The sequence below is a fragment of the Protopterus annectens genome, chromosome 4.part1 (genome assembly GCF_019279795.1).
Source record: "Protopterus annectens isolate FY-2018-M chromosome 4.part1, PAN1.0, whole genome shotgun sequence".
Classification (NCBI taxonomy): Eukaryota; Metazoa; Chordata; order Ceratodontiformes; family Protopteridae; genus Protopterus; species Protopterus annectens.
In genome coordinates, this window is record NC_056734.1 from 876303388 (window position 1) to 876375476 (window position 72089).

Sequence of the window (72089 nt, forward strand, 5' to 3'; positions counted from 1 at the left end):
ACCTCACAAGACATCTACAACAACTAGAAAGGCCACAGAAATACCTCACAAAGAGGATTACTGGCCTCAAACAGATGCCATACTCATACCGTCTCAAAAAACTCCAGCTTTACTCCATCGCATGTCACCTACTCAGAGGCGATCTCTGCCTAACATACAAAGCTATGTCAAACCCAGAGCTGTTGGACATGCTCCACTTAAAGAAATCCCAATCCCTCTGAGCTACACACTCTAGGGACATAAACCTTGTCACCACAATAAACAGAACATGCTGGAGGGAAAAATTCCTTTCCCAGAGACTTCCCATACTCTGGAACAAACTACCTATCTATATCAAACAAAGCTTCTCATTAGCATTCTTCAAGAAAAATCTTGATGATTGGATGGGAGATAGGAAATTCACCCCAGGGTCACTTCTGTGGCTCTGCTCAACAGGGGCACAGGAAAATAATTTTCTTGGGTGGGGAAAGCCAGGGTACCTTTTTGGCTTGGCTTATATAGGCCCTAGGGCCAATAGCCTAGTACCTACCTATGAACCTATAAAGGATGTTTCAATAATGACTATTCAATAAAGGATATTCCATTGTTAACGCAACTATAGACTATGTGCTATTTTAATATTTTGTAGTACGTATTGTAATGTTTGAATTTTATTAGTGAACTAGTTACATAACATATTTCAAGGAGTGAACTTCACACCCTCCACACTGTGAATTTTCTGCTTGGCTTATTTTTGACCCAGTATAGGTTAAATACTGGGTTTTCTGAGAATTTGAGGGAATACCATAGATTTTTCTTTTTGGGTTTAGGAGCACAGCTACAACAGGGTAGGTGGGAAAGAAAAAAAATAGACCCTTACGTCTGAGCTGACTGGCCTGGAACTGCCCCAAAACAAAGACAAATCCTGAAGTAGTCTGACCTGCATACAGTACACAAGAATGAAACCAGGGTTAATACAAACATGTTGGAACACTTAAAACTGAAAAATGCACTGCAGCTATGTATGCAATCACTAATGTAAGGTTAAAGACCTTAGCTAAAGCAGATTCAGACTGTTAAAATGAATTTAAAATTAGATCAGGAAATGAAAACCCTTATCTGTCTTCATGTAGTATAACTATTACAGTGCAAGAGTAATTAAAAAAAACAACAAACAATAACTCTGGTTCACAGACACTTAGCTCTGACTTGATTGGCCTGTTACTGGCCCAAAGCAAAGACAGTTCCTGAACTAACCTGACATACACTCTGTACAAGAATGAAACCAGGGCTTAATAACAATTAGACCTTTTAAAACTGCATAATGCAGTGCAACTGTGTATTTGAATCATTAATATAGGCTTATAAACTTTAGCGAAAGCAGATACGTACTGTTAAGACGAATTTAAAATAAGATTAAGAAACAAACACACTTGTCTGTCTTTCTATGTGTAGTAGAACTATTATTATTTTTGGTAATGAAGCAGTTCATTTTTATTCACAAACCAGTTTTAAAATGTTTGTTGTTTTAAAGGTTTGCTTCTCTTATGCAGTCCTAAATGCCACTAGACACAATTTGTTCCATACCTTGCTTCAACAATATATGAGTAACACAACAGATTTTGTTAATCATTCATAAAATTTGTTTAATTTTACTCATATATTTTTAATATTAAACCAACAAAACTTGCACATTTCAATTATTTTCCCCTGCATAACAAAAAAATTAAAGTAATGAAAAATAACTATAGCTCACTCTTCCTATGTTCCTAGTGACAGCAAAAAAAGAAAAAAAATGCTTGTATGTATGTGTGTGTGTGTGTGGGGGGTATCTAGATTACAAGAGTAGCCATGTTTTCTTGTGTTTGTTGTGATTTCTTCTTTATACTTTACATTTCTATTTGCCTTCCCAGCTACATTTGCAATAGCTATCATGTCTCTTTCATAATTGTTTCTTAGCATTATCACTTTCTACCTGTCAAATTGTTTGCATGTAAAGTATGCTTACATGCATTAGGATAAAATGTGGGCTGTAACAGCTCTGATCACTTATCTCTTTTCTAGAAGCAGAACATAGATGCATACACATTTAATGCACACTGGCTTTTTTAATTGCAGATTCTATGATGACATCTTTATAAGGTGTTTGCAATCTGTCTCTGAAGATAGAGGAACCAGAAAGACTGATGTATAAATGAGGTGGAACATCTGATACAAAACCTAAATAAACAAAAAGTTCATGGACTTACAAATCTGTCTATGATTGTTATACCGTAGAGCCATTAAATATTTATACAAACAACAATCCAGCCTAAAACTTTACAGCTGTGCATGTGGGTGGCTCTCCTCAACATAATGTAGCTATAGAAAATATTTAAAGACCACAAAGGGAAAAGCTCTGACAGCTCTTATTTCTTAAAACAAAGCCATGTCATTGCATTAATTTAGTCTTTTGAAATTTTGCTGCAATTGCTAACATTCCTCTTCTAATTGTTTATTTTCTAGAATCCTACATCCCTGTTTAAATGGCACCCTCATGTTTTAAGAGTTCTGTGCTGGGCAAAATCAAACCTGGTTGTTCAAGGAATGAAGCTCACTTCAAAGATATTGTCTTTCAAAGGGCAGATTCTTATCCTTGATATACTTTAATGGAAATGTTTTGAAGTACTGATGTTTCCTTTTTCTTATACAGGCTCATCCCTCGTTAACATTAACTTCCTATTTTATGACACTTACTTGTCAGACAGTGAAATTATATAATGGACCCATTTGTCAACTATTTATGAGTTTCACTTAACATGATCTTAAATTCCAGAACACAAGTCACAGAATATAAAGCTCTGGGAGTGTGCTGAAAAGCAAAAAGAACTGTTTATGAATATACAGGTGTGTGTGTGTGTGTGTGTGTGTGTGTGTGTGTGTGTGTGTGTGTGTGTGTGTGTGTGTGTGTGTGTGTGTGTGTGTGTGTGTGTACCTGCAACTGGACAGAAAGGCAAGAACATGCAATTTGATATTTATGTATACATACTTTTAATCGGTCATCTGTCTGGATAAAGTTTTAAATTAATAAACTGGCATATTACTTAGACTTATAAAATAAATATACCATGCAGATACACAAAAACAAGGAATAATAAAAAAAAGAATAAAATAATCAGGAAATTCCACCCTCCCCCAACATCCTCTCCTCTTTTTCTAAAATGATATTCACTGACTGCACTATCTTTCATTAAAACGGGCGTTGCTTTCTCTGCCAAAATAAGTGAAAATTCTACTTGCTTTCCATTCAGCTTTTCAGGGTCACGGTACATCATTAAGTATCACCGGAAAACTTAGTTTAGCACTGTCATATTACAGAAAATTGTAAATTATGGAAAAACAAATGGCAATATATTATAATCATAATTCTGTGCACTGTTCTCAAGCTTACTGTAAGAACAAGGAATTACAGAACTGAGTTCCTTTGTAAAAAAATAATGTTTTTTTCACAAACCTCAAACAGTCATGCATTGAGATGATAATTACTTAATTCTTCGCATTTTAAAGAGGATGTCAGTTTAGAAATGATGCTGTATTCCCCAAAATAATGAAGAGTTATGTAACATTACTAAGTCAAAAATATGTGACTGATAAAAAATATGCAAATAAATGCTGAGGCAATTGAGAAAATTGGGTACAGTATAGGAAACATTTTTTATCTTTATTTTGATACTTTTAATAGCAAAGGGGCATAGGAATCATTTCGTATTCATTTTTTAGTGTGAATATCTAACACACTGGAATCCAGCATTACAAGTCTGCCTGTTACAGCACACTCTAGTGAAACATATTACTATAACTACAATGGCAGGTTAAGTCCAATATTCATGGAGACAGTATATTCACAATGCAGTTTGTTCATTTTGCAGCAGAATCTGTAGTCATTGTGCACAATGCCTGAATATATCCTCGGGGTACATTATACCTCACTTGTAACAATACCATTAAGATGCCCTTCTGCATTAACTGACTGTAACACTTAGGTGGAACAGATTTAGATGTAGAATTCAGTTAGTTTAGGTGGCCTATAAAGATGTTACAGTCCTAATGCATGTCACTGAGTGAATTTCTACATATGGGTTTCAGATCTTTACTTCTGTGATGATCTTCACATTAATACATTTAGAGCAATTTCTGTAGCTCACAACCCAGGGATCACAGTAGTTTCATCATCAGTAAAATGCAGACAGTTCCTAATTTTGGCCATCTATTCAAGTGATGCTGTTGTCAGCATGTCTTGAATGCATACCACAATTCAACATGAGGACAGTTTTGGATGTGAAGTCTTCTGCTGAGCTTTATGGCTGAAGACTACTTTAAAATCTTAACTTAAACATTAATTTTGTCTGGAACGTGCTCTATTCCACTGTCCCAGTCTACTATTTCATATTCATCTCCCATTCTACTGCTCTGTATAGATCTAACTTTCATGGAATATGCAGAATCAGTTTTCTTTTATTTGTAAGTAAACCATCTAGCTGTGAAAACTTGATTCACATTAGATATTTCAACTGTAAGTCAAACAATGTTAATTCCAGTAACACCATTAAAGTAATGTAAACTGAAAATTGATGTGTTACATTTAATTTCCCTTGAATATTTTTAAAAGCAGGAAAAAGGTTTTAGCATTAATGTTATGCAATCATGTCATTTATGATAATAGCTGATCTGTGCAACCTCATTTTCAGTTAAATGTATCACATGAGTGCACGTGTGCAAATGTGATTGGGTGTTTGTGTGTATAACCAGATGCATGCATTTAGTGTTTGACTAACTGAAAGTTTGTTTTGTTGTGTTACATGTGTCAGAAACATGCTTCTGCTATTTATTCATTTTTTATGATTTTATCACATTTCTGTTTTTACCTTCTGTTTCACTAGTATTCCAGCTATATCACTGCCCTTTGAATGCTGGTTTGGATTCCCTCTTCACTACTCTATTAACTCATTCCATGGTCTGACAACTCTGCCTAGAAATAAGTACTTCTGCATATCCAGGAGTAGCTGCATATACCAACTCTTCTTCTACTCCCTTCATGTTTAGGATGATACATTATCTCTGCCATTTAATCTTGTATGACTCTTTTGGTCACTAGTGAGAATTTCCCTCTATTTGCTGGTCATATTCTTTCCTCTTCACATACCTCTCAATTTCTTAGCACACATTTTTGGACAAAGCCTGAAATAATGTGTGTGTGTGTGTGTATGTGGAGGGGGGGGGGGCAAAAGCCCTAAAATAGGGACAAATTTAAATATTGCTCTTATAAACTTAGAAAGTTGCTAGAATAACAAGATTTGTGCCAGCATGCATTTTCTGAAGAATATGAAGTCTGAAATTCATATTTAGTGACCTTAATACTCAGTGATTTCAAGGAAAACAACATATTTTATGAGGAACAGACAAAAAATGTGAGGCAAAAACCTGAACATTCTGAGAAAATCTGGACAGTTGAACGGTGTGCTCCTTCATCATATGCACTGCTGATTTTAAACTAAATTGCTTTCAGTAGGTCAGTGTTCTACTCCTTGTATGCCCTGCAGAGGTGTCCATAGTACTTGCAGTACAGCAGAACCAGGGCCTGGTATAATAGAATCATTGTCTGTTTGCTTTTGTAGTCTGTCGCAGGGAGGAAATACCCCAGTATTCTCTTGACTGTGCCAGTGCATTTTTTCTCATTCTGTTCCAAGGGGTTCTCTTCGTGAGCCTCCCCTATACCCATTTTTTTAAATTTTTTTATCATCTCATCCACAATAAACTAACATAATGCTTTTCTATGCCTGATGCAATATTGCATCCACTGGTTTGCCACTGTTCTTTCCTCCTGTCACCCAGACACAAGACAGGACCATTTTAGAGTGACATGAGTTTTTGTTGGCAAGCATATGCAGAATTAGGGATACTCATCTTTCTTACTTTTCAGCTATTCAGAATGTTACCGCTATTTGGCCACAGTGTACCTTATCTCTGGTAAACTCTGCACCTGTACTTGGTGCTACCATTACTAATCCACGGCAGTTTCATTTGTTTCATCACACACTTTTGCTTCCTTGCTTCATCAGTCTGCCATCTCTACTTACATTTGTGCCTTTGGATGCCAGACCTGCTTGATCTCCCTTTCAAATGCATTTGAAGATCTCAAACCAGTTTCTTTTCACAAACTTTCCATTTTCTGCCCTACTACATTAATTTTGTTTATGACTTCTTTGCTAACTGCCTGTTGAAGACCCTGTCTCAGCCAGTTGGCCCATTTATTCTCAAGGCAAAAATGAAGAGCTATAAGAGCCATCATCTTGGCAGCCATCAAGCTTTTCCTGTTTTAGACCTTACCCCACAGTACAGGTCTAGTAACATACTTTAGGGTTCAGCATGCAGCAGGTGTCAGTGAGGGAATGTTACTCACATCTGCAAGTGACAAACTTCATCATGACTACCTTACTTCTAGGAGACAAAGCTGACTTGTGATCTCTAGTTTCTGTGCATTTCAGATATGCCCTCTACCCAAGGAGCTAGCAGCACTCCTCCCTTTCTCTTGCCAGCTTCAGCAGGTGCATGGATCAATGTCTAGAGTTAGTTTGCAGTGCTTTATCTGTCTATGCAAATGTAGCTTTGTGCACTATCTTAACTGCCTGAGAGATGATATTTATCAGCCTTTTTGCTTCTTTTATCTCCCACCCCTTCTCTTCCTCATTTTGTATGGGTCTATATTAGATGACTGAACTTTCAAAAGTTTGACTGTCATATGATCAACACCATATGATTGAATTTTTGAAAGTTTGAACATTTTAATGGAGGTCTCCGTACGGCATGGAATGAGAAGATTTCCCTTTTCTGCACTGATTTCGGAATCGGTATATTTAAAGAGTGGGAGGGTGTGGAGGATGCAAGGTTGCTTGCCCCCCTGCTTAAAACATTCAGGTAAGTTATTTGTGTAGTTTATTATTTTTTTTTATTAGATTTTCAAACTTTTAAAAGTTTGATCATATGGTGTCGACCATATGACAGTCAAACTATTGAAAGTTCAATTATTTAATATAGACCCTTTTGTATAGCATGGCACTTGATCACTTTCCTGTGTGCACACTCACCCTACAAGCTGAGCTCTCTACTGCATCTCTCTAGAAATGCAGACTTCTGAACTTCAGTGTACTATTTCTTTATATATTTAGCCAGGACTCTGTTATACACCCTGTGTCTGCTTCTTCTGTTCCCTTTACTTTGTGCAACTCACCTATTTTTTACCACAGTTATTTACCTCATTATCCAGCACCATTCACCCTTCCTTCCCTGCTAATTTCCAGTTTTCTTATCTTCCCTGTCCATTGTTCTCCCCATCCACAGTTGTATTTTCTTAAAGTTTTTCATATCCTTATGCTTCTTGATTTTTCCTATCTTCTCCACATCTCAGTGAAGAAATCCATATTGTATTTCTAGTCTGTCTTTAAACTTACTATCTCAGAGGGATGATGTAAAGCCTGTTCACACTGCAGAAGTCTTCAATGTAATATGTATTCTCCAGCTTCTCCCTATATTGTGTTCTTGCTTCATTTTCTGAGACCTAACAGAAAGATGTTGTACTGTTCTGACCTCTTCCTTGAATTTCTAGCTCAATGGACCTGAAGTACTTCCAGGAATTCCAGGATACCTAATTCTCTGGTTCTTTCTAGTTCTTTAGTCATCTTTAATGTCTGTCTCATGATGACATATGTGAAATCATTTATTCTCACAATATATGTATGTGAAGGTGCTACCTGCTTGTGCTACCTTACTGGTCACAATGTAGCCACCAACAGTCACTAGTAATCTAACACCCCTTTGCACCGCCATCATTTTCTTTTTTCCACTGCTGCCCAACCTAATATCTCTTGGGAACGAGTCCACAGCTACCAAGACCTGCTATGGCTTTAATGTATGGGTATTCTATCCCTCTCATCCAAGACCCAGCAACTGGCTGCATATTGATGTCCTTTTGCAATGAAGGGACTTCTGTCTACTATTCTTCCTTTTCATCTTCCTTATTCTCATCTTTCTCACTTTCTCCTTTGCTATTCTCAACTGCCTTTCTCTGAAAGACTGTAGCCTACATTTTTCAATGTTGTTCTACTCACTCTCTCACTTTAATGGTAAATCTCCTTCTCTGTCATTCATTGCCTAGATCACTACATGCACATTGTCTGCCAAGGCCCATCTATATCATACCATTCCCTTTATACTGCAGTGTCCTCCTATTGCCTTCATTCTTTTCCTTTGTCCTCTAATAAGTGACCCTTCTATCCTGATCTTTTTTACTCCATTGTCCCATCTCTGTATCTGCTGCCCCAAAATATTTCTTCTGCTCATGGTCTCTTTCTTTTCCATGATATATTACCTATCATTTCCCCTATTTACATTTCTTTCACACCTCCTATCATTGTGGAATTGCATGACTAATGCATCTAAACCATCTGCACACCCTTCCTAAGGCTATACCGTCTGTGTCATCTCCATCTACACCCAGAATTTGCTCTGTTACTGCCATAAGTTCCAGCATACCCTACACACCTCAGTATTGCCCCACATCATGTTTTACTAAGTTACTTTTCACTTGCCTTTTCCTTCATGACATATCTTCTCTTCTGTTTCCTATCTGACTAGATTATAGCAAACCTCTTAGTTTTCTTTTATTGCATATTGCCAGTCTGTTCTGCTGGCCATATTTACACAATCATATGATATGCAAAGGCAACTGCCCTTGCTGCATTCCTTAGGTGTTCTTAATTTGAGTATTTTACTACTGTTGTACTTTCAACACTATCAAAAAAATTGTAAAGAGAAAGAACAAAAAAGATATGAATATGCTAGTCTAGCTTTGGTCACATGGGCTGCAAATACGATTTTTTCCTGCTGTGCTGGAGGTATAGATTTGTCAAAGCATGGTTTGATAACGAAAGGATCTTGGCTGTATGACCTTCCATTAATGTCACTCCACTGTATTACTCAGCTGTTGAGTTTAGCTGCAGTACTATGTTACTGTACACACAATGCAGCATGTCAGGTATGCTGAAGCAGCAGTATGTTTATTTGTTGTTGCATACTGTACTAAGATACTATCAACATGTGATGTTGCTCAGTCTTTGACTACTGCTCACAGGATCTAGTCTGAAGGACCATCACTATGACTAAGTCTGTACTTCCACATAAAATGTAGCCTACGGTGCATACTTTTGTTTGTGAATTGCTTATTTGTGATCACAAGTGTTGGTAACAACCTCCACTTGTGTAGATTATCCTTACTTAGACTCATTTAGGCATAAAGTTGTATATGCAGATACTCTTAGATGTAGAAGCAAGTCTGTAAACTGCATAGAGATGTAAGATATAGTTGTTACTGTGTACAAGTCCAACTGAATTACAGGCTGCTTTTATGAATCCTGCTACAAATCCTTAAGAGATACTTAATATTGTAACATCTGACAAATGTCTGCAATACAAATGTCAGGAATTCAGATATATAAATCTAGTTTATACTATCCTCAGTGTAATAGACAAGAGGAAAGTATCTAAAGCAGTAGGAAATGGTATGAGGACTTTGACCTTGTAGTTTTGGAATGTAGAGATTCTGCATAGCAGGACTCATTCACCATTTGCAAGAAATGATGAACAGAAAGATGGCCCTTCTAATTAATATGTCAAAATGTGTTCACAGTGCACAGGGGATTGCCTTTAATGATTTCTTTGGATTTTTTTACCCCCACCTAGAAACTCATAGATTGCTGTATTATGTGCAGCATCTATGTACCCAGTAACCCAGTAACTCAAGGGTCTATATTACAAGGTTGAGTATTTAAGTGATTGAACACCTGAGCATCGAACTTGTAATATTGAAAGCAAAACACAGCAAATGGCTGATTTAACACAGGGGAAAGATTTCCCTTGCCCATTCACTGGATTCTGCCATTTTGTCTACTGTAGAGCAATCTCGGAGTTGGTATATTTAGTTAAATGGGGTGGGGGGGGCAAAGCCCTCCACTTAGTTTGGGTGTAAAGTTATTTTTTATTTTCGTGTCCAATGGATGTATTTCCCTGCGACGTTCGATGTTTTTAGTTTCGATATTACAAGTTCGATGTTTAGGTGTTCGATCACCTAAACATTGGATCTTTTAATATAGACCCATAACTCAATTACATGAATAATACCTAGTTTGTGCAATAAGGAGCACTGTTCCACAAATCTACTCTGCCAAAGTCAAGTGCTGATGACCTACAGGAATGCACACATTTCTTGCAGGAAACAGGGGAGGGAAGAATAATAGTGGCTGCGAACTTAAGTTTGCCAGGAACAGACTAGAATAATATCAATTCAACAGCATTAGTAAGGAAGTTATTCTCAACATATGTTCAAGAACAACAATTGTTTCAGTAAAAAAAAAATTCTGCCAGGGAATGGAATATACTAGACATTGTTTGTGTTCCTAAATAAATTACTGTTACTTTGAGTCAGGTTTTACCGCCAATGATGTACAGTGAGCATGAGGCTATAATGGTGAATGTGTTGCTTGATAATTCTACCAAACTGAAATATAAACCAATGCACATAAGATTAATAACCGATTATATGGAAGCAAAACAATCACTTTGTAAAACTAATTGGAGTGATGTGTTCATTGAAAAAAAAACTGCAGAAGGAATGTGGAAAGTTTTGGAAGATAAATTGTTTGAATGCACAAAATAAAAAAAAAATGTTTAACTTCAGGATCTAGGCATACAAAGTCAGGGGGATGTATTTCCATAAGAACAAGATGGGTGAGAGACAAAACATATAAGAAATGGAACAAATGTCAAACTACAACTTTGAAAACTAAAATAAAAAGTAGGACAGACAAATTAAACATAATGTGAGATAAGATCAAGAAAAATTTGAAGAAAATGTATATAAAGACATTGAGTATAGTAGGAAAGTATTTTATAGATAGAAACAATGTGGAGGGAGTAGAGAGATACAAATTAATACAATGTGTCGATTCTAAAATGTATTCTTTGAAACAAAATGTTATAGATATATTTACAGAATCTTATGCAAAGCAATTTGGCATCACAAAGGGGGTGATAAATGTCCTATTGTCCAGATAACTTCAGCTACTGAAATCAAAGTAGATTATGTTGATAAAGAACTATGCAAACTGGATCCAAACAAAGCACAAGAAGCAGATGCATGGAATTAATAATAATTACCTGAGAATGAAGAAGTTACAGTACAATTAAATCTATTACTTACTAGGTTGAATATGGGGTGATTACTCAAGATTATAGACACACACTTGCTAAACTTGTCTTTAAGGGAAAGGGGAGCTGGACAAACCCAGAGTCATACACATCCTTAAGTTTACTTTCATGTTGTGGAAAATAATGGAAAAGGTAATACTGGATAAGTTATTCTCAGTATTGGAAAGGTTGGGACTTGAAATCATATATCAGCATGCATATGTTGAAAATAGATCTATTACCACCACCTGTAACATGATGTTCTATAACAATATAATAACAGCTATAAATGAAAAATTGTGCTGGGATGTAATTTATATAGATTTAACTTCAGCAGTTGACAAGGTCATATATAAATCACTGATCAATAAATTAGAACAACTAGGTATTGATGTACTCTTGATAAGATGGACAGCTCGAGGCTTACAAATAGGAAATGGCAACTATCATACAGCAATCAGATGTGAAATTTGAGGCTACAGTCAGGATGTCCCACAGGGCTCTGTCCTAGGCCTATACTCGTTTAGATTGTATCTTTCAGACCTATCTTTTTCATCTGAGGTGTTCTACAGTTCATATGCAGATGACTTGAAATTGGGTAAACTGATTACATGTGTTACAGATAGGATATGTCTACCAAAGAACATGCCTAAATTAACCATTTGGGCAAAGGAGAATAATATACTGATAAATACATCAAAAATAAGCATATAACATTTGGGATACTTAAGCTGAAAGGTGAGTATTTAATACAGCACACAGTGATTGAAACTGTAGATTCATTTAAGGACATGGATATATGGGGAGATCCAGTTCTGAGTTTTCCCAAACATATCAACTAACTAGTTATAGAACTATAGGTTGTATAAAAATATGTATAAAGTCTAAGAAATCAGAAATGATGAAGTCATCGTTTGTTAGTTACATTAGGCCCAAACTTGAGTATGGAATGACAATATGAAAACCTTATAAGAAAAGAAGCATGTACAAACCGGAAAGAGTAAAGCGGAATTATACCGATGGCATTCATGGATGTGAAAATGTAAATTATTACGAAAGACTAAAATGTCTGAACTTGAACAGTGTCTCATACAAATATCTAACAGAAGACCCTATTCAGGTATATAGGGCAATTATAGACAGCTTCCTCTGAGAATGTTTGGGGTTATCAAAATGTAATAAAGGATCATCAGACAACCTTTGTAGAAGTTTCTATAGAAATGAGAAGTGTACTAATTGGATCTCTGAGACAGAAGCTGTTGCATGGAGCAGACTACCAAATTACATTAAAGGATGTACTCATTTAGATATTTTTAAAAACAGCCTGGACAATTATTATAAGAACCACTGTTTTTGTATATTGGTAGGGTAGTAGGGCATTAAGACTTGAAATATTTGTATGTATGTATGTACATATATATATATATATATATATATATATATATATATATATATATATGTGTGTGTGTGTGTGTGTGTGTGTATTCCTAAATTACCTAACCTAAAAAGCACTCAATATAGCACGCTATAAACCCCTCCTGTACCATGCCATTGTAATTCACCTAGAAGGATATGTCATGATGGGTATGCACTTTCCCACTTTCTCTGTCACCAGTCTGGTGAATAAGGCATCCTAAGACAATGTAGCAATTATGCCATGCTCACTGAAAAGGAACTTTAGAAATACTGATACAGTATACAATAGATGCAATTGCACAATATCACTAGATGCAAGACATCTGCATGCAAGCACTCGGAATAAAAATGAGGTTGTCAGTAATACACACATTACACTCACCATGTATATTATGCACCTGACATAAAAACTAACATATCCTGGGGCACTAAAAGACAATCTTTCTAAACCCCATAGACCTCCCAGACACTTGATCCATATCATCTATCCTTAGAAAACCCAAAAGCACTCTGCAGAAACAATAACCAATACCACACATACAGCAACACACCAAGGTGCCTCAAATGCAAAGCCCAAAGAGTATATATTTTACACATCTGAAAAAACAATATTATCAGAACTACTTGATTTAGAGACCTATACTTTTCTTGTGGCATAAATAGGACATACTGGAGGAATAGGGTCTATATTAAGTTATCGAACGGCACGAATGTCGAACGGCCGGATTATCGAAAGTGCCATTCACATTACTTGGTTTTGTGGTGGGTTGCGCCCCCTCACACCCCACTAATTATATATACCAAGTCCGAGATCACACTACAGTGAGGAAAGGGCAAAATTCCCGATCTTCACCGCACCCCAATCCCACAAACCAGAACTCGATGAATGGCACTTTCGATAATCCGGCCGTTTGACATTCGTGCCATTCGATAATTTAATATAGATCCAAGGAATAGGTATGTGTTTTCAGAGAATTCCTCTCCTCTGCTGCAGGCATCCCATCAATATGAAATAGAGTTCTTCCCTAATACTTTTCAAGCATAACTTGGACCACAGGACAGGAAATAGTAAATTCACCCCAGGTCTAGCACCTACGTCTCCAATGGACAGATGTGGTGTGCAAACTATAGCCTGGCTTACATATATCCATTAAAATATCCTTTAAGGGGATGCATGTCCAAGCTTATAATGGCACCAGTGGTCCTCAACCTAGTACACATCAATAAACTTATGAGTGTAGCTACCTTTATAATCTGGTCATTCCATGAACTGAGAGGTTCTAAAAAATTAAACATTTTACAGGATAAAGTCCAGCTTCTCTTTTTTACTTCAGATTAAGTCCTGAAGTGTATAGCTTATTGGCCAGCATAACTGTCTCTGGACCTACAATGTTAATATTTTCTTTCCTACCAAGTTCCTTCCCTCATCTCTATTTCTTTAATTTCTAAACATTATTCACACAATCTATTATCCAGTTGACAAAAGTAGTAGTGTACCTCTTCAAATGCTTAATGGCCAACATCTGCTAAATGCATAAGTATCTTTTATACTGTAATAGTTGCTTTTATTATATATGAATGTACTCTATTAGCAAATATATGTGTTATTGATGATGTATATTAATTAGTTAATGTTAGTGGAATTGCTGAATGTCTACAGAAAAATGCTTGTAATATGTTGGAGCTTTAATCCCTGGACCTCCACTAAAAAGAAGTTTTTGACTAAGCCCAGTAAGACTAACTCTGTTGACATTCCGGATTACTGGATATGTGCATTTGTAGTACTGCTTATGTAGTAGTCTGAGATGTACAGAGATCTGAATTTTAAAGCATTCTGCATATGAGTAGCACACTAGTCTGACATAAAGCTGTACAAGGAAAGCTTTCTGATGGAGGGTTGTATGGAAACTGTTAGAGTATGAACTGATAAAAGATGATGACACAGCCACTGTGTAGTGTAGTACATGATGTTTGGGACAACCTTTTCTATGTGGGTGAGTCACGATTGACATTTTATACATTTTAGTCATTGTACTTTAATTATTTTAACCAGTTTAAATACTGGTTTACAGGTAAAAGAGCTGATTGGTTAATTTAAGGTGGACGCCTTTTTTGATTTAAAACTTTGTATAGTGTTCTATGTATTTGTCTGAAGAAGTCTACCTATTTGGGTAGACGAAAAGCGCTTAACATTAAAGGTTCGTTGGTGTTTTAAGAGTGCTCAGTGGCTGTGTCATCATCTTTTTTCGGTAGTTCATTTTGTGGTTTTGTGGATTTACAGAGTATGAGCTGCTGTTGTGCTATATGAGGGAAATTCTCTTTACATCAAGGGCAGAATCCTCAAAGTTGATTTTATTATGCAAGAGGTAAAGAGGTAAGGGAGGTATGCAATCATGAAAAAACAATTTCCATCAGGTTAGTATGAAAGCTGTCTTGTACTACTTTCTTTGGGAGAATGTGATTCATGCAACTATCCTCAGCATTTGCACCCTAGCCTCATGCTGTGAGTACCCTTTTAAGCTTATTTATATATTTGTTCAGTGATTTGAGCACCATTCCTTTCTTCTGTCTTCTCTGGATGCTTTGCAAAAAAACAAACAAACACATTTTATCCTATGAGCAATCAAATCGAAGTTAAACTGAATTAAATATTAATTGCTTTTGACACTTTTGGTTGAATCATCATTAAGATTAATTTCAGTGGACATACTGCGCATACGTTCCATGTATATCAGCTGCAAGCAAAACTACTGAAACCATTATTTTTTCTTTGCCTTAGAGACACACCTGTACTGACTTTATATGTTTGTTAAAATGCCATTCTTAATGCTTGTTTAAAATATTCCCATTTAAAAAAGCATATTTTGAACTAACAATAAACCTATTTGTTATTGTTTTTCTGAATACAGGATATTGAGGTCAATGATTAGAAACTTTTACTTTCAAAGACATTGTTGCATGTCTGAGTTTATCTTCAAGAAAAACAAATATTTGCAATATTCCAAGAACATATTTATTTCACTAATAATAAAACCTGTGCTGTATTCCTTGCTGCTGTTATTTTCAGTTTTGTGTTTCCTGTGTCCCAGCAAAATTCAGTTCTTTTTTCCCTTCCCTCACTACTTATAATACATTTATCCAACACAATTTGAAAAGATCACAGAACATACCTCTGAACTGTCCAGATTGTCACAGAATGTCCAGATTTTTGCCTGATATTTTTGGTCAGCTCCTTATAAAATTTGTGGTTTTCTGGCAATTCAGTGAGGACTGAAGTCACTAAATAAAGACATACATTTGACTTTCAGACTTCATGACCTTCATAAAATACACCCTAACACAAATGTTGTTATTCTACCAACTTTCTAAGCTTATAGGAGCAATATTTGAAATATGTCCTTATATTTAGGCCTTTGTTCTGTCATTACTTTAGGCTTTGTCCAGATTTCTTGGGATAAAAGTTTGAGAGATATGTTACCGAACAAAGATGCCATGCTTGTCTACTGACATTACTAACATTACACATGGGAAAACAATGGTGATAGTATTCCATTTATTAACCCAACATAGGTATCACATTATAGCTACTCAAACATTTGTACTTTTACCGTCTGAAGAAGGGCCTAAAGCTCAAGTAGTCAACGCTGATACAATAACATGTATCTGCCTGTCTGTCTATCTGTCTATCTACCCTTTGTTTACTGTGTTAGTCCCACTATGCTAGAAGCCTATATGTCATGTCACCTCTGAATCAGTGTAGATTATTTCTGGATGTATAATATTCTTTGTATATGGTCAAGAAAACTCTATTTAATTGGAATCATGTAGAATATATTACTACATCTGTTTGATACTTTCTTATTGTTGCCATCTCTTCTGGACAAGCCTAAAAGAGCTACATTAAACCTGAAATTACTTTTTAATGTAAAGTTGATGACAAACCTTCAAAAATGTGTTCTTAATCAAACATATCTCCGGCTAACTCCAGTTGATGTTAAACAGAGAAACATTCTGAACATGACTTTTTTGACCAGACATGGAAAATATGCAGCTGTGTGGATTTCAGTGAATTACCATTTCTGTCAGATCCAAATCTGTTATTTTACCAAGGCAGTCTTAACTTTACTGTATTATTTCCTTGTAGGTGTTGTCAAACTGATGTATATTGGCTTGTGAAACAATGTTGCTGTCAGAGGATATTTATAAGATCCTCTGCTCTGGCAGTCAGTTTTATTATGCATAAATGCTTGATGAAATTGTGAATTTAAGACTTGAATTAAATGTATATGTTAGGCTTCCCTTCTTTAAAAAGGGAAAAATAAAAAAAAAAAAAACAGTGCTTGGAACTGGAATGCTTTCATTTAATTTTAATGGTAAGCATTTGCCAGAATCTACATAGACTCAAAATGACGTTAATTCTCCCAGGAAAATCTCAGCTTGTATTTGTGGGAGTCTGGAAAAGAATATCTTGCTACTATATCTTGGCAGGATAAAATCCCAATAGCAAACTATGTGGCGGATACAGACCCATGTATATTGGATTCATGTTGAATAATCAAAGGTACTTTCTGCGAGTGCCAATAATGCAAAAAGAATTGCTGAACAACACTTTCAGATATACACATAAAAAGTTTTATTTTTTATCGTTGTAGGGAGAAAACTTCCCTGCACCCCCATGTGAGGGGAGAGCCCCACATCCTGACATACATTGAGTAACTCCACTATAGCAGTACAAGTATGATAAGTACAAATTCTTTTATCACTGAAGCTAGTGTTCAGTGGTTATAATTCACACTGTTCACATTCGCAAAACTGGTTCCCTCAATATTCTTATACCAGGATGTCAAACAGGTAGCCAGTGGACAACATTCTATCCCATGAAAGCATTTTTCCCACCATTGACATGTCACATAACACAGTGTTTTGACTATGCAGATGTATGTAATTTAATCCACTAATCCTTGCCATGTATGGTGAACAGTCCCAAAACGAAAAATGCTGGACACCCCTGTTTTATAAGTAAAACCATGATATGAGGTATATTTCTGCAGCAACTATGAGATCTACACTCAGCATGCTATGAAGGCTATCCAGCCACTCCCCAAAAGGAATAGAAAGCAACTTGAGTTAAAATTTTGAGAACCAGCAGGCAAATATAATTCTGCATTTTCTCCTTTATGATGTGGATGTAAATCAGTTATCTTAAAAATCACAATGATTTAGTATAGGCATTATGCTATTTGTTTTCTTTCACTCTTAGTACAGCTTTATGATTCATGACACTTTAAGGGTGTGTCACTGGCATAGTATTGAAATTACATAGTTAGCCATTTCTTGGCTTTTCTCAAAAGTGTTTCATAATCGCCTACATTTTCATTTTGTTATGTAAGATCCTAGTAGCGGGTGAGTTTTGATACACTTGGGTAACTGTTAAATGTTATGGCTCTATCTCTTCCATTCTTCGGTTAGGTGACATGAATGTATATAAATGTTTTCAGCAGTACTACTGCATTTTCTATCTGCTTCAGCTCACACTGGCATCTCATATCCATCAAGATAACTTTAAAATCAGGAAAGCAACATATCCTTTCCCTTTCTTGAGGGCAGAAAGATGTCCGCATCTTATAAGGCTTAATAATTTCACTAACATCTTGATGACTTTAATTGCTGAACGAATGAAAGACAGGAATGCTAATGTGTTCTCATTCTTAACAAAGTTCCTAGGTTATTACTAGGCTGACCACTAGGGGACTTACAAGTCTAACTGTGCAACCTAAGCTCATTTGGATCCTGAGTATCATGGGCATGTATAGGGGGTGGGGGGGGCATGTATGGGGGGGGGCATGTATAGGGGGTGGGGGGCATGTTAGTAGTGAATTAAATAAGAAATTTATAGAAGGGTGTTATTATAATAGTTTTCTTAATGATGGCCTATGTCATTTACAAACAAGAAAGAAACATTGTTCAACAACAGCAATATTCTGCTGATCTAAGTTTTAATTTTGCATACTACATAATTTCACATCCCTGCAAAGTTGTCTTCATGTATAGCAGAAGCCGCAGCAGCAGTTTTATGGATTTTACATAGGTTATTTTAACTGTAAAAAAAATTGCAAATTTGGGCATGTAACTGCAAACTTTCCTGGCAAACTGCATAGATTTCTTTGCTGGCCAAGCAGCCTATGTGGATCACTTCCAATGGATATCATACTTCATTTTTATTAGGACTCATGGCCAGGAAGAAAAATGCATTCGGGTGAAGCTTAATCTTTTTTCATGTGTAGGAGTTGAGCTGAATGCAGTTATCTAAAGATAGAATTGAATCTAAAATAGTACTGTAAGCTTAAATGTTGGTACTGAACAAGTAGTTTACAAGTTTTTGATGTTTTAAACAAATGCAGTTGCTGTGTAACATATTTTTATTACTTTTCATAGGATCATAGGATCATAGGAAGTTACTAGGCTATTGGCCCTGAGGCCCTACAAGCCTAGCCAATAATTTAGCCCATGTTCCAACAAGTCAGCACCCTGTGCCACTACCCAGCAGGGAGACAGGTGGAATCCCAGGGGTGTATTTTCTATTCCCCATCCAGTTATCCAGCTTGCACTTAAAAAGGGTTAATAAGGTACAGTGCTTGATGAGGACAGGGAGTCTATTCCACAAAAGGGGGAGTCTCTGGGACAAAAATCTGTCCCACCAACAAGTCCTATTGATGTCACAGGTCACGAGTGTGGGTTACTTTTGTGGAGCTTGACTTGTGGATATGCAGCAGTCCCATGAAGGTGAGGTCTGAGATTGCTTTGTATGCCAGACAAAGGATACCTCTGAGGAGTCTATAGGAGACTGAGTAGAGGGACAGAGCCTTTAGCCTATCTGTGTAGGGTAGATGTTTGAGGCCCTGGATTCTCCTGGTGAGGAACCTCTGCGGTCTTTCCAGCTGCTGCATGTGCTTTGTGAGGCACATGCTGAGAGAGGAATTGTACTCAATAATGTGTCTTATAAGGGAAGAATACATGGATGTTTTGACCACCTTGTCCCAGGATGAGATACCCTTACTAATGAGGTGGGCCATATAGAAAGCTTTCCATACAATGGAGGCAATATGGTGATCAAAAGTCTGTTTGCTATCAACCTGGGTACCCAAGTCCCTCACGACTAATTGCATGCTAAGGACCTTGTTATTAATATGATCATTTCTGAGGATGTCACTCTCCCCAAAGGGGATGATGATCCTTTTTTTGGCATTCAGTCTGAGCCCGTGTTTCTGGCACCATTCATTTGTTTGGGTGAGACCCTCTTGGAGGATGTCCACATCACATGGGGAATTGATGACAGCAGCAAAAACAAAGAATACCACTGCTGTAAACTGTGCTTCTGTAAAACCCAATGCAAACCAAAGAGAAAAATAGCATAAGACATTCAACCTTTTATCAAAAAAATAATCAGCAAAGCTTTTGGGTTGCCCCTTCCTCACAAACTAAAAACATTTCATTTCATTTAAGTACAAAATGTTAAACATCATATGGTACAGCCAACCAATAGAACAACACAACTAATCAGCTTCAATTGATATCAATTAATAACACTTCTCCTAGAGAACAATTGATGTATGCACACACCCCCACATAGATACACACCAAAATGCATCAAAATGCATTCAATAAGCATCTAAATAAAAACCTTCATCAATATTAATGCAATTTATGTTGTCTCTTTATTAAGACAGGTTTCAGACTATCCTGATTATTAATACTCGGATATGTTTCTGCCTGCAGTCTTATTTTCCAAGAGTATTCAGCATTTTCAAGGACTTTTCAACTTCCTTGAAAATTCTGAATACTCTTGGATAATTAGACTGCAAGCAGATACATATCCGGGTATTAATAAACAGGATAGTCTGAAACCTGTCTTAATAATGAGACAACATAAATTGCATTAATATCGATGATGGTTTTTATTTAGATGCTTATTGAATGTATTTTGATGTATTTTGGTGTATGTTTGTGTGTGTGTGTGGGGGGGTGTGCATACATCAATTGTTCTCTAGGAGAAGTGTTATTAATTGATATCAATTGAAGTTGATTAGTTGTGTTGTTCTTTTGGTTGGCTGTACCATATGACTTTTAACATTTTTGTACTTAAATGAAATGTTTTTAGTTTGTAAGCACTGAGGAAGGGGAAACCCGAAAGCTTTGCTGATTATCATTTTAATAAAAGGTTAAACGTCACTGTGATCTTTTTCTCTTTTGTTTGAATTGATGACAGTACCCAGCTTGCAGTCATCTGCAAACTTGGTCAGCCATATCCCACTGGTTTTGTCCTGCACTTCAGAAAGGTATATCCCAAACAGCAGAGGCCCCAAGACTGATCCCTGAGGTACACTACTCATTACAAATCTACTGCTTGAGGTGCTTTCCCTTATTTTGACTAGGTGGGTTCTATCAGTGAGCCAGTTTGCTACCCATCTGGTAACCTATGGATCGCTGCCTAGTTGAGAGAGTTTATCTATTATACATGAATGGGGAATAGTATTGAAGGCTTTGGCCAGTTCAAGGTAGGCGATGTGCAATGTCTTCCCCTCATCCATGGCCTTGGTGACTGTCTCAAAGAAGTCTACCAAATTTAATAGGCATGATCTTCACTTAACAAAACCAAACTGTGTGGGATCGAGTGTCTGGAGGCTGCCAATGTCCTTGTTAATGAGGTCCATGATAATCTGCTGCATGGGCTTGTAGATCAGGCTAGTAAGGTTGAGGGGGTCTATAATTTCCAGGATCGGTAGATGCTCCACCTTTGTGCAAAGGGTTAAGAGTGGCTGTCCTCCACTCAGCTGGGACAAAGCTGTTTCTCAGGCTTTGGTTGAATAGGGTGCCTAATGGTGCTGCAAGATCCTGCTTGAGTTCATGTAGGATGCAGCCTGGGATGCTATCAGGTCCCATGGAGGCTGTATTTTTTGCTATTGAGAGGGCAGTGATGACTTGCTCCCTAGAGATAAGGGGAGGGAGGCAAATACTGGGGATGTCATGTTTTACAAATGGGGGGACAGAGAGATGAAGTTTCCACTGAACCTGTCTGCCAGCAGGTTGGCTATATATACAGAATTTCTGTATGTGGTGTTCTTGACCACCATTTCTGAGCAGATCTGGGGGCTTTCCTTGAGATTGTGGCCATATGTGAAGAAGGCCTTATGATTGTCTTTAGTAGATGTGGCTAGTTTGGACTCAAAGTTTGCTTTGGAGGATTTTACTAGTTCTCTTATTTGTTTGCTCAGGCTAAGGAGAGATTGCTTCCAATTAGGCAACTTTTCCTTCTTGGTCCTGGCCAGCATTTTCTTTCCTTTTATTATAGAGTTTATTTATTGCAGATGTCCACCAGGCAGGTTTACTCTTCCTTGAGGAGGAGAATTTTGTCCGGTCAGGTACTCCTGATTTCATGCAGCTATATAAATGCTCATATAGTACTTTGGTGTAGATATGGACATATATGCCAGTTCCTGTGGAGAGGAAAACAGCTGTGAAGCTGTTTATACCTTCCCTCAGGAGGTTGTAATCAGCTTTGGAGAAGTTTTTTTGTTTGATCTTAGCTAGGGACGAGTCGGGGAGATGGTGACTTTGAAAGTGACGACTTTGTGGTTGGATCTTATGCAACAGGAATGATGACACTATAAGGATGCTGCAGTGGTTACTCATATTGCTTAATACCAAGTTCAACATATTTTCATCTCTTGTGAGGGTGTCGACCAACTGGTCCAAGACATTTGCATTGACAAAATCAAGAAATCTCAGGGCATTTGTGTTTTAGCATGAGTATTTCTTCCAATCTATGGTTGTATATTTAAAGTTGTCCAGGGTAAAGGGTTGAATCCTGATAGATTCAAAGAGATCCAGATAGGCGGAGTGGGTATCTTGAGTCAAAGTTGGAGGCCTATAGCTAGCTATGATTTGAATAGAAGTCTTGTCAATTGTTAATTGCACCTGCAGTGTTTCCTGTGTGCCATACTGTTTGACCAGCCTGGAGATGTGTATGTCTTTTAAATATATTGCAACTCCACCTCCTTTTGCTTTGCTGCTCACTGTCTGGGACTGAATGTATGATAGGATGAGGAACCTGGTATGGCTCGGGTGCTCTCCACAGCTCTGAACCAGGTTTCTGTGACTACACAAATGTCAATATCTTCCAGGGTTAAGAATTCTTGCAATGAGTGCAGTTTCATGTTTAGACCCCTAGTGTTTAGCAGTATGACCTTTAATTTACGTTTTGATGACATTTTCATGTTGGCAGTTTTGACCTCATGACATTGCCTAAAAAAGGCACAGTGGGGAGGCAAGAGCCTTTGCCAGCAGCCTGAAGCCCAGGGGAGACAGATGCAGACCATCTCTGGCAAAGCATCATGGTTTGTCAGTAATGTCTTCCCAGGCTGTCAGGTACTGGATCCCCTGGGAATGACACCAGAAACTAAGCCAATTGTTAAAGTCAATCATTTTCTGTTTGCATTGAGGCATCATTCTGGATGACAGTAGAATGCTGCTTAAGGCTAGAGACATACCTGCCTGGGACACGTATTCAGTGAGCTCGATCATGTCTCTCTTCATATAGTCCAGGGAGGTATGTCTTAAGTCATTCACACCAACATGGACTATGACAGAATCATAACAGTACCTGTTGAGAGACTTGAGTGCATGGGTGATACAGCAGATTCTGGCACCTGATAAACAACTAACCATGACTTTCTCCTTATCCAGGTTGGTGAGAGGCACATCTGTGTGTCTCACAATGGAGTCTACTATGACTGATTTGAGATTATGTTTTGGCCTTTGTGGCTGTGAGACACAGGTATGTGGACTAGGTGTGGTGTGGTGGGCAGTGGAGTTCACATATGTTTTTGCCTCAAAGGACTCTTTTGTTTGGGTATGTTTTTGTTGAGGACCCAGCATATGTGGGACTGTGTTGTGTATGTGTGGGTGGTGTCTAAGGTGTGGTGTTCTTGTTGACAACCTTCTCAGTTTATTTTTCTGAACGATTACAAAACCATATATTTTTCTTTTTGCATAAATATTTGTTACAATCATCTGGTAGCATCATCATCATCATCATCAGCCCCCTTTTCCCACTTTCTAAATGGTGTGGGGTGTTATCTCAACTGCTGCCATCAATCTGAATTCATTGCCACTGTCCTAATTTCTTTGGCAGTCATGCCTGACTGTCTCAGATCTTCTATCACACAGTTCATCCATCTCTTTGCTGAACACCCTCATTTCCTCTTACCTTCTTCCTGTTTCCCATAAAGTTTCTTCACCAGATTGTCTTCTGCTTTTCAATACATGTGCCTGAACTAGTGTAATCTGTTCTTTTTGACTTTCTCTGCAACTGGAACCACTTTGGCTTCTGCTCTGATGTTCTCATTTCTTTGTTTGTCCAACAGTGTGCATCCTATCGCCCATCTTGGCACTATGTCTCCATCCGATCTAGCTTCCTCAAATGCTCTGCCTTTACTGCCCAGGTTTCTGTACCATGCAATAGTACTGATTTCACACTGTTTTGTATACCATCCTTTTCACCTTCTTTGGCATTCTTCTGTAATCATCTTCCTGTAACACTTTGTGACTCTTGATTTGACCTCCTCATTCTGACTTCCCTTCTCCTCAACCAACCCTTCCAGATACTTGAAACTGTTAACTTGCTCCACTATTTTCATATTCTTTCTCAGTCCTGCCTTTACAACTTTCCTATCTGTACTCAGTTTCCTCCCATGTACCTCCAGTTTTGCATTCCATTTCAGTATCCTTTGGTGAAGTTCTTGCTCAGAGTCTGTACTGCCACATCATCTGCAAACAGCAAGTTTGTTGATCTGTCTCTTCTAACTTATTTGCTAATGTAATCCATCCCCTGTATGAACAGAAGTGGGTTTAGAGATTAACCCTGATGCATACTCACTCCCACTGGGTACCCCTCTGTGAGTCCAAATGCTGTTCAAACTTGAGTCATCAGGTCCGTCTACATAGCCTGCAATAATTCTACCAATATTTCTGGGACTTAGAACCCACCACAGGATTGCCTAAATCAGCTTTTTTGGGACCCTGTCATATGCTTTCCTTAGGTATAGGAATGTCCAGTTTGACTAATTTATAGCTTCTTCTCAACTATCAATGTCTGCAAACACGGGGCTGGTTGTGCAGCATCCTGAACTGAATCTTAACTGCTCATCTTTCATCTTACTTTCTACTACTCTACATATCTATTTATCAATCACCCTGTGGAGAACTTTCATTCAGTGTGACAGGACTTTGATACTTGTGTACTGCCCACACATGTGAATGTCCCCTTTATTGTTCTACACTAGCACTAGTATGCTTATTGTCCAGTCATCTGGCGTATGCCTTCTTTTTTTAGTACTGCTATGAGTACTCAGGAGACATTTCTTCCCTGTCTCACCCAACATCTTATGTCTGCTGTGACCTCATCTTAGCCTGCTGCTTTCCCAGGCTTCATTTTCCTTATTGCTGTTTGGTTTACATTTACAATGGTGAAACACACTAGTGCGATTGCTCATATGAGCAAATCGTAACAACAAAAATCAAAATCGCGACAGTTTCCAATGTTCGAAAATCAGAAAATGGAAAAGCAGATTTGCTGATTTTCGAACATGCATGTTGAAAAGAAAATGTAATGAAGTGTAAAGCTGGAGGACAAGCCCCCCTGCACCCCCCCAAGTGGGGGACTGCGACCCCCACATCCCCGTACTTTAATATTCTAACTCCGAGATCACACTACAGTGGGGAAAGTGACCATTTTCTGATCCCCACTATAGTGCAATCCTCCCCAAAATGCTGAATCTGCAATGAGCGAATGTCACTGTGCATTTGCTCATTGCACGTTCAAACCTTTTTCCATTCGAAGTTTGCAAACTTTGCAAACGTCCTTTCGGACATCTGCTGTTCGCCCTTATGCAAAATGCACACATGAAGGTAAACCTTGCTGTTCTTACTTCATCTAGGGTAGGATCTTGTTCTTTTATCACAGACTGTGTTGGGGCAGTACAGCTTCTGTGAAGTTTTCTTCATTCAGAAGCTGCTGAAGTATTCTTTCCATCTGCCTTTGATGTCCTATGGACTGTTGAACAGGTTGTTGTTAGCATCCCTTATGAAGGGTGTTTGACTATCTCGTAGCAGTTTTCAGTTAAATAACATTATCACTTTCATCAAAGAGAGGAAGTAGCAGGGATGTGAGCACATTTTATAGCTGATGGTCCCAGACGAATTTGTATGATTTTGTCTTAATGTGATTATTTTACCATGCAATAATGTCCTGTGTAATGTGTGCAGATACTGTGCAAACTTATCAAAAAAGGTATATTCTGAATCCACTAAAATGCCTACCTAAAATAATAATATAATCAATAGCCTGATAAACAGTCTCAACTTATTTTAATATGAAATTAAAGATGCTGACAATGCCTAGTGTAAGATGCAGTTGTCCCTTAATATGGGTGTAGGTGATTAAATAATGGGAGTGGACCTGCCTTGGTAATGACAGAAATGGACCAAATCATTTCTAGGTGCAAGGGAAGTAAATAAGACTATATCACTTGACTTTATAGGTTTATTTAAAAATGTGTCAAAGGTATTTAAATAGTGCATGGATATCTGGGAAAATCTCAAGAATCATGTTTGCAGATTCACAAATGTATTCATTGGTTGTGTTCCATTATGATAAACCCTTAGGACTAGAAAACTGGAATTTATGATTTTTTTTTTTTTTTTGGGGGGGGGGGCAAGGCTATTTCTTCAAATAGATATGATAAATACTCTACACAGCTTCTTTCTTGCCCAAGCTCAAAGCTGTTGCAGAATCTGTCTCCATTTCCAGCTTCAAAGTAAGTAAATTGCACAAAAATGATATATGCATATAATTGCATAATAATATGTGCACACAAACACCATGACAGAATTCATCTGATGGAGTTTGGATTAATTGGTGGAATTCTATACTTTAGCATAATGGAATTCTGTCAAATGCTTTTTAGAAGAATAGAATTCTACATTGATTTCAAAACAACAAGGGCTTTTGGCTCCACCAAATTCTACAATGAGCACAGTCACATTTAATACAGGCTCCAGGGGCAAAATGATAGAAATATTTTCCAGTTAAGGTGAATTCAGATAAGAGGAATCTAAAGTCAGCAGGAATAAAGGCTAGTGCAAGAATACTGTGGATTTATTTCAGTTGTAGTCATTCACGTCAGCTAATAAACAATAGCAATGTAGTTAGAGCAGAACATGGTTGCAGGTACAAGAGAACATATAATGACAGATTCAAGATGTTTATACATAACAGTACATACAGTTTCAAGGCAATATATACATAATCTCATATTGCTGCCAGTTATAAGGATAGTGGAGGATAGCAATTTTTTCTCTCGTCCATGACTGTGGGTGGTATTCATGGTCCCATGTCTCATAAATGCATAAAGAGAATCTGTGACTATTGTTGATATGCCTGTAGTTAAGTAACCAAAGTGTGAGCAAGCAGATTTGGTTTTAGAAATTCTCAACCTCATGACAATACATTTGAGCACAGTAGCTAATAACTACACCATGTGGGCATGCTCAACAAAGTGGCAAACCTGTTCAGAATATAAAAGTGAGGAAATGCTACAATAAAAGGGTTTGTGAGGAAGGTAGAGTGAGATTATTAGTGGAAGAATGATGGTGAGGGGCAGGTAGCAAGGACAGACAGGTAAACATGGAAAACAGATAAGCAGATGGGACAGTATATACAAACAGATGGTGGGGAGCAGTTGGTGGGCACACACATACACTTACTGGAAAATTAATGATAGGCAAGGTTTGACAATGATGAAGGCATGGAGAATAACAAACAGGGGAAGGAGCACACCAGGAAGGGAACAGAATGGATGCTGGGATGGTCAAGAGGGCAACAAGCCAAGGCATTACTGGGTGATTGATGTTTTGGACCAGTTTGTCTCTGGAGGCCCAATGCCGGGAGCCTGCTGGTCATGTGACTACACCAGTCAAACCAGAAGTTTTTCCATGTTTGCAGCATGAGCTTCTAGTTTGTGTAGCACCATGGCAGCATGAAGCTTCACAACCGATGGTGGGGATACCTTCCAGATAAGAGCATTTATCACCCTTTTCAGAAGGAGACTCAGAAGATGGTAAATGCTATCTGTCCAGGCCCCCTCCAGTAAAGGGACCATTATCATAATTTAGTCTCAATCTAAATCATATCCTGCAAAATTAAATTTTGCACTTAGCCACTTCTTTTCCAGTGCCGTTAATGCTCAGTAATGATCTGTCTGTTCTTAGTCCTACTAAGTATTCTCTGCCCTCTACATCTTACAGCTTTCTGCTCTTTGTTCTGTCTTCATTTCATTACTATTGCACTCAGTTCATGCCCGTGTATTTCACTCATATTAACAATACCTTCTTCTTGGCCTCCACTTCTCACTGTCTTCCTCCTCCTTCTCATACAAATTCCCCTCTCATTCTCTACTTATTTTGTACACATAACTGTTACAGAAACTTTATCATACCTAGTCTAAGTTGCTAGCTTATACAATGTATGCTCTGTTTCTTGTTATGCTATGTAATATGCCTTTATCATGCTCAGTTAATGCTTGCAGTATAGACCTCAGTTGAATATAGCATTTCCTAATATATTTACCTAGTTCGCCTACAGTTACATGTGCTATATTACTAAATTGACAAAAACAACACTTTTTGTCTGTTTACTATTTATGTTTTGTTTTATTTTGCATCTCTTTTGGTCTTTATCTTTTACATGTTATTCTTGATTTATTTTTCATTTTACATTTCTTTTGATATATTGCATATCATCATGCTTTGGATTTCTTTTGTTAGGACTTTGCACTACCAGCATTTTGTGGAGCTTTTATTACCCAGGCCCCCACTGGAAAGGGGCTCTCTCCCCAGGTGGACTATTCCAGTAAACAAATACAAATAATTACATATAAGTAAATAAATAAAACATATCTCCCTCATGAGAGGTAGCCACTGGTGCCCCAGCCCCAGATGCAGCCGCAGTAAAGACTGAGGTAACTGCAGCCTCTCTTCTTCAATGACTGTATCTGCAGGCAAATAACACAACTGCAGCTGTACAGTTCTCTGGTGCAGAACACATATGGATTCTTCTGCCTGGAGCAGTGCTTCTGCCTCTGCAGCACCCAGCCGTGTTAAAGCAATTTTCTTCTGCAGCAACAAAGAATGAAACATACTGTTAAACATACCTGTACAACACTGTACATAGTACAGAACACTATTAATACTGCTACCCCCACCCCCCCAAAAAAGTGCTTACAGTACTTCTCTTGTTCACTCTTCTGAGCTTCTGCCTCCCATTGCTGGAAAAGTTCAATTTGGCACCCCCTCAGGTCATCATATCAATGACAGCACTGCTCTCCAGTATGTCTGATGCCAGTGGTGTCACTCAACACCTACCATAGGTTGTACCAACCATCCACCAAACTGACCCAGGAGGTAAGCTTTGAAGTTCCTCTGCAGGATAAAGAGAAAAATCTTGCCCTTCCTAGCACATTATGCAGGAGACCTGCTATGATAACTTGCAGAGGTAGCCATGACTACTTAATATGTCCACTCAAAGAGCAATATGGTAGGGCCATGTACATGGAGGCATATTTGTAAATCACATGATGTGCACAGTAGCCATGTACCATGACACTACATGAGCACACATGCCATGTACATGCATTGTGGTAGAGCTGTGCAAACAGATGTGTTTGTGAAAAACATGATGTAAAATGTAGTCTTGCAACATGACACTACATGTACATGCATGATATATACATACAATATATTGTGCACCCATGCACACAGATGCTTATTTGTGAGCCACATGTTGAGCAATGTAGCCATGATCGATGATATTAAATGTGCATTCATGCCATAAACATACACATCATTTGCTGCATTATAAATCAGATGTACACACCTCAAGCTAGAATTTATAGTTAATGCCCTACTCACAGGCACCGATTCACAGACAAATGTTCTATCTATTATTGTTAGCACAACTACCATGCTAACTGCCTGCCATTAGCATAATATAAAGCAATGTCACCAACTTGCCCAACACCGCTTATTTTATTTATTTATTTATTTAACATTTGCTAACAGGGAAAGTCCGACTTGGAATGAAGCCAATTTTCAGCGGAGCCCCAGGGAGAAACTCTCCAAATGCATGTCTTTGTAACCATGTACTTATAACCATATGATTCATTTGATTGCTAGCCTCTGTAGCTAGCCTGCTTGTTCCTTGAAAATTTACCAACCCTACCACCCTTCTGCTTTTATTTTATAAGGTTGTAGCTCTGCCTTCCACCTCTTATTATTATCTGATTTCCAAATTCCTACCCTCCCCTCTTTCATTGCTACTGACTGTTACATAAGCTGTTTATGTACGCTTCCCACCCATTGTTTTCCATAGAGTCATGATACAGAGTGACCAACCATTAAAGCAGTATTGTTCTTGAGTAAACCTCCTTTACTGTATACCGTCTCCTGCTCATTTTCCTGGAGCTCAGCAAAGCTTGTAGTCCTAGTGTGCATTCCCGAAGTGTTTTACTTGTAACCAGTGCCATCCAGGGAAAGTTAAGTGCTTAGATTTGCTAAATCACACTTCATTTTCAGTGATCACTTTTGTTTCATGCTTTTATGAATGATTTCACTGAATTTTTTTGTAAAAAGAAAAAAAACTTACTCTTCTTCTCACTGTTGCTGTCTTGAAAACCTTCAGCAAGGGACTTTCAGGAAGTTGTTTAAGTGGTTCGTGGGAGCTTTTCATCTACTGGTCTCTTCTACTATGTATTTACATGAATAGGGCTGTGTTTCTTCATCTTGTAGCAGGAGGTGTTTGCCTGGTCTGTCTGAGTTGGGAAATACACAAAAGGACTAATAGTCTACTCATTTTATTGGCCAGAGGGCTCATTATTTAGTTTTTTGTTTTTTTCTGTACTGTTATAAATTTTGCATGTTTGCATGGGTTAGCAGTGCCCTGTAAAGTAGCAAGAGCTGTGGATGAGGACAAGGCAGTTCATGCAGCCTACCTTGATCTGGCCAAGACCTTTGATACCATTCCTTACTCAGGAATTATTGATAAACTCAGCAAATGAGGCATCAAACCTCAGAAGTCCAGGCTAACACGGAGGGACTCTGGCTGACCAAATTCAAAGATGACTGCAAGCTGGGAGCCATTACTAACTTCCCAGGTGATGGAGACATCCTACAGAAAGGCCTCACTGAGACCAATGACTGGTGGTGAAACAATGGCCTTAAGCGTAATGCCAAAAATGTGTCATCATCCCCTTTGGGAAAAACTCAGTTCCCACTAATTACCAAATTTTTGGGAGCCCACTGAACACAGAATGCATTATAAGAGATCTGGGAACACAGGTTGACAGCAACCTCTCCTTCAACCACCACATTGTCACTGTGGTCAGAAAGTCCTTCTTTGCGGCACATCTCATTACCAAGGATTTTGCATCCAGGAAGAAAAAGGTCATAATTTCTCTCAACTCTTCCCTCATTAGACCAATTGTAGAGTATAATGCTCCATTTGGCATGTACCCCATGAGACACTTGCAACAACTGGAGAGGCCACAAAAGTACCTCACAAAGAGGATCCTAGGCCTTAAACACATGTCCTACATGCAAAGACTCAAAACACTTCAGCTATTCTCTGTCTTATATCGCCTACTAAGAGGCGATCTCTGCTTGACTTACAAAGCTATGTCTGACCCAGCACTGTTAGAAATGCTACATCTAAAGAAAACCCAATCTTTCCACACCACACGCTGCAGAGACCTCATCCTCATTACCACAATCAACAGAATATGCTGGAGGGACAGGTTCATAACCCAGAGACTGCCCATACTCTGTAATAGACTTCTCATACATGTCAAGCAGAGCACCTCACTAGCCTTCAAGAGAAATCTTGATGAATGGATGGAGGCACTGGGAACTAATGATCAGTGGCATAATGCCAGGGCACTTCTATGGGCTAGGCTTGTAAAGGCACCAGGGCCATTAACCTAGTACACACATATGAACCTATGAACCTACATATAGTGGAAACACCTTGTGCACCCACAAGCTTAGAGAGCTAGTTGGGCTTCAAATGTCAATACCTACAGATTTAGTAGAATTCCGTATTGTGTAAGCATTAGAGTTAGTAGAATTTAGAACTGTTTAGCGTAATCTGCCTCAATAAAGCACCCTTATTAGTCTGCACAAATAAAAATCCCTTAATAGCCTTCTAATCCCAATACACCACCCTGTTGTAGCTCACAATTCAAAGGACTGCATGCTATGGATATGCAATTTTCAAACTTTTCTGCAGCCAGCTTGGTAGACATGAGCATCTTCAGACAATCTAACAATTGTGTCACGTTTACTGATAACCACATAATCTTTAAAGAATCAGACTCAGTATGCAAGAGGTGCTATTACACAATGACACTGGAGACTAAACTCTTGCATACAATCCACATCAGATTGTCAAAATCACAAACACAACACCCACCTCACATAGCACACCCCACACACATAGACTAACATATGCTGAGGACCTTAAAACAATCTTTCCACAAAATAAAGATCACCAAGACCACCCGCTGTCAAAGTTATGCCTCAGCAAGCCCAAATGCACTGAGAAAAACAACACCTAACACCACACATACTGTCAGTCTCAGTAGTGCCCCAAACACTAAGCACCTAAGACAAACAGATACACTCCCCAGGACTCACATCATTTGTTCTCCATTATAATATATACTGATGACTCTCTAACTAAGCTGAACAAGGAGACTATAACTGTAAGTTACTTATCTGCAACCAGAATCTGCCAAATCACACATGCACTCAAGTCGTTGCACCTCAGGTACCAGCATGATTCTATCATAGTCCATGTATGTGTAAATGACCTGATAGGTACCTCCCTAGACTACATGAAGAGAGAGACATTATGAAGCTTTCACAGTATGTGTCTCAGGCTAAGATGAGCCTGGAACTGAGTAGCATATTACCATCACTGTGGATAATGCCACAATATGAGCAAAAAGCAATTGATTTTAACAACTGGCTCTCTTTCTGGAGTTATTCTAAGATAATTCAATATTTGTCATCTTGGGACAACATGGTTAACAGACTATATTACTTTGCCAAGGATAGACTGCACCTTTCACTGCTAGGCTTTCAAATACTGGCTAAGGCTTTGTTTGCCCCATAGTGCCTTTTTAGGGGATGCCAAATTGACAAACCTACCAGCATAGCAAAACAAAACTCAACAGAACCTCAATGTGTTACTACTCAATGCCAGGAGCCTAAAAAAAAAAAAAATATATACTCCTCCAAGACCTTCTCACCTTGGATAATATATATATATATATATATATGTTCAATTACTGAGACATGGTTTAAAGTGGCAGAGACTGCCCTGGAAGTTCAAGGTTTCAGTGTTTTCCACCTTTTTAGACCAGTAGCTGCTCAGAAAATGGGGGAAGGTGGAGGTATCTCAGCACACATCAATAACAAGCATACCAGTATATATTGGTCAAACAGGATGATGTGCTGGAGTTCCACTATGTGCAGATCACAACAGACAAAATCCTATGCCATATCCTAGACAACTATAGGTCACCGTCCATTTCCCTAGAAGCTCGCAATGTATGTCTATACCTACTGGAAACACTTACTTTCCAACCTCAAACCCTACTCATGGGAGATTTTAATTAGTCCACTATAGATTGGGAATCCTCTATGGCCTCAAATCTATAGCCACAGTGATTTCTGGACTTTGTAAATACAAACATCATTGACAAAATAGTGAGTATCCCCTCTAGAGGTTACAACATGCTGGACCTTGTGTTCACAGATATGGGAGAATGCTGCCTTTCCCATCTCATCCTTCATGGTAAACTCCCACTATAAAGCTGACTTCTTCAAAATCAAAATCAAATCCAAAATCCCATTAAAACCAGTAACAGTTAGGAACTATCCCAAGGCAAATTACCTGTTATTAAGTGATGGTTTGTCAAAATTTAAAGCCCCTCCAAACCCCGAGAACATACCAGCCTATACTAAATTACTGTCAGAAACTCTGTGCAACTATGTCAATGGTTGCATAGAGACTGCTGCACGGACTAGGAGAAAGCCCAGCACTAGCCCCAGAAATGAACGTCCCTAGTGACATCCTAAATTAAACAGGATATTCAACAAAAAGAAAAAAAAATATGGCAAAAATTAGGAAGGGTAATTCCCATAAAGATAAAAACTCTCTCATCAAAGTAAATAGGTCACTAAGAGGGCTTACTGGATCAAGCAAAGGAAACTTTGATGTTAAGATATCCTCTCAGGTGAAAGATAACCATAAGGGCTTCTAAAGCTATATCAGAAACCTCAAGGGCAACACACAATAATGTGCTGAACTGATGGTTAATGGTGCCGCAGTTCACTGAGCCTGCTGGTATAGCAAATCTGTTAGTGGACAAATTTTCTTTCAGTTTTACCCCCCCCCACCCCACCCCAATCACCCCCCCAATAATATTTTCAAACATAATCCCTCCAAGTATAACTAAGGAACATGTACTAGCTGCAGTCACTAATGCTAATAACACTTCTTCAATGGACTCCAATGACATCCCCAGGATGCCTCCTGAATAGTCTAAAATACGCCTTAACAGCACTCCTGGAGTCATTATTTAACTATAGTCTTAAAACAGGCTTTGTGCCACATGAATGGAGGACTGTGATGGCCATCCCCCTTCATAAGGGAGGACCTTCCACAGGTCTTGAAAACTACAGCACATTTGTCTGTCTAGCCTTAATTTGCAAAACCATGGAAATTATCAACAAGGACATAGGTGCCCTCCAGAGAATGGCTCCATCCCAGTTTGGCTTTGTCAAAGAAAGGTTATGCTTACTGAATCTGTTGGACTTCTTTGAAAAGGTCAGTGAGACAATGGATGAGGGAAAAACAGTGAATGCTACCTACCTAGATCTGGTTAAGAGATTTGATACAATACCCTACACAGGCATTATTACCAAACTTACTAAACTAAGTATAAACCTCTTTATAACATGCTGGAACACTAGCTGCTTCAGTGATAGGACCCAGGAGGTTAGAATCAGTTAAGCCACCTACCCAAAAGGCCAGTCATCAGTGGACTCCCCAAGGACTCTGTGCTAGGTCCACTCCTCTTTGACATCTACTTCTCAGATGTCAAAGCCGCTGTCAAAGGCTTCTGGTTAAACAAGCTGCAGATGACTGCAAACTGAGAAAAGCCATTGAATCCCCCAAGATGAGAAAACTCTTCAGGAAGGTTTAATGCAGACAAACGCTTGGCTTCAAAGCCGTGACCTAAAACTCAATGCCAAGAAATGCATTATAGTACCTTTTTGGAAGTCTGCCACCTGGGTAACTTACATCATCAATAAAACTCCTTTAAAAGTTGATTCACTAGTCAGGGATCTGCAAACTCATGTAGATAGTAACCTAGCCTTCAACCAACATGTGTCCAAGGTAGTAAGAAAATCCTTCTATATTGCTCAAATTATAAGCAAGGGCATGGCATATATGTCCATAGACATCATCATACCACTGTACTTGGACATCATCAGGCTCATCATAACAGTATAATGCCTTTTTTGGAATGTACCTGACTAGAAGCATGCAGCAACTGGAGCATTCAGAAACATTCCTTAAAAAAAGAATACAGAGAGTAAACACAATGTCCTGTGCTGATCTTCTCAAAGTCCTGTCTATCTGGTATCATACAGACATCTGAGAAGTGATCTTTTCCTACCATACAAGGCATCTCTAGACCCTGTTTTGATGAATTATTTGCACATCCACAAAAGAAACAGCATCAGAAATACTAAATTAAAAGACCTAAATTTTGCTTGCAACATAAATAGGACATGTTGGAGAAACAGATATGTTTCTCAGAGCATTCCCATTCTCTGGAATAGGTTCCCATCCATGAGAAGCAGAGTTCCTCCCAACCTCTTTTTAAGTGCAACTTGAACCAATGGATGGATAATCAGAAATTCATCCCTGGTCTGGCTCATAAGTCTGTGACGGACAGAGGCGTACAGTAAATCACTCCCTATAATCATCATCATCATCAGCTCCCTTTTTCCTATTTTGTACATGGGGTCAGGGTGTCTTGTCACTTGTTGCCATTTGTCCCTATTCAGTGCCAGTCTCCTACCTTCTTTAACATTCATGCCTGACTGTCGCCATTTGTTCCTATTCAGTGCCAATCTCCTACCTTCTTCAACATTCATGCCTGACTGTCACAGGTGTTCTCTCACACAGTCTATCCACCTGAATGCTAGATACCCTCATTTCATAGGTTCATAGGTTCATAGGTTCATAGATTAGTACTAGGCTGACTGCTCTTGCGAGCCATTTTAAGCCTAGCCAATTATCCCTTGAGAGACTCAAACCCTGAACCTTGTGTTTGTAAGGCAAACACCTTAACCATTAGGCCACCCTCCCAACCCCTCTTGCCTTCTTCCTGTCTGTCACACACCTTCTTCACCAGATTGTCTTCTGCTTTTCTGCACATGTGAGAAAACCACCATAATCAGTTCTCTTTAACTTTTTCTACAATTGGAGTTACTTTGGTTTCTACTCTTATGTCCTCATTTCTTCATCTGTCCCACAGTTTGCATCCTACCACATCTCAGGCACTTCATCTCCATCACCTCTAGCTTCTTCACCTGCTCTTCCTTTACTGCCCAGGTTTTTGTACCATACAGTAGTACTGGTTTCACCACTGTTTTGTACACCTTACTTTTCATCTTCTTTGGCATTCTTCTGTCATACACTAATCCTGATACTCTGTGCCAATTGGCTGCAGCTCTTCTGATTCCAGCTTTGACCTATTCATTAAGACTTCCCTTCTCCTCAGCCACCTCTCCCAGATCCTTGAAGCTGTTAACCTGTTAACCTGTTCCATTATTTTCCCTTCACATTGCAGCATCTTCTGATTTCTCCTATTTGCTGTCATTACAGCTGTCTTTACTGTACTCCATTTCATCCATGTGCCTTCAGCTTTGCATTCTATTACCCTAACCATTGCTGAAGTTCTTGCTCAGTCTGCCTGTAATGCCATATTGTCTGCATACAGCAACTTTGTTGAGCTGTCCCATCCAACTTGTTTGCTAGTGTAGACAATCACCAATATGAACAGCAGTGGTCTCAGAGATGAACCTTGACGCACACCCACTCCATTGGTACCCCTCTGTAAGACTGAACACTGTTCATACTTTAGTTATTGGGTCCTTGTACAGAACTTCCAGTAATTTTACCTGTGTTTCTGGGACTTTACAACAGCACAAGATTGCCCAAATCAGCTTTCTTGGGACCTTGTCATATGTTTTCTCAAGTCTAGGAATGCCTCAGTTGGACTCTCCTCATTTCTTGCTTTTTCTCAAGTATCTGTCTCACTGCAAGCCTCAGATCAGTTGTGCTACACTCTGATTTGCATCCACACTGCTCATTCCTCATTTTACTTTCTACTAGTCTGTGTATTTATTCATCAGTCAACCACTCCAGTATTTTCATACAGTTTGAAAGGCGTTTGATACCTCTGTACTGCCCACAGTTGTGAATATTCCCTTTGCCCTTGAACACTGGCATAAGTATACTTATGTTCCACTTATCTGGGATATGTCTTCCTCTCCTTACTGCTATTTATACCCTCAGAAGCTATTTGACTCATATCTCACACAATATTTTCATATCTGCTGCGACCTCATCTGAGCCTGCTGCTTTCCCAGACTTAATTTTCCTTACTGCTGTTCTTACTTCTTCTAGGGTGGGCTCCTCCTCTTCTCTCACCATATGGTATGTCTGTGGCAGTACAAGTTCTGTGGGGCTTTCTTCATTCAGAAGCTGCTGGATGTCCTGTGGATTGGTGAGCACGTTGTTGCTGACATCCTTAATGAAGGGTTTCTTACTATCTTCTTTATCTTTCTGTCTTTGTCTTGCAACATGATAGAGTTTCTTTGTGACATCCACTGAGTCACTTTTTAGAAGTTGGCAGAATGCATCTGATGTCTTGTTCTTTGCTATCACAACTTCTCTCAGCCTCTTTGTTGGCCAACCAGTATGCGTTCTTAGCCTGGTCTGTCTTTTCTATTACCCACTTTTTCATGCACTCTTTCCTTGTTATGACTTCCTGGACTTCTGCATTTCACCACCAGATTTCCCTATGTACCTTATTTCCATACCTAGCTCAACTGCATATCTGTTCTGCAGCCCTTACACATGCTGTTTTGAGGCTATGCCATTCTTCTTCAACTTGGCTTATTTCCTCTCCTTGAAGTGCTAGATCCCCGAGTAATTTCTTGAACTGTTATGCTTTCTCTCCCGTCAGCTTCCAGGTCTTTAGCCTGGTTTTTCTTGACCTTAGAGCTTTCTGTGACCACTGCTTGCAGCTGATTGTGGCAACCAATAGTTTATGCTGTGGGATGACTGCTTCACTGGAGATGACTTTAGAATCACTGATTCTACCTCAGTGCCCATTCTTTACTAGGAGGAAGCTATTTTCCAGCCAAAAGACTAGAATGGCCTCTCCTGCTTTATTCCTGTTGCCCCAACCATATGGACCCAGGCATTACTCATATCCTCTTCTGTCTGTCTCTATATGTGAATTCAGATCACACATTAACAAAACCAATTCCTGTTATCCTGCTTTATGTAGTACTAGTAGGTCCTGCAACTGCTGTCTGAATGCTCTCTTTTCCTCACTATCACAACCCTGTTGTGAGGCGTATGCTGAGAATATGAATACTGCTGTATCATTATATTGTAGTCTGACTGCCTTGAGTCTGTCATTAATTCTAATGACATCCCTGATTGTCTTCTGAAGCCTCTCCCTCATCAGAATTCCCACACCATTTCCAGCCTGTCCTTCTCCTGAGTAGTAGAGTCTGGATGCCAAGCCAAGTGGCTTTGCTGCAATTCCCTTCCATCTTTTCTCCTGGATACACAGGATGCCCAGCCTATTCCTTACCAACATGTTATCCACTTCCAAGCCTCATCCTATAAATCAAATTTGTGGGTCACATTTGGGTTGCATAGCTAGGCTTTTAAGGCTCATAGTGGCCATTAGTCTAGTATTCTCCTATGAAACTATGAACCTATAAAACATAAAATAAATTGACTAAAGTGCTGTTCTAGTGGCCTACTTCAAAATTAAGGAATGTGTTCTGTCTTATAAAGTGCTTCATCCAAAATTGCAAACCCAGTAATGACTGACAGAGACAATGAGGATCATTTCTTGTTGCATGTGTAAATGGGACCTCAACAGACTGATGTAGCAGAGTACCACCTCACTGTGTGTATGTGGGATGGCTTAAGCTGTGTACATAAGGTAGTGTGCAGATCACATGCCATAAACAATGCATGATTCTAGGGAGGTATACATAGGCTTAATGGATAAGGTCTTCCCTCCCCATGCACAAGGTGTTAGTATCAATCCTAACCTCCAGCTAATGCCTCTGTAGAGCTTGCATGTTCTCGCTGAGTGTCTATGGGGGTTACTCCCACCTCCCTCAAACTTAATCAAGAATGGAGCTGTGGGCAGCAGCACACACTCTAGATCATTCCTATTTGAGAAAGAGTTGCATAGACCAATTGCTTTGGGTGTCATCTGTGTTGTGAGGTATCCTCCAGATAGAAGAATTCAGATCACAGACTGTGTACTATGTCAGGACTAGCTACTTGACTGTTCTAGCTGTTTGTATCAAGTTAACAAATACTAACAAAAATGGGCATGGGTATTTGTCAATAATGAGAAAGTTTAGGAAGTGATCTATGGTAAGGATAGGGTATGGTATGGGACATGTCTATGTGCCACTTTTGATCAGAGTATGTGTCCATCATAAAGCTCAGCAGCCCTGGATCATTGACTTACTGGTTGGTGTCCATTTGCCTGGTAAAACCAATCAAACTGCTAAATTTGAACATAAATTGCTACGCTCATTAAAGGTTCACTAACAGAGCATAGCTTGGAAGTGGGTTATATGATGGTAAGGATGAAGCTGGACTTCCTCTGTATCCAGGAGAGAAGTTGGAAGGGCAGTACAGCAAAGCCACTTGGCTTGTGGTCCACAGTCTGCTATGCAGGTTGTGGACAGATTATAGATGGTGCAATAATTGTGGTGAGGGTTATGCTTCAGAAGACAGAAAGCAATGTCATTAGAATTTGTGATAGACTCATGGCAGTCTAAATCCAATGTAGGGATAAGGCAGCATTCATATTTGGCTATGTCCCACATCAGCTTGTTGATTGAGGAAAAGAATGCATTCAGGCAGCAGTTGAAGGACCTATTAGACAAAGCAGGACAACATGAATTGGTGTTGATAATGGGGGACCTAACTGCACATACTGAAATAGACATAACAAGATATGAGTAATGCCTGGGGCCATAGATGTGTGGCAATAGGAACAAAGAAAGAGGGCCTTTCTAGACTTCTGTTTGGTAAATAGCTGATGGTGGCCAGCATACAATTCAGAAAGAGAGACAGTCACAAGATCACATACAAGAGCAGCCAAACTGCAACTCAGGTAGACTTTCTGATAGTAAGGAAAGGGCACTGGGGTAAAATCAGTGATTGTAAAGTCATTCCCAGTGAAACAGCTGACCTGTAGCATAAACTACTGGTTGCCAAAATCGGCCGCTTGCAGTAGTCAGAGAAGGATATAATGTCAACAGAGATCAGGCTGAAGACCAGAAAGTTGATGGGAGAGAAAACACAAGAGTTTAACAAGATACTTAAGGTTCCTGATTATCAGAAAGATGAGACAATGGGTGAATGTGAAGAAGAATAGCAGCTCCTCAAAACAGCAAGTGGAAGGATTACAGAACAGATATGTGGTTGAGCCAGCTATTGAATTAAGGTAAGGAAAGCTGGTGCTGAAAGTTAGAAGTCCACAACATCATCAAAAGAAGGAGAGTAGGAAAAAGTGACAGGAAAGACAGATCATTCTAACAAGGAATACTGGTTGGCTAACAAAGGCAGTAAGAGAGCAGTCACAATGGCAAACAACCAGGCATCAGAAGCATTATACCAGCTCCTGGAAAGAGGATTTGGAAGAAAGAAACTTTACAGCCCCTTTAATATTTCAATTTTTTTTAATCAGCCTCCAAGACCACAAGATTATCAGGTAGTTATTGAAAATGTTTTCAATAGTTAATATGAATTTGGAAGGAAGTAATTACTGTACATGCTTTATAAAATGGCAAGCAAAGCACTTCCAGAATAATAGTGACCACGGCTCCTGAAGTGGAAAAAAATGTTTATTTTTAATGCACCAACACTACAAAGACTGTGTTTTTGTCCTGTAAAGTCAGAACTTCTTCAGAAATACACCTAAACACCAAAACCTAAGACCAACTATAAGAGCCCTGAGTTGAATAAGGTAAGAAACATCAATAGGGACAGAGGTTGGGAGAGTAATGACAACACAAACTGGAACACTGAAAATTATTATACTGACTTTGGAAGCATAGAGAGTCACAGTGAACAGGTGCAGGACCACCCTTTAGACTAACACCCCCCCCCCCCCGAGGAGGTCAGAAAGAATAAAACAGCAGACACAGGTGAATTATCACCATCCAAAGGGAGGGTGGTAGGAGAGGAGAAGGTTTTAGAGAGAGTTTCACCTAATACCAAAGAAAAGAATGTTGGGCAAATAGTGGTACAAGGGCCTAGACACATATATAATGATTTCAGCATATTTAATTACAGCTGTTTGAATATTGGATTGGTACATTTTAATTTGTTTAGTAAGGGTTTAAAATTTGTACCTAGCACTGTGAGTGACATTTCCAATGTATTGATAGACTTAAAACTGTTCCAGAGAAAAAAGAACCTGGAACTTTTATTAAATAACAAAGAATTTAATCAAAATGTTATTAAGAAAAAGAGTACCTACAACCCACCCCTCCATCCCCAGTTAAAAACTTCGAGACTCAAGTAGAGCTGGAACTTAGGAGTTGTTTGAATAAAGCTAAGGAATAATACTACCTAAGCAATGAGGAGAATGAAGTGTTACAATATATGAGGAACAACAGTAACATCAAGGTTATGAAACCTGATAAGGGAGGAGGACTGGTGATGATGGACAGTACTGTATATTCAGGGAAAATGTTGGAAATGTTGAACAACACAGATAGGTATTCTAGAGTGTCGCGTAATGAAATCAATGTGACTTATCACAAAATTGACTTCATTCTTAAAGAAATGGTGAACAATGAACTCATTGGACCAGAAGTGTACCAATACTTAGTTATAGATAAACCAAAAATTGCATCTATATTTGGTATTCCCAAGACCCACAAGGATGTGGAAGACCCACCTCTCAGATGAATAGTGGCAGCCACAGGATCTAAGACCTACCTGATAGCTAAATATATAGATCTAAGCTTTAAGAAAGTGTGGTCAGAGAAGGTGGGTATCTTGAAAGATTCTTGGAACTTCCTTAGAAGTGTTAGTGAAGACCTATATAATGAAGAGTTAATTTTTTGTTACACTGGATGTACAAGATCTATTTCAAGTTATACCTCACAAACTGGGACTAGAGTGGTTTGAAGAAGCATTATATAGCAAAGGGAGTAAAAATACCAGCAACATTCAGGTTTTGGTTGAAGTTATGGACCTAACATTGAAATACAATTTTTTGTTTTTTGAAGGAGAGTTTTACAAGCAAATTAGTGGGGTAGCAATGGGGGCCTGTTGTGCCCCCATGTATGCTAACTTAGTGTTGTCTACATGGGAGGAAATATACGTGTTTCATTCAGAATATTCATCCTTTTTGAGTTATTACAGGCGATATCTGGATGATATATGTATTTTTTTGAAGGGACCAGAATCTACACTTTTGGAATTCATCACATATGTTAACATGACTACAAATTTTTGAGATTCACTCATGTAACACCTTATGAGAGATTACAGTATTTGGATGTATTAATAGAGAAGGTGCCTGAGACAAAAAGGTTCAAATCTAAAGTTTATAGGAAAAAGGGATTTTCTAATTCCTATTTAGTCTTTACCAGTGCCCACCCATTTAGTCAAAAGAAGGGAATAGTGAAAGGGCAATACATTAGAAGTTGTAGGATAACTTCATGGGACAATGACTATTTGGAGGAGAGTAACAAATTGAAGAAAATGTTTTTGGATAGGAAATACTCCCTAGCCTTGATAGAGGAAATTGAGAAAGAAGTACTTAGGGAAAGGAGGGGTAAATTTAGTCCAGTTCTAGGGGTATCAGAGGTGGTTAACCTTCAGGTTAAGGACATGACAAAAGATACGCAATGGAACAACAATTTTGTGTTAAATTTTAGTAGTAACTCTAACCACATTAAGGATGTTATACTGAAGAATTGGGAAAGGTTTGGAAAATTCTCAGATGTGGACAAATTATTTAATGATCCTTTAAAATTCATATATAGGAAGGGAAAAATATAAAAGATATGCTGGAAAAACGGGTCAACAAGCAAAGGAAAGGAACATATAAATGTGGTTCCTGTGCCCAATGTTCCTACGTTTTGGTTGGTAATAAGGTGAACCTACAGGGTAGGAAAGAATGTATTGAGACCAACACATATTGTAACTGTGAATCAGTGGGGGTGGTATATGTTGCTATATGTAAAACCTGTGGTTGTTTCTAAATAGGTAAGACCCACAGGAAATTTAAAAGGAGAATTTATGAGCATCTGAATGATGTCAGGAAGCAGGATTTTAATAACGCCCTTTACAAACACAGTACAGAATGTAAAGAAGCACGTTTTGATTTCTTTGTCATCGAGAAAGTGGACATAGATCCACGGGGAGGACCTTGGGAGACTACTACTGAATTTATTGAACTATTTTGGCAGTTAAAATTAGAGGCAAATAGGTTTCCAGGTCTTAATGACCACATCTCCCTGGCCCCTGTCCTGAAACTTAGGTCAGCCAAATTGTAAATAGGTTTTTGTTTTACATGTACATTAATTGTAGAAATTTAGTACGTTTATTCATTTAATATTTAGTTCAAAACAAATTGGTGCATATTTTGTGTGTACATTTGATCATGAATTTTATCTAAATAGCGTATTTCGACATATGACTCAATGAAACCTGCCCTTGGTTTTAAGAATGAAGGTTATTTAGAATTATTCTGGCTGTTTAACCAACAGATGGTGCTGTGATACTGTTTTAAAACTTATGTTGTAGGGAGAATGCACACTAACATTACTTAATTCTGTATTTTATTTTACTCCATTTATTTATTGTATTTATTACATTTAGAAAAAGTTTTAAGCATATTGGTACATGAATTTTGTAAAAACACACTTTTTAAGAATGTGGAGAATGTATTAAATTATGTTAGGAAACAACTCTGACACTAAATGTAGTTTCATCTTGGGGGTGAAATAGTTAAAAGGGTAATTTGTATTTTGATTAATTAATGAATAGTGTTTTAATTAGTATATAAAGAACACTTGATGGTTTAATTGTAATTCTGAAGAAGTTCTGACTATAAAGGATGAAAATGCAGTGTTTGTAGTGTTGGTGTGTTAAAAATAAACAATTTTTTTCCACTTGAGGAGCTGTGGTTGCTATTCTCCTGGAAGTGCTTTGTTTGCTGTTTTATAGTGACTGTTAGCACCTTTACTCCATCTTTTTTCTGTTACTGTACATGCTTTGTAAACTTTCTGCTGTTACTTATGAATAAGTCTGACATAAAAATTGGCCCGAGCCTTTACAGATAACATTGACACTGCTTGTTTTATTTGGTTTCATTCTTTGTTTGGAATTTCATCAGCATCAGAAGCACTAGGTGCAATTATATTATAACCCTAAATAGGTATAATGCTTTATTTGATGAGTTAGCAGCACAGTTCTTCAGTCTATTAAATTTACACTTGCGAAGCCTGAGAAAATGGCAAGCATAGTATTGTAGATTGGTCCTATCTTCCAGTTTTTGACCATCCTAGTAATTAAAACCAATATATAGTTCAATTACTCTATCACACTCATTAAACATTTATTGTTTTGCACACTACTTCCTGAAATTATTTGCAATTCCCAAGACTGAGACTTAGGCTGTTTCATGGAGGCCTGTTTACAATCTACTGATTTAACCCAGTTATCAGACATTTGTATGGACTTCAAACAGACATGTATCTGCTGAAGAAGGAATCACTACCATTGGCTTTCTCACTCCAGACAAAGTGACTGATCTGTATGGTCTTTCAGTACTGGATTATACACCTATTATTACAGTGGTGACTCCTCTTCTGTACAAGCTGTTTGTATACCCTGGGGAGGGGCATATTGCTCAAGCAAAATTTTGCAAGCCACCATAACACTCTTCCTTATCCTGTAAAAGACTTACTTAAAGTCTTCTCATATAGACCTTTTTCATCAACTAATTGCAAGCACAACATTCTAGTCAGGGCACTACTTTTCAGTTATGACTGGCTGCTTCCTGCTAAGTAGAAATCGGGCTGGCTTCATCAGATACAGAAATTCTTAGATTCATCTGCAGATTGTAGTAGCTACCGTATCCTCCATTGAATTAGTTGATACACAGTGGTGTTTCTTATAACATGATGCCTAGAAGCCCTGTAATATGATAAATGGAATTTCCTTTGTCACACTGAGCAACATTTGTTTACAGCTTGATTAATTATGTTATTGCTTTATATCAAATTCCTTCTGCCAAAGTTTGATACACAGAATCATCTCCCATACATTCTGTAATTCAAATATTACCAAACATGGATGCTTTTTTCTATTATCTGTTTAACCTTGTGCTAAAGCTGATATTGCAAAGCATAACGAAGGAAGAGAATAAACATGTTAATATTGCTAGGCCAAGTAATGACAAAACTTCCAAAATATGTAGAAGATGAAGTGTTACAGCTCAGTGATCCTAAACAAGCTGTCAAGGAAATATTGCATGTTTACAGGAATTAACAGCTAGTCTTCACTTATCATCAACAGGTATGTATGTACGTTATCTAAAATTATAGAAACTGATAAGCATGCCATAAAATAATTAATCTTGGTGTTGATATTACAATTTTTTTTTTTGTGGCAGAGTCATTGTGATGAAAATTTATATTTTTTCCATAGTCTTATACCTCTGAAAATTCATCCTAGGTAACGACCTTTGTTTAATCAGGCCTTTAAAAAGCTGTTATTATCAGATTTCTGTTGATGCAGAAGCATTCAGCAATGAGTTTTGTTACTCTACAATGGTTGTTGAGGGAAGGGGACATAATCTGCACACTACATCAAGAAAAGACCAAATCCTCTGTTAATGCTGGAAGAAATGGCTGAAGTGTGGCTACATCTCCAAATGCTTACAAAGGAAGACAAGCACAACTCTTCCTTTACTCTGGAGCCTACAAATTGCTCTGAGGTGATCCATGTCTCACTTTATGAGTCATGAAAGTACCAGTCCTGTTGGGTCTTCCTTTGTAAAACCAGTGGCTCTACAAACACCCAAATTAGAGGCAAAAATCTATATCAACAAATAAACAAGACTTGCTGGAGAGACTGACTCTTAACTCAATGTATTCCCACCTTATAGAATAAGTTACCACAACAGGTCATAGGTTAATAGGCTCATAAGTACTTACAAGGCTATTTGTCCATGAGGATCTTTAGAAGCCTATCCATACACTCATATTAAGTTGTTAGCCTTTATATTTTAAGTACAGATAACCCAGAGATGAGCAGAATATGTACATGTTGCCCCTATCCCTGAGGGATGAGAGAGCTAAACCAGGAGTTAATTTGTGGTTACCCATCCATTCATCCAGATTAAACTTAGAAAGTTGAAACAATAACAGGATTTGAATTGGCATGCATTTTCTGAAAGATACAAAGTCCGAAACCCAAATGCATGAAATTATATAGTGGCTTCAATCATCTGTGATTTGACAGAAACCCATAAATTTTATGAGGAACAGACCAAAAATATGAGGCAAAAATCTGGACAGTTGAGAGCTATGAATGTGGCTCATGACTAAACCATAAGCATAAGCTGAGACTTCCTGACCATTTCTTATAATGAAGTATTAGGTACAGATATGAGTAATAACGAGAAGTGAGAAAGTATTTCAGGTGGGTTATTCATGTAGTTACACCAAGAAAGGAATTTTAGGTGACAACAGTATGAGAGGTACTTGTAGGAAGTATACCTCACAAACAAATACAGATGGTACAAATGCTACAAAAGTAAAAAAAAACAAAAACATAATGCCATAGCTGAGTACAATGAAAATGAATAGAAGGGGAAGAATATGAAGGGGACTGCATAACATGATCCTGAGGGAGTTCACCAAAAGCACATTTAGAAACTAGAAAGAGAAACATACAGATGTTAATATTTATAATGCTGGCTGTTATTTGGGTCTATATCACAACGTTGAAATGTTGTGATATAGAACACCTAAAGATCGACAAGTATTCATTGAAATGCATTTGTGCGATTCGATGAATATTTACAGGGCAAAGATATAGTTGGCCAACTACACAATGTTGCCCTTTCCTCCCCTGTAGTAAGATCCCGGAGTTGGTATATTAAGTTAGGGTGTGTGTGGGCGGCACAGCCCTCCCCCCCAAGGGTGGGTTTGTTTTAGGTTTAGTTCATTCCATTGTATTGCAGGACAAGTGTTTGTTTGCCCTGTAAGTATTCAGCGATTAATGGAAATGCATTTCGATGAATACTTGTCGATCTTTAGGTGTTCGATATTGCAACGTTTCAATGTCATAATATAGACCCTGTTATGTTGCTATATGAAAGAACAAAGAAGCAATAGCCATAAAACATGTTTGCACATATAACATGGGAAGAGACTAAAGAGATTAAAGGATGTAAAACCCAGATGATATATTACTTAAGCTTTTTTTTTTCTTTTTTTTTTACTTTGTTTACAGAGGGGAAGAAGGCTATGCTCGCTGAATATGACAGAAAGATAGCTGCTGTGAGCAAAGTGCAGACATATGACTGTTAGTGAAAAAGTGAAAACAGACAAATTGAGCAAAACAGGTTAGTAAGGCAAATTGGCCATTATAATATGTAGCTAGACTGTTTAAACAGCTGGCGGCAACAATCTGTATATCTTTATCAAGATTTTATAAGTTGTCCCTAAGATAAGATGTCATACCCAATATCAAGATAAAGGTTACATTAGTGTTTCAATTTGACACAAGATCTAGAAAGACTCAAAAAGACTTGTACAAGTTTTAAGTCAACAGTGAGTAATGTCATGGAATGCATACTTAAATTAATATGGAAATGAATATGAGGTACAATGGCACAGTGGTATAGTGCTTAGCATGGCTGCCGCAAAGGCTTTGGTTACTCATTTCAGTTCTCACATGAGGTGCCTTCTGTGTGGAGACTGCAAGGACTTCCTGATTCTTTGAAGAGTTTTGCTCCATACTACAGTTTCCTCCTATACCTTAAAATGAGATGTCGGTAAATTAGTGGGCCTCTAAATTACTTATAGTAGTGTGTCTCTACTGCACCCACTGTGTGCTGGGATTGGCTCTGTCTCTACCTTGACCCTGTATTGGATTACTTAGGTAATTGGAGAATGAATGAACAAATGGCTGGATGGATAAATATGAGTTGCTATTTCCTGAGTGATGAAGCATTGCATCATTTTCCTAAACAAATATTGTCATAACAGTTTCATACAATTTTATGAAGAGATTAGAATGTTTTTTTTTTAAATACTGTATTCAGGTCCAATATATATAATCAGCTTTGCTGGTTTAAAAAGAATGGAGTACAGCTGATAAATTGCAATAACCAGTAGCTAATCAGTGCATATTCAATAAGCATATTTCATAGCTTCATGGTTTCAGCTGTAAATGGTGTTCATTGACCTTAAACATTGCAGAGTCTGTACGTCCATACTTACCTTTACTTTCTCCTATAAAATTGTCCAACTTTTTCTTTTGAAGATTGATACTAAACAGGAATTCCCAGCATAAACAGGTATAACATTCCAAAACTTAGGAATCATTTGAGTTATAATCCTATCTCTCATCTTTGTTCAGTTTCAGTTTATTAAATACTTAGCACCACAGTGCTATATTCTGGGATATTCTGTAGCTTTTATTAAAAGAATTGTTTTGTTGAGATCAAAATTGTTTTCTGCAATATAGGATTAACACAAGTTTCCACTGATTACCCTGTATGAAATATTGAAAAGATCCAAATAATTCCATCTCTTAAACTAACTCCACTTATTTATTTAGTTTATTCTTTCTGAAACCCTCTTTGATCTATATATAACTTCACGATAACTACATTTCAACTTAACTGTTCTTACACAGTCTACAAAACCAGTTTTAGCAGTGTAAATTCAAACAAGACTGATTTGCATCATAGTAACTGGTGTTTAAAAATAGTCCGTTTCGACTTCCCATCCTGAAATGCAGAATTACATATTGATAGGTAGTTTCTAAAGAACTTCACTCCTCCCCCTTCCTCCCTGCAGGTCATAGGTTTCAATTAGATGCATATTGCAACAAATTGTTATGAATCTCTTGTAGGCCAAGTACATATAGAGTGACTGGAGAAAGCCATGGACTTCTTGATATCTGCAATTTGTTTAAAATCATGTAATGTTTATATCCTTACTTTCATATACCTGTTTCACATGGACTTCCTCTCTGTAATTCATTTAGGTCTCTGAAACCACAGATGTTAGGTATGCCTTTCATGTAAAAGGAAGAATAAAAACATGTTTTTAGACCTGTATTTAAACAAACCCAATACATTTTCCCTCAGTGAGGTAAATAAAGCATGCTTATTCAACCTTCTTCATTGGCCATGCCAACAAAGTCTATTCCTAATTTCCAAATCTATTGAATGCATTGGTATACCTATGGAGTTGGAAGCTGGTGCACAACATAAAGCCCATGAGACAGAATATTATTCCCAGTGGAATAACATGCCCTTTCATGGACAAGTATAGAGTCTTCCATGGATAAAACAGAACTTAGAAAGACTTCTAGAGATAACATCTTACTGAAATAAGGGTGCAGTATTATGCAAAAGTATACTGGAGGTTTTTTATACTATGAAAATAAAATATACTTTTCTTTCATCAGCATCACCCACTAGCAATATCAGTTAACTCTCTCTAATGTACTTCTGTGATTTGCAATTGCAAGTTTTCAAGTTCAAATTTCCAAAAAAAAAAAAAAAAAACACAGCAAGATTAAAGGAAGGAACAGTGTTTTTTGAGAACTACTGTTCTTATTTAAAGTTGTTTATTGCAGGGTGTCAACAAGCTCCACCTGTGTTCTCCCACAATGTTTGGGGTTACACCTTCACACCACCATATATAATAACTCTGGAATCTTCATACATTGATGAATAGAGAATAGTCCACGACAAAGCAAATTTAGACTCAGTATATATAAGTCCCCAGCATTGTGTTTGGTCTGACTATTTTGGGACGTGAACTTTTGAGTACTGAAATGTAAAACCTTTTCATTTAGCTGCACTACTTTCAAATTTTGATAGGCTGAGAAGATTTTCAACATTTTGAAGAACATCAGGCAGTTTCATACTGGAGTTCTGGTTAACAGCAGACAGTCATCTGGGAACATTTGCACCCATACCTTAATCCTGGGGTTATTGCATTGTTACTTACCACACATGCTCTTCAGTGCTGCTGATGTAAAAGGTCAGTGACAAGCAGCAGTAATGTTAAACAGCAAGGGGCATACTTGAATCTGGAAGAAAGCCAAAATTACTAGGTGAATAAAGGCCCCAAAGCAGGAATAATTTTAAGTATTACTATAACATTACTTAAAAAGGTAATAGAACATCAAATTTTACATCAGCATGCATTTTCTGAAAAGTACACAAATATGAAACTTGTTTGGAATTACTGACTAAATGTAATTGTCAGTGGTTTACTAGAAAAACTGTAAGTTTTATGAGGGACAAGGCAAATGTATGAGGCAAAATTGGGGACAGTTGAGAGCTATGAGGGTCACCGTAGCCTGATCCAATTCTGAAATATTAAGGGGGTCACATTAAACATGTTCAACATTTTTGTTTTGGTGATATACATAAGGTCAGTGTTGCTCTCAGAAGCTCTGTAGGGGCCATGGGTATGTGCATAGCTGTCCAGAAATAGTCTCGCTCCTACAGAATCCACTAGGATACCCACTGCTGGGGACAGGATCACTTGAGGGTAAATGCTCTAATAAAATTAACACCCTTCTGTGATCCCAAATGGACTACTCTTTGACAAGCCTTGCTTGAGAGGCATAGGCTTTTACTGTAAAAGCTCATACTGACTCTTCCACAGCTTGTTGTGAGGAAAAGGTTGGTTTGTATTTCTTTCTTTCTTTCTTGTATTTTGTACTATTTCATTATCTTCTTCTATTTTGCATACTGCGATTTATTTCCTTTACACTATTTTTACTTGTGCTTTTACTTGTATATTTATGTTAGGAAAGAAACCACAGCTGTCTCTTGTGAGTCACAAAGAAATTAGAACAGGTCAATTAAGGTTAACTACCTGTGAACTGAGGGTAGAGCTAGGAACTTCTATTTAAGGGGAAAAATGAAACATTTCAAGGCTTTACTGGTATAGTTTACTCAGACTCTGCCGCAGCTTGTTGTGAGGGAAGGGTTCATTTGTTTTTGCTTTCTTGTATTTTGTATTACTTCATTACCTTCTTCTGTCTCGCATATTGTGATTTATTTTCTTAAAACTGGGTTTTACTTGCATTCTGCCTTTAATTGCATATTTAAACTAAAACAAAGGCCATGGCTATGTCTCTTGTGAGTCATACAGAAATTAAGATTCCCTCCGCCCTCCCATCCTAGTACTGTATGTCTTTCAGCTTAGCCCGGTTAGGGGTCACCAAAGCAGAACTCCTGTCCGCTAATGATTGGCAGTTGATTTTTACAGTGCAGAGTTGCCAGCCTGATGCCCAACCTTCAAAGAAGGCACACCCATTCATGCATGGACCTACCTACATGTCTTTAAGTGTCACTCGACCGTGGGGAGGACATGCAGACTCCACACAGAAGGCGCTTCAGCTGATAATCAAACAGGAGAACCTCTTGCTGTGAGGTGACAATGCTAACCACTGCACCACTGTGGCCTCCCACCATAGTACTACTGCGGTTTTAAACTCAGCTGTTTTCTAATTGCTTGTCCCTTATATTAATTTGACCATATATTTCCTTCCCTCTCCAATTTCATTGGCTATTGTGAATAAGCATAACATTTTCACTTTGTGAAATCACTCCCCTTCAGCTATTTAAATTTGTTGGTCATCCCAATGTATTCCATAAAGCCAGAATACAAAGGCCCACCCTCCTCCAATCTATTTTGCTCTTTTAAAATTAGTGGCTATCCACTTAGCTAAATGCACACTGCAACTCTTGGGATATTAACCCATTTTTCCATCTTCCTTTTAAAATCTACATCTACTGCAAATCCACCAGTTATTGGAAAGCCCACATTCTGCCTCTCAGTAGTCATCTTGGGATTAGTGCTTCTGTTTTGCTCCTGATGACAGAAGGAGCATAGAGACATTACTTCCTGGAGACTGACGATCATCAGAAACCTAATAATTGCTTTATGAGTGCCAGCTTGGAATTTGTGTTTATATTTTGCTCCTGGTAAGAGAAGGATCAGAGTGCATTGACTCCTGACTGTTTCTGATAGGGCAGTGAGCATCTCTCTTCAACCTTCCTGGTTTGTCTGGTTGTTTTTCAAAGGCATCTACCAGAAAAAGGCTACAAAAAGCCTACAGACCCTCACATCATCTGGGACAAAACTGCTGATCACCAAAGAACCTGTGGTTTTCATCTTGAGACTGGTGATACTGTTTTGCTTTTAATGAGAGAAGAAGCAAATGAGCATTGTATTTCAGCAGTTTGAAGCTGTGGTAAGACCAGCATTAGTAGTAGCCAGACAATTGCTATTCAGGCAAATCTCTTTTCATCATTCTTGACAAAGCTAATTCTTTCTTTTCAATAAGTATTACTTCATTTACTGCTGTCTAACCTAACTTCAGAATATCTCCCTGCATACTTCATCTATAAATCATCATGGTCTACTTATTAGTTTCCCATCAAATGCTTGGCAATGCCCTGTTTAGCCACAAGCACCTTGAGATGACTTTTTTCCTGTAAAAGCAACCTTGAAATTTCAGCAATACTAGTTGCACACAGGACATTTTTTTGCAGTGACAAGCACTGCTCTTAGAGTTGCAAACCGGATACTTCTGACAGTGATTTGTATTCTCATGGCAACCATCTAATTGATAAAAAAGGGTCTGTTGCCATGGATATGAACTTTCCTGCTATCTCCATTACCAGATTAGTGGATATTGGCATACTGAGGCAATGGAGAAATTGCTTCATGTTTACTGACCCCCAGTTAATTCTCAAATAAACTGTTATGGTATTTGGCAGATGCATTTACACAATGTTACTGGAGGCAAAGCTCTCACATAAAATCTCTCCTAATGTCAGTCAGGTTGTCTGTAGTACACATGCTGCACCCATCACACACAATTCAAAGCAAACCCATAGACCAACATATGCTGAGGAAATAAAATGTAAAATTCCTAAACACCAAAGACCTTCTAGACCAAGTCCACATAACAAATACCCTCAGCAGCCCTGAAAGCACTCTTTCTAAACAACACTCACATTAAAACATGCACCCACACCTCATGCAGCTTGTGATTCTGAGCCTGTAAGACAAGCCACCACACAATCCAACATTTTGGTCTTTGGAGACTCCATTGTCAGACACACTGATGTAACTGTCACAAGGCTGAGTAAGGAGAAAGTCATGATCAGTTGGTTATCAGTGACCAAGATCCGCAACATTGCACATGCACTTAGGTTATTGGACCACAAGTACCTGTATGACTCAGCTATAGTCCATGTGGGTGAAAAATTACCTGATACACACTTCCCTAGACTATTTGAGGAGAGACAACATGGCTCTCTTAGAGCATGTGTCCCGGGATGGTATAAACCTAGCACTGAGCAGCATTTTGCCTTTTCCAAGGATGATTCTGGTGTCATTCTAAAGTGGTGCAATATCTGTCAACATGGAAGGAGATGGTCAACGGACCATGGTGCTTTGCCAGGGATGGTTTGAACCTCTCCCCTTTAGGCTTTCAAATAGTAACTGAACTGTTGTCCTCCTCCATAGTGCCATTTTTAAGCAATGCCATACTGAAAGCACTTCTGACATAGCAAATCAAAACTAGAAAATCTAAAGGTGCTACTGTTCAATCCTAGGAGTCTAAAAAAATATCTTCACGCCCTACAAGCTCTACTCACCATAGAGAATGTTGATGTCTGTGTAGCCACTGAGATGGTTTAGAGTCGTGGAGAGTACACAAGCAGTGTAAGGTTATAATGCCTTCCACACATTTAGACCAGCTACTATACATACATGAACTAAAGGTGGGAGTATCTCAATTTACATAAATATATACATGTATTTATATTTATAACTTAAGGCTAGTCAAACAGGAAAATGCACTTCAGCTTCTCCTCTTTGAAATCAGTAAGGGCATAATCCCATACCACTTCCTTGCAAGATATAGGTCCCTCTCTATGACCAAGGAAACCCATAATATGTATTTTAACTTATTGGAAACACTCACCATCCAACCCAATACCATATTCATGGGCATCTTTAATTACATCACTATTAACTGGGAATCATAGGCAACACCAAACATTCCAGCACAGAGGTTCCTGGATTTTGTAAACATAAACTCCCTGGACCAGATTGTCAATACTCCAACCAGGGATGCAAACATACTGGATTTGGTCCTCACTAATACAGGATAGTGCTGCACATCACCTAGTGTATTGTCTTCTCTGGTAAGGTCAGACCACAAAATGGTCTCCTTTGAAGTAAAAAAAAAACTGAAACCCAAGACAACCCTGAAATATTCAGAAACTACTCTAAGGCTAAATACCTACTATTAAGTGATAACCTGGCAAATTTCCAAAACCCCTTAAACCCTGAAAACATTGCTGCCTACACAGAACTATTCACAAAAACACTATACAAACATGTTAATAGCTGCACAGAGGCAGCTGTGCCCACCAGAAAGAAATATAGAACTAACTCAAAAAACAATCCACCCTGCTGAAATCAAAACATCATTATACAACGACCCCCCATTAATATTCTACAATGTGCACGCTGATTGGTCAGCGTACACATTGTAAATCAAAGTTATACTAATGGAAAAAGGTCCAGTCGCCCGGACTTTTTCCATTAGTATAACTCTTTTTTTAAAGCAACGGAGAACGCAAGATCTCTGTTGCTTTTTACACACTGTCTCACTATGTTAAATGAGTTTAACATAGCGAGACAGCTTTCAAAAAAGTAACGGAGATCTTCCTATCTCCGTTGCTTTTTTTAAAGGTGTCTCGCTATGTTAAATGGGTTTAACATAGCGAGACAGCTTTAAAAAAAGCAAAGGATATTCTCCGTTGCTTTTTTTAAAGCTGTCTCGCTATATTAAACTCCTTTAACATAGCAAGACACTTTGTAAAAAGTAACGGAGATCTTGCTTTCTCCGTTGCTTTTGCCCACAGCTCTGATGTACTGCATAAGCATACACATGCCCAGTACATCAGAATTGCTGCAGTATACCAGACAGCTGTGGAAGGGCAGCAAGGAGGCATTATACAATGCCATTATTTAAGAAAAGTAATTATTTTTTCTTAAATAATGTCATTGTATAATAGCAATAACCCACTTCTGGGTGTGGGTAATGCTGGATTTAGCCATGATTGTCTTTGTTTGGCCACTTGGGCTTCGCCCTCATGACCAAACCACACCAACTGTGGGTAGACCCAGCATTACGCACACCCAGGCATGAGTTATTGCTATAATAGGGTATATAACAAAAGGAAGAAACTCATGGTAAAAGGAGGAGGTACAGCATCTAGTAGGATAAAAGCACTGTCATCAAAATAAACAAACAACTCAGAGCACAAATATAGCATACCAAAGCCAAGTTTGAGGTAAATTTGGCCTCCCAGGCCAAAGACAACCAAAAGGCATTCTTTAGCTGTGTGCACAACCTCAAAGGCAATACATAATTGTGTGAAGAGCTCATTGTTAAGGGAGGCACATATACTGAGCCAAAACATATAGTAAACCTACTCACCAACAAATTCAGCTCCAGCTGTACCCCTCTCTCCCACTCAACCTTCCCTCAAGAAATACCATCAAATATAAGTCCCCCTTCCATCACTAGGGAACAGGTCTTTAATGCTCTCTCTAATGCTAAGAACTCTACACCTATAGGCACAGACAATATCCAAGGATGCCTTCTAAATAACATAAAACATGACCCATCAGGACTTTTGGAATTGCCTTTTTAACTGTAGCCTCTAAAGAGGATTCATTTCTCATTAATGGAGAATAGCAACAGTCAGTCCCTCTACACAAAGCTGGGCCATCTGCAGACTGTGGAAACTACAGCCCAGTAAGTTTCACTAGTGTCACATGGAAAACCATGGAAAGAATTATAATGGATATGATCAGTAATGACATAGGAAACCTCCAGACACTGGACCCAACCTAGTTTGATTTTGTCAAGGGCAGGTCATGCCTACTCAGACTGGTGGAATTCTTGACCTCACAAAAGCTTTCAAATCCATCTCACAGTCAGTATTGTTGATAAACTCTCTCAGATAAATAATAATCCCTATATAACTGATTGAAATGCAAATTGACTCAGAAATATAACCTAGGAAATTAGGGTAGGTGGCTCTACCTCCTCCAAAAGGCCTATCACTAATGATGAACCCCAGGGTTCAGTCCTTGGCAACTTCTGTTTGACATTTACTTCTCGGTGGTCAAAGCTAGTGATAAAGGTTTATGGCTGATTAAATTTGGATATGACTGTAAACCTGATGTTGTCATAAACTCTCCAGGGCATAACAAGATCCTCCAAAAAAGCCTTTCCAAAACATATAGTTGGTTTCATAACCACTGAATAAAACAAAATGCCAAATAAATGTATAATAGCATCCTTTGGTATACACGATGTTACTTGTAACTACAACATTAACAACGTACCCCTGAAATAAGATCTCATATAACTAGAACATGTATCCACGTTTATAAGAAAGTTCATTTTCAGTGAACAGATTATTAGCAAGGATATGGTGTCAAGCTTCAGGTACGTACCAATCCAAACCATTAACACAACTTGAATGACCAAAATGCTATTGCAGCAGGAAAATCAAGTGCCTAAATAATAAAAAATACATTGACTTTCTCAAAGTATTGTTCTTCTGTCATCCAGGCTACTGAGAGGTGATTTTTTTCTTACTTATGCAGCTTCAAAAGAACCTATACTCTCAGATCTACTACACATACCCAATTTGAATGGTGGCATAAATACTTACTCATGAGAACTTAATCTCTTTTACAACATAAATAGAACATGGAAGGACAGATATGTATGACAGAGAATACCACTTCTGTGGAATCGTCTTCCTCTCCACATAAAGTAAAGTACTTCCTTTACTCCATTTAAATATAATTTGGATAAATAGATGGGAAACCACATATCCACCTTTGGCTCAAATATTGTCTCTTATGGATAGGGTAAAATGTAAACGTTCTACCCAGTTCTGGGTTATTCATAATGAAATTGCATGGGCTAAAACATGGAGGGGAATGTAGGGCAATGCTGCTAAATGTCCACCTAGATCAGTAGCCTGGTAAGTATCTATGAACCTATGCATTCCAATGAGAAGTTTTCTCGGGGGAGGGTTGCTGTAATGAATTGTCTGTGAAACCTGTGTTGTTGGGCTGCTAGGAGTCCTTGAAAATGTGCCTTAACCAGGGGAGATGGAACACCTGTATTGCAGACTGTGAGTCTTAGGTTTCCTGTACAGTATGCCTATATTGCTGTGGATACATGCAAATGGTTTTGCAAATTTGCTACTGCTGCCATCTACCTGTGATGACAGCAAGTTCTTGGGTTGGGAGTTATTTGGAGGTCACTGTTAATGAGACGGTCTGTGGTACATTTGTTATTTTTAATACTCATGGTGGATGACTGTACATTCATCGTGACTCACCAAAGGAAACTTCTGCAAGTAACAATAACACAAAAGTAAATCAGTGAAAGAAACTTTCAGTGAAACTCAAAAGTATTTTTTTTTTCAAATTAAATTTGCATCCCCATATTTGGAGATACCCCTAGCCCCCCAAACTCATACATAGCAACTCCATGTTTGCACAACAGTAGAAAAAAGTTTAAATTTCATGAGTTTTGAAAGTGGATTTCAGCAAACCTATTTCATGATATGAGCATTCACTGAAGCTGTCTTTGTACAAATCTGTTTCTCAGTGACAGATATGTATGAAATAGTATACTGGATTTTTTTTCTTTGTGAGTAGATTAATAAATGGAAGAGATAATTACTGCAATAAATAGAAGAGCATAATTTAGCGTAAAGAATAATACAGCAGCAGACGGTTTGCAGTTTAATTGGAACTATGTAGGGCAAGGGGGGAATAAATGAGTTAGTGGAAGAGAATTAGTGAAGTACTTAATAGGGGATGAGTTGCAAAGTATCATAACCGTGGTGGTGCAGTGGTAGCGTTGTTGCCTCACAGCAAGATGTTCTCCCGTTTGATTCTCGGCTGGAGTGCAGGGAGTACCTTCTGTGTGGAGTCTGCATGCCCTCCCCGCGGTTGTGTGGCATTTGAAATGCATGCGTAAGGGCGTGCCTTCATTGAAGGTTGGACGTCGAGCTAGCACCTCGGTGTTCATGAAAATCTACCGCCAATCATTAGTGGACCGGAGTTCCACTGTGGCAACCCCTAACCAGGAAAAGCCAAAAGACAAACAACAACAACAGAGCAATACAGAAGGATTTGCTATACAAATTTAAAGTGGAGTTGTACATGTGGCAAAAAATAACTTTGGGTAGCTGTGTCATAACTAGACTTTGCTGCATGTATGTTTCATTTTATGATCCTTTGTTTAAGGAACTGGATGAAAGTTGGAAATGTCCATTAGATGTTAGGTATTCAGACAAAATAACTTAAATGCATCCTGAAATGTATTTTCTTCTTAATTTGAGTGAACTGAATCTACAAATAAACTCTGCTGACATTATTTTAGCTTCAGAATCAGGCCCTGTAGAAGTCACATCAGTAATTAAATTTTGTCATTGTTTATAGCTTATTCTATATGCCAATGCATCAAAACCCCAGCTGTGCTATTCTGTTCTGCTTTACTTTGCAGAAATTATAACTGGAATATTTGTTTAAGAGATTCCATAGAATTAACTTTAATGACAGCTAAGGACTGCAACAGAAAAAGTTAAACATTGATGTGTGTCATGCGTTTGCATGATTTGTGCAGGCCACAGTGCCCCTCTTTGTCTTTTATTACACTGTGATATATTAGAGCACATTAATGGCTGCTCAGGTCAAAGATGTCAGAAAAAGGAAAGGTTCATCATTCTTCAGCTATGAAAACAAAACCTCCTGAGTGTAGTAGATAGGCAGTGAGGAAGCAGGAATTAACTGAGGTGAACAGACACTTCTGTTTGGAGTACCTATGAAACTTTTAACACATTCCTTAACATTTCAAAGAAACTGCGCTAGTTAATAAAACGTCTGCTGTTTTTATGCCAAATAAGTCCCGAGACTTATCTAGAAAGTATCTTTTTGCTTTTGATTGTCTTTCTTTCCATTGTAGCCCTTATTTTTTGTATAAGATGAGTGCAAAGTTTGTTTTATTAGTTTATTAGTTTCAAAGAAAAAGGATGATGCAGCCAGTGACTGTATTGATATGCATGCAGTTCATCAGTTGTTTTGACTCCTGGGCTTTCAGAAGAAAATGTAAGCAAAGGATAAATAAATGTTTTAACACTGGCCTCCATTTGTAGGTTCTCCACACTTGTTTAAATATATGCAACTCATGATAATCTTTTAATAGAACAAGCAACAACCAAGAAAAATTGTTTGTACCCATTTTTTTAGCATTTAGTTCTGTACTATGTTGGTCTGTTTATGTTACTTCCACACACAATGGTTTGTAGCTGTAAACATAATATTATTTAACATTTTCAAGTTGAATTTTTAGGAAAGGTTAAACACATTCTTCTTTAAACTTTTCTTGATTTTACCTCAAGTGACTAAGAATGTGTAAATATTCACATTTCAGCTCACTGTTTATACCGTAAGTTCACTTAAATGTACCTTTACAGACAATTAAATAGGTTTTCTTTTAATTTGATCTCTGCAGTCTAGCGTCTACGCATCAAGCTTTCACTTCTCAGAAATTTCAGTAAAACAGAGGATGACCCTACTTGTCAAACTCAACAATTCAGGATTTAAATCCAGCAAGCTTCATCCCACCTTCCTAAGGCTTATGGCTAAAAAAATCACAAACCCCTTACCAATATCTTTAACCTCTTTCTCTTGCCTCAGGCATTATCCCACTGGCATCCAATCATACAACTTAAGAAAATCAAAGTCATGATATTTGCTTCAGCCAAAAAAAATAGATCTTAATGGGAATATAATGCCTAACATCATTGAACAAAGGGGTAAATAGGGCTAATACTTGACCCCACTTTTTTTCTTTCACATACAGATTTTGTAACCAGTAAGGTCCTTGCTCAGTTAAAACTATTTTACAAGATCAGTCACCTTCTTTCACATATTATTTGCAGGGCCATTTCTAAAAATATTTTAATAACTTAATATTTTAATATTAATATTCAAGCCAAAATACACATATAATACAGACTGCTAAGAATAAAACCTGCAGAGTCTTTCTATTAGTAGACCCCAGATGCAACTTTGCAGTTTGCTAAAATATTCCAATCCGGCTTCAGTGTCATATAGAAACACATTTCTTCTAAGAACTCAAGTTTACAAGGTTTGCATACACAGTCATTGTTCCCTTTTAGGAGAGATGCTCCCATTACAAGAAACCATTATGAGCTTAGAAGTGCTCAGGTCAACAATTCCGCTCTAGAACATCAATCCATTTAAAACTGCTGCAGGTGAGAGAGCTTTCTGTAAACTGGGACATGCTACTTAGAACTATCTGCTTATGGACACCTAAAATCTAGAATCCATTAAAAGCTTTAAAGATGCACTTAAAGACCCTCAGGCAGATTCAATAAACCCTACATTGTCCACTTACACAGTGTGGGCATCACAGCATGACACACACACACTGTAGCAGACTGTTTTAGATTCAGTAAATGGCTCAACATGGTGTGTAGAGCTGCACAAACAAAGTAAATACCATTGCATGCTAATCACAACATACGCAGCTGAACTGTATGCTAATCAACCAATCCAAGGAAAATAATTTTCTTGGGTGGCGAAAGCCATGGAATCTTTTTGGCTAGGCTTATATAGGCCCTAGGGCCGATAGCCTAGTACCTATGAACGTATGAACCTATGATGGAGGAGCTATTCAACAAGGTATAAAGCAACTGTGTATACTCAGTGGTGGTTTTCCATGTGAATTCCAAAACCTAATGGAATACAGCCATGGAAAGGAGTCTACACAGAAACAATGTTAGTGGCTGCTGTTGCTCTAATTCATGTGTATGTGCAACAGGCTGAAGTCTATGCTGCTGCTGCAGCTAATAGACAACAGCAAAGAAGTTGAAGAGTTTTCAGAACCCATTTACCTTATTACAATCTGCATGAAGTGGAAATTATAGAGTGCAGGGTGGATAGAGACACACTACAGGAACTCTGCAACTTCTGTCATTCTCAACTCAGACCCCGAGCAAAACAAGGGGAACTCATACCAGTGAGTTAAAGGTATGTATATAGCAATTAAAACTATAACTACAGGAACCTTTCAGAGACCAAGAGGGGGCATGCTGGGGGTGTCACAGGCATCAACATCCAGGATCCTCCATTAATTCCTGAATACTATGCTCCAACATGCTAGTGACCACATATATTTTCCTCATGCTCCAAACAACATGGCCACAAATGACACATAGGGCCCCAGGGACGATAGCCTAGTACCTACCTATGAACCTATGATGGAGGAGCTATTCAACAAGCTATAAACAACTGTATAGACTCAGAGGTCATTTTCCATGTATCTTCCAAAACCTAATGGAATACAGGTATACATACGTTCTACCATGCAGCACACTACCCTGAAATACTGGGTGCCATAGACTGCACACATATAGAAATTAAGGCACCACCCAGGGAATAGGGAAGGCTCTACATAAATAGAAAGGGCTTCCACTCTATTAACTGCCAAGTCATTTGTAATGACAAGGGAATCATCTTGAATGTGTGTTCTGGCAACCCAGGCAATTACCACGACTCACATATCTGGCGCACCTCCCAACTATATCAGATGCTCACTAGTGGGGATATCCCACAGGGTCATTTACTGGAAGATGCAGATTATGCATTGGAAATGTGGCTGATGGCATCCATCAGAAATGCATACACACCCACTGAAGAACGCCATAATGAGGCATATGATCAAACCAGAATTATCATAAAGCATGTGCTTGGGCTGCTGAAGTCACAGTTGTGGTGCCTAGATGCATCTGCGGGAGTCATGGAGTACAAGCTACGTACATGTACTGAAATATTCACCATCTGTGCCATGCTTCACAACACCATCTTGAGAAACCAACTTCAGCAGGATATACAATGAGAAGGCAGCCACATCTCACCACCAATGGCAAGGTCACCACAGCCACACACAGATAATGAGTCAGAGGGGGAACCAGTAGCTGGCGTGGGTGTAAGCAGACATAGGAGTGCTCAATATGCCCTCACATTGGCTAAGAGCCAACACATAGCACACTCACTCACCATCTAAGGGTCTAAAACCTTCATCCTACTTACATACATATAGTAACATTGATGCCAGGTGACACTCTCAACTTTTACCTATCCATGTAATGTCTGTATATTGCTAGCATCAGACGAAGTCAGCCCTGAACTAAAACTGTTGCAGCTACGGGATTTACAAGGTAAGTGTTGAACCTGGAGTGTATTGTGTAATAATATGAATGAATGGCATATCCTTGGATGTTGTTACTTGGTAGTGTAAACAAGTAAATGTTGGGTGATTTGTACAGAAATTACTTTAACATGTGACAGCAGAGACTTATGTGACTACATGTCCTCTATCAAGTAGTAGGCCTCAGATATGAAATATTCACACATTCATACCTCTCAAAAATACTGATGGTCACTGAATGTCCTCATTTTAGCATCATACTTTTGTACTGGAAAAATCATTAAAGAAAGACGTTAGAAAATAATGAGACACATTTCAGTTTCAGACTTCACGACCCTCAGAAGATTATTAAAAATACCAATGCAAAAAATGTTTGATTCTATGAACTGTCTAATCTCCTAAGACCCAAATATGTCAAAGGTGCAATTAGCAAAACAGCATCATAAACAGATATATTAAGCACTAAGTCAGCTATGCATCTGAGCATCAGACACAAATGTTATGTATCCCTGAATCCAAAATATAGAAAACAGGTATATGGCACGGTTATCATCACTTGTACAGGGTGTTGTGTGTGTGTGTGTGTGTGTGTGTGTGTGTGTGTGTGTGTGTGTGTGTGTGTGTGTGTGTGTGTGTGTGTGTGTGTGTGTGTGTGTGTGTGTGTGTGTGTGTGTGTGTGTGTGTGTGGGCTAGGCTGAAATAAAAGGTCGGTGAGTGTGCGTGAGTAAGAAAGAGAAGCAGGCAGACAGTTGGATAAAGTAAAAATGGCTAATGAGACAAAATGAGCTTTAAGCTTCATGGCTGAACCATCTATCTGCACAGGACAAAGATCTGTGCTAGCTCTACATCTTGGTATGTTGAACAGGTGTGAGCCATGCATGGTAGAGGTGGCAGTTCATTGCTGTCATAACCAACCACTAGAACTGGTTTTGACAGGAGTTGCACTAACATGTCCATGTCCATGGTCAGATACACTGCTGCTACCTGAATATGTCTGATATCTGCTGGAAGAGCTCTCCTCACGAGGACCCCCAGGACCAGGAATCCATGGCCTGCCACATCTGGGTGTGCACACCTCAACCACTGGTGGGCAGTGGAGCAGTTGAAGTAGTGCCACTATGGGATCATGATCAAGCACAGCCACATCAGATAACATCAGATGATGTGACTGTTCTATGCCCATGAGGGTACTGTCCCCCTCCCACCAGACGTTCCATCACAGGCATTGCACTTTCCAATGTGTCATTCATCAAATCCATTGAATTGGCAACACGGTGGAGGCAGTCAAGCCTGTTAGCCTGTGCCACATCTACAAACCTAAGCATTTATCTGGAGGATGTATAGGAACATGGCTGTGCCTCCATGACAACCTTAAGTATACATCGATTGGCACAGGAAGACACACCTGGATCAGGTGGATGATGGACAGCATGCCTCCTCTGAGTACCCCTAACAACCCTCCTGTGTGGCACCTTGCCCACATTTTGGCTACAGCCAGAAGCAACAGGCACTGAAGCTGCAGTAATCATACTTCCCTGATTGAGTGTCTCACTCTCCACCTGTCCAATATCTGAGGTCTCACTGGAATGGATTGGTGTAGGCCTACTGGCTGTGTCCAGTCGAATTACCAGTGATGTCTAAGTGTTAACCTCAGTGTCAGATTATACCTCTGTATCCACTGACTGTGCCTCTGTTCAGCCACCATCATCAACACAGTCTGCTTATACTCTGACATCAGGTGGCAAGAGTCCTACACTTCCACAGTCAGGATCAACTGTGATAATAAGCAGCAAACTTAGGGAAAAATTAATAGCTACACTACTACAGTCAAATGTATGCTAACAAACTAACACTGGTGCAACTACTGCAGACAGTACAGAAATATACACAACAGTCCTAACACCCACATCACACATATGCATAAAATATATATTTCTTTGAACTTCTCATCACTACTGACAAAAACATATTTGGCTTACCATGCACAGATGATGCTATGCATCCCATGGATGATGGTCGTGTAAAGTACAGTGTTATTTAATCAGTGTAATTAGATAAGAAGGGGTTCTGCTCTCACTACAGTCAACTGTGAGGTGTGTATGTGCCTATCTAGACAGAGGAGCATAAGTGTGTATCTGACAGTCACCACTCCAGTTCAATGTATTGATAGTATTTTGATACTAGCACAAGCCTACACATCTATTCCATGCAGGCAGCAAAAGGTAAAGACAACATCATCACAATTAACAGTAATACAGGTAGTTAAAAAAATTTGCCCTTTATAAATCCATAAATGATACTTTTAACAAAAACTTGGATGGCAACTCTAACCGAAGCCCATGTGTGATCAATCAGAATGTGTTGTTAACTGTATCAATTTACAACTCTCCCCAAACAATTTGATTGTTAAACAAAACGTACATATTGATGTCAGTATTTTGCTATACAACAGTATTTAACAAATGAGATATATAAGTCTACCTGAAGGCTCCTCCCGGGACATATTTGTTCTCCTTGAAGCAGTAGCACCAATGGAAATAAATACTGTTCTGCACTTTCCAGGGAGCTGAATGGACCATGACAGTGGACAGGAAATCTTCATTTGTGTTAGTGGTGGCTCTGCAGCAGCCTCCCCCCATACCCATCAAACCATGGGCCACTGCAGTTGCTGTCCTCTATGCGGATGAAATCATGTCAGTTGTCCTGTGGCACACCTGATCATATGTCCTGCCATGGCCACCTACTGCATTCACATCAGCAACTATTTGCTGCCATACTTGCCTTCTGAATTCTTCTTGCATTCTGACTTGTATTCTGCCTGACTTATCTCCACATTCCCTCTCAAGTAGAAAGGCACCATGGCACCTAAATGTTTCTACAATGACCTGATTCTTAGGGTCAGTGAAAGGTGTTTTTTGGGGATTGAGATGACCGGGTGCTATAGTCCTAAGTGCCCTAAAACACAACAGAAGGATAGTACACATAAATATCACATAACCAAAAGTCTTGTTTCCAGATAACGCATAAGGTAGCATTTCAATAATACCCACTGAAGAAACATAAAACTGTCAAGATATTGAAATATAAAAAAAGGAATTGTGCGGTTGTAACATATTACAATCACATACAAAGCAATATACTTGTTTCCCCACCTTTCTAAGCCAGTATAGTCCAGTTGTTAGGTTAGTGCTGAATTGAGGGCTGTGTTAAAAGTTTCTGTGTTTGCCCATACCTTGCTTGGATAGAAGGAAGTTTCTCTGTTCACTGTAAGAGAGGGAGCTTTGAGCAGCCTATCTGTCCCTGGAGGAGTGGTTTCAGTGGTTTCAGCCCAGAAATTAGTAGTTTATTGGCCATTTTTGTGAATTTCTCTCTCATTTCCCTGCTATAAAACCCACATTTGTGAGGCTTTTCTGCTAGTATACAGCTCAGCAAGCTCCTGCCTGTTGTCCTGCAGAGTTCTACAGCAGCAGAGAGAGAAAAAAGAGAGACTTTGGAGTGATTAAGTATAATTTTTCTGCATTTTCTTGCTGCCATTAGCTAATTCCACATAAAATGCTGATTTTCTAGAGTTTCTGTGATTTAAAAAGCTTGTTTCAGCTACATAATGTACTTATTTTACTGCCTGCACTTTAACAAAGTCATTTTTGTGTTTAAATTACCTGTTAGGCTACACACTCAAGTGTGATAGCCATTTCTTTGCATTTAAAGTGTTTTTTTTTTTTTTATTGTATCTGCTTTATTTTCTGAAAAAAATATATATACTTGTTTTTCTGCCTTTCTAAGCTAGTATAGTCCAGTTTTCAGGTTAGTGCTGAATTCAGGGTTGTGTTACAAGTTTCTGTGTTTGCCCATACCTTACTTGGATAGAAGGAAGTTTCTCTGTTCACTGTGAGAGAGGGAGCTTTGAGCAGCCTATCTGTCCCTGGAGGAGTGGTTTCTGCCAAGAAATAAGTAGTTTATTGGCCATTTTGGGCTAATTTCTATCTTTTTTATTTTCCTGCTATAAAACCCACATTTGTGAGGTTTTTGCACTAGTATACAGCTCAGTAAGCTCCTGTCTGGTGCCCTGCAAAGTTCTACAACAGCAGAGAGACAAAAGAGAGACTTTGAAGTGATTAAGTATCATTTTTCTGCATTTTCTTGCTGCCTTTTGCTAATTCTGCCTAAAATGCAGATTTTCTAGAGATTCTGTGATTTAAAAAGCTTGTTTAAGCTACATATTGTACTTATTTTACTGCCTGCACTTTAGCAAAGTTGCTTTTGTGTTTCAATTACCTGTTTTTCTGTTGTAGGCTACACACTCAAGTGTGATAACCATTTCTGTGCATTTAAAGTGTTTTTTTTTTATTGTATCTGCTTTATTTTCTGGAAAAAAAAATTTCCCGCCTTTCTAAGCTAGTATAGTCCAGTTTTCAGGTTAGTGCTGAATTCAGGGCTGTGTTACAAGTTTCTGTGTTTGCCCATACCTTACTTGGATAGAAGGAAGTTTCTCTTTTCACTGTGAGAGAGGAAGCTTTGAGCAGCCTATCTGTCCCTGGGGGAGTGGTTTAAGCCCAGAAATTAGTAGTTTATTGGCCATTTTGGGCTAATTTCTATCTCTTTCATTTCCTTGTTATAAAACCCGCATTTACCTGGTTTTGCGTGCTGGGCAGTGCCGGTTAGCTGGGGTATAACTATTCCTGGCTTCACAAAGTCCACTCTTCAATTATTCCCTTGGAACTAGACAGACTTTCAACTTAAGCTCTCAAACCATTCACTTCTCATCCTGGCACTTGCTCAAAACTCATAGCAAGCACTAATAAACCTTAGCACTACACCCCCCTATACTGTAGAGAAGGACAAGGCTTTCTATTCAACCTTACCATCCAGTCAGTAAAACAGTTCACTGCACCTATACAGGCATGTCCAAAGGGCAGTTTCAGGTGTACTCTCTGGTCCAACTGGTGAATCTGTGCATTTTCAGGCAATGTTACAATTGCCTCACGTACACAGACAACCCTCTCCTCCTCCCACCAAACACTAATACATGCGCGAGATGCAATTATACAGCCAAACTGGAGGATAAGCTCTCTCAACCCAAGACTGGGCCAGGCAGTCAAGAGGAGAATAGAATTATTTGGATCACACCACCAGTCTCACATAGATCTATGAAACCAGCACCGGCAAAAAATACACATAAATACACGAAAACATACTCGAAGGCTCTAAATAAAAGTCTGCAAAATCAACAGAGACCTCCAAAGCAGACATCCACGCAAACTCCAGCCCCCAACACAAACCATGAAGCACATACTTCACAAAACCAGAGTGCCACACAATCACAGCCCTAAAGGCAAAATAACATACCCAACACACTAGTAATAGGTGACTCAATAGTCAGGCACACTGACATCCCACTCACTAGGCTGAACAAGGAGAAGGTTACTGTTAGCTGCCTGTCGGGAGCCAGGATCCGCCACATAACACAAGCACTCAGGTCACTCCAGATCAAGTGCAAATATGACTCTGACATTGTCCATGTTAGTGTGAATGACCTGAGCCATACCTCCCTGGACTACATGAAAAGAGACATGGAGGAGCTCTCTGATCACGTAGCCCAGGCTGGTATGACCCTGACCCTGAGTAGCATCCTGCCCTCACCAAGAATGATACCATGGTATAGAGAAAAAAAATATTAATTTCAACAATTGGCTAAGTTTCTGGTGTCATTCAAAGGAGATCCAGTGTCTGTCAGCCTGGGATGACATGCACGACAAGCCACGCTGCTTCACTAGAGACGGCTTGCACATGTCACCCTTAGGCTTGCGAATACTGGCCAAGGCTCTTGCCAACTCCATAGTGCCTTTTTAAGGCAAGGCTCAAAAGACAAACCCACTGCCGTAAATAGCGCAAGTAACAAAAAACTGAGGGTAATGATACTCAATGCCAGAAGTCTAAACCTCAAAATGCACGCACTCAAGGCACTCCTCAGTATGGAGAAAATCGATATCTGTGCAGTAACAGAAACTTGGTTTAAGGCTCCAGAGATCACCCCAGCACTACTAGGCTACAATTCATACCATACATTTTGGCCACAAAACCCGGACCAAAATACAAAAGACAGGTCAGTATCCATATTCATCAAGGATACCCACACCTCTAGGATAGTGACATAGCACGATGCTTCAGAGATCATCCACATGCAACTAACAATAGGCAAAACTGCTATTCAAATTATAGCTTGCTACAGATCACCCACCATGTCCCAGGACCCCCCACTCCGCATTCCTGGAAACACTGGAAAACATAAAGGTCCTACAAAACACCCTAATATTAGGTGATTTCAATTACCCAAGCATTAACTGATAGAACTACTCAAGTACAAACTCCCTTGCCCAACATTTCCTAGAATTTATAAACTCAAATGCCCTGGATCAACTGGTCAACACCCCCAACAGAGGTGACAACATATTGGACCTGGTAATCACCAACATGGGTGACCGGTGTTCCATACTGGAGGGCAACCCCTCACTGGTTAGATCTGACCATAAACTAATCATTCTGGATATCCACATTCCGCCACCACCCCCAGTCAAAGAAACCACCATGAAAAACTTTTCAAAAGCAAACTTCACGTTACTTAAGATCAAGGTGGGAAGTTTCAAAGCCCCCATGCTAAAGGATAACGCTGTCCAAGCTGCAAAATCATTTACTAATGCACTCTACGGGCACCTACAAGAATGCATGGATTGTGCTATCCCAAACAAAGCCATGGCTCACTCCTCCAAGAAAAGGAAACCAGTCTGGTGGACTCCTACCATAAACAAGCTATACAATAGAGTGCAGAATGGCACAGAATACACCAAACCGACTGATATAGCCAACATCCTGGCAGACAGGTTCAGTGCAAACTTCACCCCCTCTCACCCCCAAAAGGGCTCATAACTATACCAAAAGAATGTAGTGCCCCTGAAATCACAGACACTCAAGTCAAAACAGCCCTTTCCAAAGCCAAAAACACAGCATCAATGGGACCTGGACGATGTCCAAGGTTGCGTCCTACACAAGCTCAAAGATGAACTAACCCCTCACCTAAACACACTGTTTAAACTCAGCATCTCCACAGGCTATGTGTCCACAGAGTGGTGCACATCATTGATGATTCTGCTCCACAAAGGTGGAGCCACAACAGACCCCGGGAACTATCACCCTATAAGCCTGACTAGCTTGGAGTGCAAAGCTATGGAGTGCATCATCATGGATCTCATTAACAGAAACATCGGGAACCTCCAAACAGTGGACCCAAGTAGTTCGGCTTTGTTAAGGGCAGATCATGCCTCCTAAACCTGGTGGACTTCTTTGACAATTACCAAGGATATAGATGAAGGAAAGGCGGTCCACACAGCCTACCTAGACCTCACAAAGGCCTTCAACACTATTCCCCACTCAGGTATTATAGACAAGCTCACCAACCTGAACATAAACCCCTAGGTCACAAGATGGGTTGCCAACTGGCTCATGGACAGAACCCACATGGTAAGAGTTGCAGGAGCTAGGTCTGACTCTAAATCAATTACAAGTGTCGTTCCCAAGGGCTCAGTCCTAGGACCCCTCCTGTTTGGGATATACTTCTCAGCGGTACAGGCAAGCACAGGAGGACTATGGCTGACCAAGTTCACAGACAACTGCAAACTAGGGCTATAATTGACTTTCCGGCTGACACAGACATCCTCCAAAAGTGTCTCACTGAGACCGATACCTTGTGTCAAAACCATGGCTTCAAGCTAAATGCCCAAAAGGTGCATATTCATCCCCTTTGGAAAAAACAAAGTACCCACAACCCCACATAGGTGGTAGCCCTCTAAATATGGAAGACGTAATAAGGGATCTGGGGACCCAAGTAGATAGTAACCTCTCCTTTGATAATCACATTGCCAAAGTGGTTAGAAAATCCTTCTATGTGGCCCACCTAATCACAAAAGGGTTTGCATCCAGATCAAAAGAAATCATTGGGTCCCTCTACACATCACTCATCAGACCCATCATAGAGTACAATGCCCCATTTGGCATTTACCTAACAAGAGACCTGCAACAACTGGAAAGACCACAGAAGTACCTCACCAAGACGATCACTGGCTTCAAGCAGATGACTTATGCAGCTTGACTGAAGAAACTCCAGCTGTAATTGGTTGCATACCGCCTACTCAGAGGTGATCTCTGCCTGACATACAAGGCCATGTCCAACCCAGAATGGATGTACATGCTCCACCTAAAGAAAAACATATCCCCTCGAGCCACACGCTCCAGGGATCTAAACCTCGCCACAACAATAAATAGGACATGCTAGAGGGATAGATTCCTGTCCCAGATAATTCCCATGCTCTGGAACAAGATTCCAGTCTACATTAGGCAGAGCTCCTCGCTAACCCTCTTCAAGAGAAACCTTGATGAGTGGATGGGAAACAGAAAGTTTACCCCGGGGATCACTTCAATGGCTCTGCTGGACAGAGGCACAGGGAACTAATCTAAGGGGGTGGCAAAAGCCAACACATTCTGACTAGGCTTATAAATGCGTTGGGCAGATAGCCTAGTACCTACCTATGAACCTATGGACACAAAACAAGGAGAATAACAATAGCAAAATATTGTGTGTGCCAAAACAGAAATGCAACTTTGCTCACCTACCCCCAAAAGAACAGGCAAATGATACATTTTGCTAATGAATCATCAGTGAAATGCTAAAAGTGCTATCAAATTATCTGTCTCTGAAACAGGTGCACAGATTTAACACAGAACATTCCATTTTAAGATATTGCCAGTCATGTCTACCAGTGGACACCACTCCCCGAGAGATGTGTATGGTGAATCATAGAAGGCTAACACTCCTATGGCATTGACAACATAGGACATTTCCATTTCATGGAAATAACAATAGAAGACTGTACACAGGAAAAAAGTGGTAACATTAGCACTTTTGAGATATATATATATATATATATATATATATATATATATATATATATATATATATATATAGACAGATTTTTCTTAATGACATTTCAGCATATGGAATATATAGCTGAAAAATGCAAGCAAACGTTATCAAGGTCAGAAGGCTTTGGTGCATATAAATCCCAAAGTAATATGCTCTTTTGTGTTATCCACATAAACAAGTCTCCTCATCTGAAGGTTTCTTAGCTAGACATTTCCCTTTTATAATGTAGATTCAGGGCTTGTGATGAAGATGCAAATGAGATGTGAACCGAGTACAGTTGCTGAATCCCAATTACTTGGCCACGTGCAAGAGAAGTAAACAGAG